The sequence below is a fragment of the Musca autumnalis genome, unplaced genomic scaffold (assembly GCF_047663935.1).
Source record: "Musca autumnalis isolate F117 unplaced genomic scaffold, ASM4766393v1 scaffold_3, whole genome shotgun sequence".
Classification (NCBI taxonomy): Eukaryota; Metazoa; Arthropoda; class Insecta; order Diptera; family Muscidae; genus Musca; species Musca autumnalis.
Window position 1 is genome coordinate 27,813,743 of NW_027411866.1, and position 72,089 is coordinate 27,885,831.

Here is a 72,089-nt window from a genome sequence, read left to right on the forward strand (position 1 = left end):
TCCTACAATCGGTATTGTTAACGATTTTTACAATATTGCGGAAATTCGAAAGTTGTTTTTGTTTTCTATGTTTGGAACAAAAGATGGTATTTTTGAATTTGGATTACAATGTTTGTACAAAACAAACACATTTTTGGAACCAAAACAGATATTTTTGTTCCAACAAAAGCGAAAAATATTTTTTCTCTGCGTGTGTGCAAGGCCTTGATGGGTATCAGCCGAAACACACATATATCCCTGACAAACATTTTCGAAGGGACAATGTTGATTGGGACCTACTTTTCATCGGTGAATCTGGATATCTAAGACACCATTTTTAGAGTAGTTCTCAGGCGAATTTTTGCCACCAATGAAAATGTGGCCGGGAATCGAATAGGGGAATTCAGTGTGCTTACCATTGAACCACGGTGGCACCAAGCTATTTATATAAATATGTTCCCACATACATCCTAAGACAGACACCACGTCACAGTAGTAAGCGTTTTCTAATTGTCGATTAGTGAAAGTCTTTGCTAAGTATTTGATTACATCCTAAAAGTATGCACCATGCCATAGAGATAAGCGTTTGCACTTGTACTTTGGTGAAAATATCTGCTATGTATTTACTGCCAGCAGGTGACGTTTCTGCTAAGTACAAATAATGAGAAATAAAAGCCAATAAGCAATGAAAAAATATTTTTTTTTTAAATCCTCGACTATGCTGGGATGAAAAAATATTTTCTAAAAAATCCAACATTATTAATGAGATGAAAAACTATATTTTTAAAAAATCCACGATTATTGCTGTGATGAAACAGTATTAAAAAAAAAAATCCCCGATTTTAATATTTAACGACATTTTAAAAAATTTTTTTTTAATAATACGCGAATATTGCTGGAATGAAAAAATATTTTTTAAAAATCCACGATTTTTGCCGGGATGAAAAAATGTTTTAAAAAATTTACGATAACCTCGGGGATGAAAAAACATTTTTTAAAAAATCCACGATTATTGCTGTGATGAAACAATATTTAAAAAAATCCACGATTTTAATATTTAACGACATTTTTAAAAAATATTTTTTAATAATACACGAATATTGCTGGAATGAAAAAAAATTTTTTTAAAAATCCACGATTTTTGCCGGGATGAAAAAATGTTTTAAAAAATTTACGATAACATCGGGGATGAAAAAAAATTTTTTTAAAAAAATCCCCTATTATTGCTGGGATGAAAAAATATTTTCTAAAAAATCCAACATTATTAATGAGATGAAAAACTATATTTTTAAAAAAAATTCACGATTATTGCTGTGATGAAACAATAATTTACAAATTCAACGATTATTGCTATTATGAAACAATATTTAAAAAAATCCACGATTTCAATATTTAACGACATTTTTAAAAAATATTTTTTAATAATACACGAATATTGCTGGGATGAAAAAATATTTTTTTAAAAATCCACGATTTTTGCCGGGATGAAAAAATGTTTTAAAAAATTCACGATTTTTGCCGGGATGAAAAAATGTTTTAAAAAATTCACGATTACTGCTGGGATGAAAAAACATTTTTTAAAAAATCCACAAAAATTGCTGGGAAGGAAAAATATTTTTTTAAAAATCCACGATTTTTGCCTGTATGAAAAAATGTTTTAAAAAATCCACGATTAATGCTGAGATGAAAAAATATTTTTTGAGAAATACACGATTACTGCTCGGTTAAAAAAATACACAATTATTGCTGGGAAGAGAAATATTTTTACAAAAATCCACGATCATTGCTGGGATGAAAAACTATTTTTTAAAAATCGACGTTAATTACTTACTTACTTAGATGGCTTTTGTATTAAACAGGACGTCTTGTTCCATAAGCCGAACTAAGAACAGATTTCCAAACGCACCGATCTTTTACTTTACTTCTCCAATTTTGGATGCCATGTTCTGTTATATCTTCTTCAACTTGGTCCTTCCATCTGAGTTTTGGCCTTCCCTTGGGGCGTATACCGTCGAGTGGCTCGTATTCAAATGCCTTTTTGGCGGGGGAATCTTTATCCATCCTGCTGACATGGCCAAGCCAACGCAATCGTTGTAGTTTGATACGTTTTACTATATCGATGTCGGTCGGCTGGTATAGCTCGTGGTTCATACGACGTCGGTATTCACCGCCAACGCATATTGGTCCATAAATCTTTCGAAGAATTTTTCTCTCAAACACACCAAGTTCTGGCTCATCTGCTTTCGCAAGTACCCATGCTTCAGATCCATACATAGGTACGGGCAGTATCAGTGTCTGGTAGAGCGTAAGTATTGTTTGACGAGAGGTTGTTTTACTTTTAAACTGTTTACTTAGTCCAAAGTAGCATCTGTTGGCCAATATTATTCTTCTTTTGATTTCAAAACTGATGTTGTTCGTTTAATTTATGGCGGTGCCGAGGTAAATAATGTCATTTACTACCTCAAAATTGTAGTTCTGACCATCAACAGTTGGTCCAAGTCTACTGGACGTCTTGCGTGTTGATACCATAAACTTTGTCTTATCGCCGTTGACTGCCAGACCCACTTTGGCAGACTCTTTTTCAATTTTCGCAAAGGTGGCTGTTACGGATCGAGTTGATCGACCTATTATATCAATATCGTCTGTGTAGGCCAGTAACATTATATCCTTATTGTATATAGTGCTATTTTTATCTCTATCGGTATATACATTCGATTCTCGTATGACCTTTTCCAATAGAATGTTAAATAGGTCACACGATATGCGGTCACCTTGCCTGAAACCTCGTTTCGTTTCAAAAGGTTCCGAGAGGTTCTTTCCTACTTTAACAGCGGATCTTGTATTAGCCAATGTCATCCTGCATAATCGTATAAGTTTTGCAGGGATACCAAATTCAGACATGGCTTGAAACACCTTTGATCTAACTGTTCTGTCGAAGGCGGCCTTATAGTCGACGAACAGGTGGTATGTGTCGATCTGTCTTTCGTGGGTCTTCTCCAGTATTTGGCGCAGTGTGAAGATTTGGTCAATTGTCGATTTACAAGGTCTAAAACCGCATTGGTATGACCCGATTATGTTATTGACCATGGTTTTTGAACGTTCACACAGCACACTCGACAGCACTTTGTATGCGATTGGGAGCAGACTTATGTCTCTGTAGTTTGTACACACCGTCTTGTCTCCTTTCTTATGTACGGGATATAGGAGGCTGAGGTTCCAATCGTTGGGTATGCTCTCTTCCTGCCAAATTTCGGTAATTAACTGATGCATACTCCTTATCAACATTTCGCCACCGGTCTTGCACAGTTCGGCGGGCAGCCCATCAGCTCCTGCTGCTTTATTGTTTTTCAGCCGATTAATTGCTGTCATGACCTCGCTTTGGCTAGGGGGAAGACATTCAACGTCGTCGTTTGCGATTGGTTCTGGTATATCTTCATCGCCGCCCATATTCGATACTAAGAGCTTCATGAAATGCTCCTTCCAGATCCTCAGTAAGCTATCTGTATCAGTTACCAGATTCCCTTCTCTGGTAAAATTTGTGGACTTCATTCTGACTCCTGAATATCTCGAGTTTCTCACGCTCACGTTTTTCTTGCTCTTTTTTATACCCTACACCACTGTGTGGGGAGGGTATTATAAGTTGGTTTTGGCCAAAAAGTTTGTAACGCATCTAAATAATGGTCGTAGACCCATACTTATATATATCAAAATTAATTTCTCGACGAGCTGAGTCGATCTGGTTATGTGTGTCCGTCCGTCAGTCTTTCCGTCTGTCCATCTAAACCTTGTAATCACGCTACAGGTCGCAATTTTGATCTGATCGTCACGAAATGTTGATGGGTGTCCCGGAGGGGAAGAATAGGCTTGGGGTGATGGTCGGTTACTATTTAGGGGTCGGAAAGGGCAAAAAACTTAGGTGGATAAAAAGACAAGTTTTTTTTCAAAGCGAATATCTCAGCTTTTATATGGGGTATACCAAAAGCAAAACTTGACAATTAAAGTAGAAAATATCATCTTTCTAATGATGTAAAGTAGGTGCTCGTAGGTGATCAAACAACGAAGATATCACAATAGGAGCAAATAAAACCCCAATTTTCATTTTTGCGATTTTAATTATATTGACGAATATCACAGCTTTAGTTGTAAACTTTCCAAAAGCAAAGCCTGACTATGAAAGTAGAAGATCCCGCCTTACAATGATGCAAACTAGGTCGACGTAGGTAACCAAATGACGGAGATATCGCAATAGTCGGTAATACATCCCATTTTTCTATTTTTTTGGAAATCATGCTACAGGTCGCAATTTCAATCAGATCGTCACGAAAATTTGAGGGTTAATGGGGGTCACGCAGTTAAAGAAACCTATTGATTTTGGTGATGGTCGGATGATATTTAGGGGTCGGAATGGGCAAACACTTATTTGGAGAAAAGTCAACATTTTATTTCAAAGCCAATATCTCTGTTTCTTTAAGAGGTATATCAAAAGCAAAACTAGACAAGAAAAGTAGAAAATATCACCTTTACAACGATGTAGAGATTGTCGTAGGTGGTCAAATATCAGAGATATGGCAATAGTCGATAATGCATCCCATTTTCCGATTTTTTTGTAATCACCCTACAGGTCGCAATTTTGATCGTATCGTCACGAAATTTTGGGGGTTAATGGGGGTCCCACAGAGGAAGAAGTCTACTGATTTGAATGATAGTCGGAAAATCGTCAGGGGTCGGAATGGGCAAAAACTTCAAAGCCAATATCTCTGTTTCTTTAAGAGGTATATCAAAAGCAAAACTAGGCAAGGAAAGTAGAAAATATTACCTTTACAACGATGTAAAGTAGGTTGTCGTAGCTGTTCAAACAACAGAGATATCGCAATAGTCGGTAATGCATCCCATTTACTGATTTCTTTGTATTCACGCTACAGGTCGCAATTTTGATCGGATCGGATCGAATTTTATGGGAGTGGATGCGGGTCCCACAGAGGAAGAAGCCTATTTAGTTTGGTAATAGTCGGATAATATTCAGGAGTCGGAATAAGCGAAAAGCTTATGTGGAGAAAAGTCAACGTTTTTTTCTTATGCAAATATCTCCGCTTCTGGTTGGAGTATTCCAAAAGGAATACCCGTCAATGGAAGAAGAAAAGATCTCGTTTATATTGATGCAAAGTATGTTGGCGTAAGTGAGCAAACCGAGATATTGCAAAATTCAGTAATAGACCCAATTTTTCCATTTTTTGTAATCACGCTACAAGTTGGAACTTTGATCGGATAGTGACGAAATTTTGGGGGTAGATGAGGCCCCACAGTTGAAGAAGCCTATTGATTTTGGTGATAGTCGGATAATATTTAGAGGTCGGAATGGGGAAAAACTCATTTGGAGACAAATTCAAACCTTTATTCTCTGTGAATATATCGGCTTCTAGCAGGGTTATTCCAACGGCAAAGCCTGTCAATGGAAGAAGAAAATATTACCTTTACATTGGTGTAAAGCAGGTTGGCAAAGGTGGTCAAACAAGGGAGGTACCACAATAGTCGGTAATGCATCCAATTCTTCCATTGTTTGCAATCAAGCTACAGGTCGTAATTTTGATCGGATGGTCACGAAATTTTGATTGCTTATGGGGATACCAGAAAGAAAGAGGCATATTATTTTTGGTGGTAGTCGGATTTTATTCCCTAAAAGAAATGTTTACCAGCTTGTTGTCTTAAGAGGTCGAAGGTCATTTTTTATGAAAATTTTTAATTAATTGAATTTAATTTTTTTTTTTAATCCACGATTGGCGGTAAGAAAAAATATTTTTTAAAAAATCCATGACTATGCTAGGATATGGCTGTGATGACATTTTTCTAAAGTACTCGATTATTGGCTGGAATGAAAAAATATTTAAAACAAGTAAAAAAAGTATCAGTCAGCTTTGCCAACAGAGATATACCCTCAGCCTATGTGAATTGAAACTTTAATCTACAGACAAAAATGTGGATTAGGATTAAAGATCAAAAGTGTAGCGGAGAAAGTACTTGAAGGAATGGACCGACATAGTCTATTATGTAGGTGGATGTTATTTTGGGAGTCATACCTTTTCTATAGATATCGCACCCACTATTCATTTCAATGGGCCATCGTATAACATTTGGACAAGTATGCCACGAGGCATAAACTTAGCCACGGAAAACATAATATCGCTGTAAACAGGGTTACAACGAAAAGCATCGGTATACATTTCCCACGAAACTTCGAACAGACCTTAAACTGCAATTAAACACAAATGTTGACTTTTGCAGGGGAGGTAACTTACGGAGAGGATCAATAGAGCCATTTTAGGAGTTACACTACATTTGGACAAAATATGAGAAGATCCAAAGTTTGGACCAAATTGGTTACCCCGTTCAAGCAACACCTATAGCATTAGTCATTATTTTTATGGTGTCTCTTGTATCGTCCGGTGTTGCCCATCTTCGAACTAAAAATAAGTTTGGACAACATATGACGAAGGCCAAATTTCGGACCAAATCGGTTGATTAGTGCGAGTAATATATTCCGCTGCAGCCACTACACATGGTGCCATAGGGATTTTTACAACTTTCGGAATATTTCCTCAAGAAGTATTTACTTGCCCCTGAAAAAACTTGTACCCCCGTAAAGGGGGTCAGTGTATGCAAGTTGCTTCAAAAAAATCAAAATGATTTGAGAGCATGTCTTAAAGTGAACTTATCCGAAATTTTGTGTGGGAGGTACCCGAATTATTGGACAAATATGGTCCATATTCGAACCTGATCTGTACCTGGTAGATGTATTAGGATGTATAAAGTGTGGACCAAATCGGTCAATCCCTTCAAGAGTTATCGTGCGCACAATTTTTCCGAACATTTTTGAACTTAAGTGGGGGAGGTACCTGAAGTAGTGGGCCGATATGGCTTATCTTCGAAATCAAACTAAATTTGGACAAAATATTTCGAAGGTCGGACCAGATCCGTTCGACAGTTATCTTGCGCTCCAACAGCTACACACGGTGTCATAGGGTTTTTTTTGTAACTTTCAGGCTATTCTGTGAGAAAGTATGGGTTTGCCCCTGATGAAATTTGTACGGTCGTATGGGGGCAGTAAATACAAGTTGTTACAACAAAAATCAAAGCGATTCGAGAGCTGGTTCTAAAATGATTTGAGAGCATGTCTTAAAGTGAACTTATCCGAAATTTTGTGTGGAAGGTATCCGAATTAGTGGACAAATATATTCCATATTCGAACCTGATCTATACCCGGTAGATATATTTGGATGTGTAATGTATCGACCAAATCGGTCACTCCCTTCAAGAGTTATCGTGCACACAATTTTTCCGAAAATTTTTTAACTTTTGTGGGGGAGGTACCCGAAGAAGCGGACCCATATGGCCCATCTTCAAACTTAAACTAAGTTTAGGTAAAATATTACGATACCCAAAATGTGGTTCTAATCGGTTGATCCTTTGGAGAGTTATCGTGCGCACTAGATAGCCAAATTGTCTGAACCGGATTTCGTCCAAACATATTTGGGGTCTAAAACCATTATTTCGATGAGGCACATTTTGCCCGTATGAAAGTGTATATTTCTTTTGTTTTGCCTTATTAAGCGAAGGTCATTTTTGGAATAATATTTGAATTAATTCTCTTTCGAGTTGAGCTATTTTGACCTAAGAGGTATATTGAAAAATTTAGGAATCCACCGAAGCCTCCACACATTCAACCACTATGCTACGTTTCACGGGTGGTTAGACCGATCATCAGGCATACTGAATGGTGTTTTTAGTGGATGGACGAAGGCTAAGCTTGGAAACTAGCATTTATATCACAAATCATTCGAAATTTGTATATTCGAATTATTTATTTTATTTTAATGTTTGTCATTTAATTCCAAACCTTTCCTATAGTCCGACTTGGCTGTTAACCCTATTTTTCAATGCTTTTATTCTACATTTCCTCGTTAGCATAAATGCTGAGGGTATAAAAAAATTATTTTTTAAAAACTCCACGATTATTGTTGCGACAAAAAAAATATTTTTTAAAAATTCCACGATTATTGTTGGGATAAAAAAAATATTTTTTAAAAAATCCACGATTATTGTTGGGATAAAAAAAATATTTTTTAAAAAATCCACGATTATTGTTGGGATAAAAAAAATATTTTTTAAAAAATCCACGATTATTGTTGGGATAAAAAAATATTTTTTAAAAAATCCACGATTATTGTTGGGATAAAAAAAATATTTTTTAAAAAATCCACGATTATTGTTGGGATAAAAAAAAAATATTTTTTAAAAAATCCACGATTATTGTTGGGATAAAAAAAATATTTTTTAAAAAATCCACGATTATTGTTGGGATAAAAAAAATATTTTTTAAAAAATCCACGATTATTGTTGGGATAAAAAAAATATTTTTTAAAAAATCCACGATTATTGTTGGGATAAAAAAAAATATTTTTTAAAAAATCCACGATTATAGTTGTTAAAAAAATTATTTGTTAAAAAATCCACGATTATTGTTGTTAAAAAATATTTTTTAAAAAAAATCCACGTATATTGTTAAAAAAATTATTTTTAAAAAATCCAAGATCATTGTTGTTAAAAATTTTTTTTTAAAAAATCCACGATTATTGTTGTTAAAAAAATTATTTTTTAAAAAATCCATGATTATTGGGAAGATAAAAAATATTTTTCAAAAAATCCACGATTATTGGTGAGATAAAAAATTATTTTTTAAAAAATCCATGATTATTGGTGAGATAAAAATAATTTTTTAAAAAATCCACGATTATTGGTGAGATAAAAAATTATTTTTTAAAAAATCCATGATTATTGGTGAGATAAAAATAATTTTTAAAAAATCCACGACTATTGGTGAGATAAAAATATTTTTTAAAAAATCCAATATTTGTTAAAAAATCCACGATTATTGCTGTAATGAAAAAATATTTTAAAAAATCACGATTGTTGTTGGGATAAAAAATATTTTTTTTAAAAAACCTTGATTATTGCTGGGATGAAACATATGTTTTAAAAAATCCACGATTATTGTTGGGATAAAAAAATATTTTTTAAAAAATCCACGATTATTGTTGGGATAAAAAAATATTTTTTAAAAAATCCACGATTATAGTTGTTAAAAAAATTATTTGTTAAAAAATCCACGATTATTGTTGATAAAAAATATTTTTTAAAAAAAATCCACGTATATTGTTAAAAAAATTATTTTTAAAAAATCCACGATTATTGTTGTTAAAATTTTTTTTTTAAAAAATCCACGATTATTGTTGTTAAAAAAAATTATTTTTTAAAAAATCCATGATTATTGTTGTTAAAAAAAATTATGTTTTAAAAAATCCATGATTATTGGGAAGATAAAAAATATTTTTTTAAAAATCCACGATTATTGGTGAGATAAAAAATTATTTTTTAAAAAATCAATGATTATTGGTGAGATAAAAATAATTTTTTAAAAAATCCACGATTATTGGTGAGATAAAAAATTATTTTTTAAAAAATCCATGATTATTGGTGAGATAAAAATAATTTTTAAAAAATCCACGACTATTGGTGAGATAAAAAATATTTTTTAAAAAATCCAATATTTGTTAAAAAATCCACGATTATTGCTGTAATGAAAAAATATTTTAAAAAATCACGATTGTTGTTGGGATAAAAAATATTTTTTTTAAAAAAACCTTGATTATTGCTGGGATGAAACATATGTTTTAAAAAATCCACGATTATTGCTGGGATGAAAAATATTTTTTTAAAAAAATCCACGAATATTGCGGTCGTGAAAAAATATTATTGTAAAAATCCACAATTATTGCTGTGATGAAAAAAAATTAGAAATTTACGATTATTGTTCGGTTGAATTTTTTTTTTTAGATATATTTTTTAATAAATTTAAGTTTATTGCTGGGATGAAAAAATAGTTTTTAATGAAAAACTATTTTGACGAAAAACTATTTCTAATGAAAAACAATTTTTTAAAAAATCCACGATTATTTGAGAGATGACATAAATTTTTTTAAAAATTCAAGATTATTGTTGGGATGAAAAATAAGTTTTAAAAAATCCACGATTATTGCAGGCGTGACAAAATATTTTTCAAAAAAACTCACGATTATTGCTGGAAAGAAAAAATATTTTTTGAAAAAATCGACGATTATTGCTGACGTGAAAAAATATTTTCCAAAAAATCCAAGATTATTGCTGGGATGAAAAAAATATTTGTCAAAAAATCTTGCTGGATTGAAAAAATATTTTTTTTAAATCAACGGTTATTGCTGGGATGAAAAAATATTTTTTTAAATCCCAATTTTGCTGGGATATTTACATAAATATGTTAAATATGTTGGGTGTCACCCTGGTGCAATGGTATGCACACCCGCCTTGCACACATAAAGTCGTGGGTTCTATTTGCCGGCCAGGGGCTGGATTCTTGTTCTACGAAAATTTGAAATGAAAATATTTCCTTTATAATTTTTTTCATTTGACAGTTTATAAAAGTTTTCATTTCACATTTTTATAGAAACAGAATTGAGCCCCTGGTAACAAAACACTTTTCAACGGTGGCAAAATACCCCTCAGTAATGTTGGCGGCATTTCCTGAGTATTTCAGCCATGTAAAACTTCTCTACAAAAGTGGTGTCTTAGACTCAGCAATAAACTGTAGGTCCAATATCATTGAGCTAATATGAATCGGGGTGCACTCATGGATATGAGAGAAATCTCCCTTGTCCCTTATAGGATGTTTGTGGAACAATTATGTATTATGTTCACAAATACATCGTAAAATATGTACCAAGTCATACCGGTAAGCATTTTCTAATTATTTATTAGTTAAAGTCTTTGCTAAGTATTGCTGTTACATACATCCTAAAAGTATGCAACATGTCATAGCGATAATCATTTTAGAATTGTTCTTTGGTGAAAGTCTTTGCTAAGTAATTACTGCCAGCAGGTGGTGTTGTTGCTTAAGACAAAGCATTGGAAATAAAAGCCAATAAACGGACCTTTAACGGTTTAATTTTATTTTTTAATATTATCTTAAAATTATTATAAATTATATTAAATAAATAAATTTAAATAAATATTGACTAAATAAAGTAATTAACATTCATATATTCTTATTTTAAATATCTGTTAATAACTATTTATCATCCTCATCCTCTTCATCATCATCGGTCTCTTCTTCATCATCTTCGTATTCACAGTCTTCATCGTTATCATCCTCAGTACATTCTTCATCATCTTCTTCCTCTTCTTCTACCTTCGATTGCTGAGTTGTGACCGCTTTCACAGACGATACCTTGGTTGTTTTATCCACAAATGTGGGTTGATGTTGTTCCTCTTCTAGACGACTTAGAGGTGACATTGTGGTTGACGAAGTTTGTACTTTATTGCTTTGATTTTTGGTGGCCTTTAAAGTGTCTTTGATAGAGTCCTTTTGGGGCAGCAACATATTTGTGCTAGCCGTACCAATGATATCGGAGCCGGATATATTTATTAAACTTTCAAATTTATAGGGGAATTTGGAATGACTTCCCAAGTTTGGGGTACTTGGGGTAACTACAGTTATGGGTGTAGATGTTGTTGGTTTTGTTTTAAGTTTATCAGGTTTCTCTGTGGCATTGAATTTGCCATCTTTATTTTGCAGCGGGTAAGCCAATGGTTTTGTGGTTGTAGATTCAGTTTGTGTTTGATTTGCTTTCTTGATAAGATTATCAGTTATATCGTCATCGACATGATGCTCTTCCCAATCCAATGGGGGTGGCGGTGTTATTCTGGGTGCTGCTGTTGAAGTCAACATAAATTCATCCACAATTTCACAATTTTTACCCAAATAACCTTGGCGACATTGACAATGGTAGCTGCCATCTTCTTTAGTTAAAGAAATGCATTTTCCACCATTTTCACAAGTATTTGGATTTTCTTTGCAATAGGTAAGAGCTGGGAATGAAAGAGCAAAGGAAGTATTTAATATGCAATAAAATTTTATTTTGTTGCAAAGCTCCTAAAAAGAGGCATTACACATAATATAGGATTTGTTTCATAATTATAGGGACCTTAAATCAAACTTAGTAAATCTTTATGTTTTGTGTTGCATACTATTAGGAGTCTCAAACTTAATTTTTATTAAAACCCGCTTACCTTCATCACACAGAATGCCACCCCAGCCTGGCTTACAATTACACTCCCATGGTTTTTCACAATCACCATTCACACAGCCTGGATAGGGGAAGCATTGGTCACACTTGGGACCAGTCCAGCCCACTTTGCAGCTAAAATTAAAACAATTTTATATAACTCAAAATTTCCCACAAGACCAAAAAATCGTTACCACATACCGACATTCTCCGGGTTTCTTACAATAGCCATGTTGTTTATGGCAGTCTGCTGCACAAATGGCTATTTAAAGACAAAAAACAAAAACATTCACAAATTATCACTGAAATGTACCCCCAATTAAGACCAACTAAACAACAACAAACTTACGCATTTGACACAATAGACCCGTATATCCCGGTAGACAATGGCATTCCAAAGGTTTGTTGCAAGTACCATGTTGACAACCCGGCAGAACAGCACAATCACTGCAATTACGTCCAGCCCAGCCAATACGACAACGACACTCGCCTGGTGCCTCACAATAGCCACGTGTATTATGGCAACCCTCACGACATGAGGCTAAATATGAGTGTGTGTAAGAATGGAAATACCAAAATATACCCAAAGTGTAAAATAATTAACATTCCATCTGGTGGTTGGTTCATTGGTAGAAATACCTACGTTCAGTGCAGAATAGTCCATCCCAGCCAGGACGGCAAATGCATTCGAATGGTTTGGTGCAGTCACCATGCTGACAACCGGGTAATGGAATGCATTTATCGCATAATTCTCCTGTGTAGCCAATGCGACAACGGCACTCGCCAGGACGTTGACAATAGCCTGGGGGGAAGAAAACAAGAACAGAGGAAGACGAAAAGATGAGAATGTTGACGCTTAACCAAAAGTGATCAGAGATTGAAGCATTTATTGTTCAGATAGGAAATATATTAAGTGGCAGAGAGGGAAAGGTATGCAATCAACAATTTCCAGATGGAAGAGATACCAACTGAGAGCATAAAAGTATGCAGCGGACTTTTATCAGCCACAAGAAATCTTGTTTCTAAACAAATATTAAAAAAAAATCCAAGATTATTAAAAAAATATTTTTTTAAAAAAATCCACTATTATTGAAAAAAAAAATATTTTTTTTAAAAAAAAATCCACTATTATTGAAAAAATATTTTTTTAAAAAAAAATCCACTATTATTGAAAAAATATTTTTTAAAAAATCCACGATTATATATTTTTTGAAAAATCCACGATTATTGAATATTTTATAAAAACTGTTTTTTCAAAATTGTCTGGCTTAATCCCATTGTTGTTGTTTTAATATTTTAAAACAACTATTTTATTAGTGGAAAAGATTTGGCATTGTTCGCCAAGGGGTAAGGCAGGGAATACTATAGTTTCGATCCACGCCACTGGATCTCATCAGTTCCCTTGTTTCTTGTTTGTGGATATTCTCCACCGAAGTTATTTTTCAATAACTTCTTCAACAAGAAACTTTTTATACCCAAACATCAATCGTCAGCTCGAAGTATAAAGGTAAGCAAAGAAAAAAGTTCAATGAGAAGTTTTTCCTTGGCAAACTCATACAACTCCGACGAAAGTGTCTGCGAAAACAATTCAAACCTCTTCCACTTGTATGTGTCGTCGAATTTCGACAAATGCACACACCAAAATTTGGTTGGTCTGCTTTACAGCAAAAACAACACACGTCGTGCCAGTGTCTTCAATTTGAAGCATTGTGGCGTGTTTTTTATTGGGATAGCGTTTGCAATTTTGTTTTTTCAAAATTGTCTGGCTTAATCCCATTGTTGTTGTTTTAATATTTTAAAACAACTATTTTATTAGTGGAAAAGATTTGGCATTGTTCGCCAAGGGGTAAGGCAGGGAATACTATAGTTTCGATCCACGCCACTGGATCTCATCAGTTCCCTTGTTTGAAGACACTGGCACGACGTGTGTTGTTTTTGCTGTAAAGCAGACCAACCAAATTTTGGTGTGTGCATTTGTCGAAATTCGACGACACATACAAGTGGAAGAGGTTTGAATTGTTTTCGCAGACACTTTCGTCGGAGTTGTATGAGGTTGCCAAGGAAAAACTTCTCATTGAACTTTTTTCTTTGCTTACCTTTATACTTCGAGCTGACGATTGATGTTTGGGTATAAAAAGTTTCTTGTTGAAGAAGTTATTGAAAAATAACTTCGGTGGAGAATATCCACAAACAAGAAACAAGGGAACTGATGAGATCCAGTGGCGTGGATCGAAACTATAGTATTCCCTGCCTTACCCCTTGGCGAACAATGCCAAATCTTTTCCACTAATAAAATAGTTGTTTTAAAATATTAAAACAACAACAATGGGATTAAGCCAGACAATTTTGAAAAAACAAAATTGCAAACGCTATCCCAATAAAAAACACGCCACAATGCTTCAAATTTTATAAAAACTCCACGATTATTAAAAAATATTTTATAAAAACTCCACGATTATTAAAAAATATTTTATAAAAACTCCACGATTATTAAACAATATTTTATAAAAACACCACGATTATTAAAAAATATTTTTTTAAAAAATCCAAAATATTGAAAAAAATATTTTTTAAAAAATCCACGAATATTGAAAAAAATATCTTTTAAAAAATCCAGGAATATTGAAAAAATATTTTTCAAAGAATCCACGAATTTTTTAAAAACCCAAGATTATTAAAAAAAAATATTTTTTAAAAAATCCACGAATATTGAAAAAATATCTTTTAAAAAATCCAGGAATATTGAAAAAATATTTTTCAAAGAATCAACGAATTTTTTAAAAACACACGATTATTGAAAAAAAATATTTTTTAAAAAATCTACGAATATTGAAAAAATATTTCTTTAAATCCAAGATTATTGATTTAAAATATTTAATTATATATTGCATAAAAACTATTTAAAAATAATTTTTTTAATCCAAGATAATACAATATTTTTTTTTTTTGGTAAACCCACGATTGTTGAAAACATATTTATTAAAAATTCACAATTATTGAAAAAAATATATTTTTGTTAAATCCACAATTATTGAAAAATGTGTTTTTAAATCCACGATTATTGAAAAATATTTTCTTTAAGAAATCCAAGATTATTGACAAACTATTTTTTAAAAAATCCACGATTATTGACAAAATCTTTTTTTAAAATTTTTAAAATTATTTATTAACAAATCAACGATTATTAAAAAAAAATATTTTTAAAAATCCACGTTTATTAAAAAAATATTTTTAAAAAAACCACGAGCTTTGAAAAAAGACTTTTTTTTTAAAAAATATTTTTTTTAAACCATTATTATAGAAAAAAATATTTTTAAAAATTCCATGATTATTGAAAAATTATTATTTTAATAACCATGTTTATTGGAAAAATATTTTTTAAAATCTACGATTATTATTTTTTTAAGTCCCCGATTATTGAAAAAATATTTTTTTAAAATCCACGATTATTGAGAAAATAATTTTTAAAAAATCAACTATTATTAAAAATATTGTTAAAAGAATCCGCAATTATTGAAAAAATATTTTTAAAAAATTCCACGATTATTGAAAAAATATTTTTTAAAAAATCCACGATTATTGAATAAATATTTATAAAAACACGATTATTGAAAAAATATTTTTAGAAAATACACGGTTATTGAAAAAATATTTTTTAAAAAATCCACTATTATTTAAAAAAAAATATTTTTTAAAATATCCACGAATATTTAAAAAAATATTTAAAAAAAATATTTTTTAAAAATTCCATGATTATTGAAAATTTATTATTTAAATATAGATGTTTATTAAAGAAATATTTTTTAAAAATGCACGATTATTACTTTTTTTTAATCTCTTATTATTGAAAAAATATTTTTTAAAATCTACGATTATTGAAAAAATATTTTTTAAAATCTACGATTATTGAAAAAATATTTTCTAAAATCAACGATTATTGAAAAAATATTTTTTTAAAAAATCCACTATTATTAAAAAAATATTTATTAAAAAATCCCCGATTATTAAAAAAATATTTATTAAAAAATCCACGATTATTGAAAAAATATTCTTTAAAAAATCCACGATTATTGAAAAAACATTTTTTTAAACAAAGCACGATTATTGAAAAAATATTAAAAAAAACACGATTATTGAAAAAGATTTTTTTTACAAAATACACGATTATTTAAAAAAATATTTTTTTTAAAAAATTCACGATTATTGAAAAAAAATATTTTTTAAAAAGTCCACCATTATTGAAAAAATGTTTTTTAAAAAATCCACTATTATTGAAAAAATATTTTTTACAAAAACCAGATTATTGAAAAAACTTTTTTTTTAACCAAAAACACGATTATTAAAAATATTTTTGAAAAAAAAAACACGGTTATTGCAACAGATTTTTTTAAAAAATACACGATTATTGAAAAAAAATATTTTTTTTTAAATCCACCATTATTGAAAAAAATCATTAAAAAATCCACGAATAGTGAAAAAATATTTAATAAAAAATCCACGAGTAGTGAAAAAATATTTAATAAAAAATCCATGATTATTGTAAAAATAATTTTTGAAAATACACGATTATTGAAAAAATATTTTTTAAAATCCAGGATTATTGAGAAAATATTTTTTAAAATCCACGATTATTTAAAAAATATTTTTTAAAATCCACGATTATTGAAAAAATATTTTTTAAAATCCACGATTATTGAAAAAATATTTTTTTAAAAAAATCCAAGATAATTGAAAAAATATTTTTAAAAAAAAAAAATTTTGAAAAATATTTTTTTGAAAAAATATTTTTTAAAATCCAGGATTATTGAGAAAATATTTTTTAAAATCCACGATTATTGAAAAAATATTTTTTAAAATCCACGATTATTGAAAAAATATTTTTTAAAATCCACGATTATTGAAAAAATATTTTTTTAAAAAAATCCAAGATTATTGAAAAAATATTTTTTAAAAAATCCACGATTAATGAAAAAATATTTTTTAAAAAATCCACGATTATTGAAAAAAATATTTTTTAAAAAATCCACGAAAATTGAAAAAAATATTTTTTAAAAAAATCCACGATAATTGAAAAAATATTTTTTAAAAAATCCACGATTATTGAAAAAATATTTTTTAAAAAATCCACGATTATTGAAAAAATATTTTTTAAAAAATCCACGATTATTGAAAAAATATTTTTTAAAAAATCCACGATTATTGAAAAAATATTTTTTAAAAAATCCACGATTATTAAAAAAATATTTTTTAAAAAATCCACGATTATTGAAAAAATATTTTTTAAAAAATCCACGATTATTGAAAAAATATTTTTTAAAAAATCCACGATTATTGAAAAAATATTTTTTAAAAAATCCACGATTGTTGAAAAAATATTTTTTAAAAAATCCACGATTGTTGAAAAAATATTTTTTAAAAAATCCACGATTATTGAAAAAGATTTTTTTTACAAAATACCCGATTATGGAAAAAAATATTTTATTTAAAAAATCCACGATTATTGAGAAAAATATTTTATTTAAAAAATCCACGATTATTGAGAAAAATATTTTTTTAACAAATCCACGATTATTGAAAAAATATTTTTTAAAAAATCCACGATTATTGAAAAAATATTTTTTAAAAAATCCACGATTATTGAAAAAATATTTTTTAAAAAATCCACGATTATTGAAAAAATATTTTTTAAAAAATCCACGATTATTGAAAAAATATTTTTTAAAAAATCCACGATTATTGAAAAAATATTTTTTAAAAAATCCACGATTATTGAAAAAATATTTTTTAAAAAATCCACGATTATTGAAAAAATATTTTTTAAAAAATCCACGATTATTGAAAAAATATTTTTTAAAAATTCCACTATTATTGAAAAAATATTTTTAAAAAATTCACGATTATTGAAAAAATATTTTTAAAAAATCCACGATTATTGAAAAAATATTTTTAAAAAATCCACGATTATTGAAAAAATATTTTTTAAAAAATCAACGATTATTGAAAAAATATTTTTTAAAAAATCCACGATTATTGAAAAAATATTTTTAAAAAATCCACGATTATTGAAAAAATATTTTTTAAAAAATCCACGATTATTGAAAAAATATTTTTTAAAAAATCAACGATTATTGAAAAAATATTTTTTAAAAAATCCACGATTATTGAAAAAGTATTTTTTAAAAAATCCACGATAATTGAAAAATATTTTTTAAAAAACCCAAGATTATTAAAAAATATTTTTAAAAAAAACCACGATTATTAAAAAAATATTTTTAAAAAATCCACGATTATTAAAAAAATATTTTTAAAAAAATCCACGATTATTAAAAAAATATTTTTAAAAAAATCCACGATTATTAAAAAATATTTTTAAAAAAATCAACGATTATTAAAAAAAATATTTTTAAAAAAATCTACGATTATTAAAAAAATATTTTTAAAAAAATCCACGATTATTAAAAAAAATATTTTTAAAAAAATCCACGATTATTAAAAAAATATTTTTAAAAAAATCCACGATTATTAAAAAAATATTTTTAAAAAAATCCACGTTTATTAAAAAAATATTTTTAAAAAAATCCACAATTATTAAAAAAATATTTTTAAAAAAATCCAGGATTATTGAAAAAATATTTTTAAAAAGATCCACGATTATTAAAAAATATTTTAAAAAAAATCCACGATTATTAAAAAAATATTTTTAAAAAAATCCTTGATTATTAAAAAAATATTAAAAAAAAAATAATATTTTTCAAAAAATCCACGATTATTAAAAAAATATTTTTTAAAAAAATCTGCTTATATTGAGAAAAAATTTTTTAAAAAATCTGCGATTTCTGAGAAAATATGTTTTAAAAAATCTGCGATTATTGAGAAAACATTTTGTAAAACAATCACGAGTATTGAGAAAATATTTTTTAAAAATTGCACGATTATTGAAAAATCCACGATTATTGAAAAAATATTTTTTTAAAAATCCACGATTATTAAAAAAATATTTTTTCAAAAATCCACGATTATTGAAAAAATATTTTTTTAAAAAATCCACGATTATTAAAAAAATTTAAAAAAATCCGCGATAATAGAAAAAATATTTTTTGAGAAGTCCACGATTATTGAAAAAATATTTTTTAAAAAGTCCACGATTATTGAAAAGATATTTTTTAAAAAGTCCACTATTATTAAAAAAATCCGCGATAATTGAAAAAATATTTTTTTGAAAATACACGATTATTGAACAAATGTCCACGATTATTGAAAATATATACGATTATTGAAAAAATATTTTTTAAAAAGTCCACGATTATTGAAAAAATATTTTTTAAAATGTCCACGATTATTAAAAAAATATTTTTTAAAAAGTCCACGATTATTGAAAAAATATTTTTTAAAATGTCCACGATTATTGAAAAAATCCACTATTATTGAAAAAATATTTTTTTAAATGTCCACGATTATTGAAAAAAACCACGATTATTGAAAAAAAATATTATTAAAAAAACACGATTATTGAAAAAAAAAATATTATTAAAAAAACCACGATTATTGAAAAAATATTATTTAAAAAACCACGATTATTGAAAAAAAATATTATATAAAAAAACCACGATTATTGAAAAAAATATTTTTTAAAAAATCCACGATTATTAAAAAATATTTTTTAAAAAATCCACGATTATTAAAAAATATTTTTTTAAAAAATCCACGATGGTAGATAATATATTTTTTAATAAAGTAGAAAAAATCATAATTATTGAAAAATATTTTTTTAAAAAATCCACGATGGTAGATAATATATTTTTTAATAAAGTAAAAAAATCATAATTATTGAAAAATATTCTTTAAAAAATCCACGATTATTGAAAAATATCCACTTTTCCAAAAATCCATTATTATTAATAAAACTAGCGGACCCGGCGAACTTCGTCTCGCTATTAAGGAATAAAATTTCATACAAACACTCAATTTTCGATTTTTCCAATTTTACGACTTTTCCAGAGAGATTTTCCAAAATTTTCTTCCGTAAAGACCTTCTCCTCGAAAATACGAATAACTGACAAAAAATTTTACAGAAATCGGCCTAGCCGTTCTCATTTTATGAATTACTATACATTTTTTACACCATTTTTATATATATAGATATATATTTTTTTTTTAAATCAAGAGTAATGAACAATATGTTTGAAAAAATCCACTATTATAAAAATAATAAATTCACGATTATTGAAAAACGTTTTTTAAAAATTCCACGTTTATTAAAAAAATATTTTTTTTTAATTCCACGATGATGGATTTTTTTTTTAAATTTATTGAAATAATATTTTTTAATCCACGAGTTTTCCAGTGCAGTTTAATTTTTCCATGCCTGTCCTTTCTATTTGCTGCACTTAAAGATTGCTTCTTATCAATTTTCTATGACTTTAGGTTTAGCCTGATGTTATGGACGTTTAATTATGTGTTTTGTGTTGCATTGAAACTGCATTGGACACTTTACACTTTTTTGCATCTTAGGTAGATGGCGTCATAGAGAAAGGGAAATTGATGGACACTACACCACATAATGGCTAGGAGAATGTGGTCTCCTTATGGTTTCGTGCCATTGTTACTGCTGCCACTATTTTTATTGTTGTTGTTGTTTGGCACTTACCATTCATGGGATCACAACCTTTGCGACACATAGGCACTTGACATAAATCTCCCTGCCATCCTGGTAGGCATTTAACATCGCCCTTATCATCGCAAATATAATGAGAATTGGCTTTTTGCTTTTGGGCCTTTTCACAAGCCTGTTGGAAAAGAAAACAAAAAAAATGGAAAACAGAAAATGAGGTAGAAGTTGAAGTGAAAAATAAGAACAATGACCACAAGGTATATTATGCTGATACATGCATCGGAGGGTGGGGTGGGAGGGTTCTAAAGAGCCTTGTGATATGCTTTTGGCCTAAAACCTTAGACTAACCTTATCATTGATGTACGATAATGCGGTCTTTTGTCTTTTTTTTTTTTGGTTTGTGGTGTTAGTGGAGATAGGAGGAGGATGAGATGCGATGGAATGGGAGGGAATGTAAAAAGGTGTCACAATATTTTGCTTTTTAACTTACCCTTTGTTTCCATAAAGGAACATTTGCTTTGGTATATTTAGTGTCATAATTTTGTACTATTGGCATTAAAATTGCCAATATTGCCAAAAACAACACTTCGGTTGACTTGGACATGCTTTATGGATCTGCTTATCGGACTTTTGCTTGCTATTCACTGCATTTATTACTTAAGGTAAAAGAGAAGACAAAGAAGAAGAGAGATGAATGAACATAAATTTTTCAACAGCAAAACGGTAGAACGACCAACTAGCGGGACGGCAAAATATTTGAACAAATTTAAAATTTAGAAATAATGCAGATTGGGTTATGAGGGACGAACAGTTTTGTTAAAGGTTTTTTATTTCAATAGTGTATCGGAGTAGTGTCAATATATTACGAGTGGACTCCGTGGTACAGATTTTCGGCTTTGACAGTATGATCAGACAGCTACTGACTTCTTATATATATTTTTCGCGTCGGAAAAAATGTATGACATTGCCTTCCATGCTCCTTTCATGGGTGTAGTAGGTCCGAATGTACATATAGTAGTGTTAATTTTAGAATCCGGGCTTGTCGTGTATCCTGGAGAACTGTTCGGCGACACGTGCTTATTGGCCCTGCCTTCTGGAGCAGACTGCTGGACAAAACATTACACAGTCCTTCCACACTTATCATACGCATATTTACCAAGGATACGAGAGTATAGAGGACGGCCAATGTATTTCCTCACTAACCTCTAGGTTGTGCAGAAGTACGAGAATAACCCTCCCTCCTAAGTAAGATGAACTTCTATATAAAAAAATTTCTCAAAGTTAGGAGAACGACCAAAGAGGCAACATGAACAGTCGCAGATGGAAAGCATTAGTCATTGACATATCCGTTCCTGATGAGAAACTCTGTAAAAATAGTCGACTACAGCTTGGACACGAACAACAATTGCTTAACCGGAGTCGCCAGTAGTTCAAACTTCTTTGCAGTGAAATTTAGTTGTGGGCGAGGGCAACTTACCGGTACTTGATGCTATTTAGTTAAGCAGACAATAGACACTTCTCAACATTACCATGGAGAGTGTCCGTTTTTATAACATCAGTATTGTGGCTACATACACTTTGTCACGATCGTTAATGGACCCAAATTGAAATAATAGTTTTAGACCCCACATAAATATGTTAAGACTAAATCTGTTTCAGATTTAGTCCAAGCCATTTCCATTCATCAATCTATCTGGCTGGTCCAAACATCGCAACTCAAATAGAGTCGGGAAATTGACTAAGTCCGCAACTTCCTACGGGTACTTCCACAAAAAGGTTAATGATTTTTCCCTAAGTGCAATATAAGGGTTTTTCGTGAGTGGTTTTTAAATTTTCAACCATGTATTTTTTCGAAGGCAGGTCAATACGGAGGTCTTCTATTCTATAGAAACCTCCTACGGAGGTCTTCTATATTATAGAAACCTCCTACGGAGGTCTTCTATTCTATAGAAACCTCCCACGGAGGTCTTCTACTCTATAGAAACCTCCCACGGAGGTCTTCTATTCTATAGAAACCTCCTACGGAGGTCTTCTATTCTATAGAAACCTCCTACGGAGGTCTTCTATTCTATAGAAACCTCCTACGGAGGTCTTCTATTCTATAGAAACCTCCTACGGAGGTCTTCTATTCTATAGAAACCTCCTACGGAGGTCTTCTATTCTATAGAAACCTCCTACGGAGGTCTTCTATTCTATAGAAACCTCCTACGGAGGTCTTCTATTCTATAGAAACCTCCTACGGAGGTCTTCTATTCTATAGAAACCTCCTACGGAGGTCTTCTATTCTATAGAAACCTCCTACGGAGGTCTTCTATTCTATAGAAACCTCCTACGGAGGTCTTCTATTCTATAGAAACCTCCTACGGAGGTCTTCTATTCTATAGAAACCTCCTACGGAGGTCTTCTATTCTATAGAAACCTCCTACGGAGGTCTTCTATTCTATAGAAACCTCCTACGGAGGTCTTCTATTCTATAGAAACCTCCTAGGTTGTGCGGAAGTACGAGAATAACCCTCCCTCCTAAGTAAGATGAACTTCTATATAAAAAAATCTCTCAAGGTTAGGAGAACGACAAAAGAGGCAACATGAACAGTCGCAGATGGAAAGCATTAGTCATTGACATATCCGTTCCTGATGAGAAACTCTGTAAAAATAGTCGACAACACAGCTTGGACAAGAACAACAATTGCTTAACCGGAGTCGCCAGTAGTTCAAACTTCTTTGCAGTGAAATTTAGTTGTGGGCGAGGGCAACTTACCCGTACTTGATGCTATTTAGTTAAGCAGACAATAGACACTTCTCAACATTACCATGGAGAGTGTCCGTTTCTAGAAACCTCCTATGGTGGTCATCTATTCTATAGAAACCTCCTACGGAGGTCTTCTATTCTATAGAAACCTCCTACGGAGGTCTTCTATTCTATAGAAACCTCCTACGGAGGTCTTCTATTCTATAGAAACCTCCTACGGAGGTCTTCTATTCTATAGAAACCTCCTACGGAGGTCTTCTATTCTATAGAAACCTCCTACGGAGGTCTTCTATTCTATAGAAACCTCCTACGGAAGTCTTCTATTCTATAGAAACCTCCTACGGAGGTCTTCTATTCTATAGAAACCTTCTACGGAGGTCTTCTATTCTATAGAAACCACCTACGGAGGTCTTCTATTCTACGGAGGTCTTCTATTCTATAGAACCGTCCAACCGAGGTCTTCTATTCTATAGAAACCTCCTACGGGGGTCTTCTATTCTATAGAAAACTCCTACGGAGGTCTTCTATTCTATAGAATCGTCCAACCGAGGTCTTCTATTCTATAGAAACCTCCTACGGAGGTCTTCTATTCTATAGAAACCTCCTACAGAGGTCTTCTATTCTATAGAATCGTCCAACCGAGGTCTTCTATTCTATAGAAACCTCCTACGGAGGTCTTCTATTCTATAGAATCGTCCATCCGAGGTCTTCTATTCTAAAGATGCCTCCTAGGGAGGACTTGTATTATACAGAAGACTCTTTTCCATAGAATCCTCGTACCGAGGTCTTCTTTTCTATAGAAGTCTCCTACAGATGTCTTCTATTTGGTAAAACTAAGGTGGTTCTTCTACTTTTTTCCGCCTGGGATCCCCATCTACCCCTAAAATTTCCTGACGGTCCGATGTAGATAGACCCTGTAGCGTGATTAAAAAAAAAATTAAAAAATGGAATATTTTACCGACTATTGCGACGTCTCCGTTGTTTGAGCACCTACGTCAATCTGCTTTACATCATTCGAAAGGTGACATTTTCTACTTGCATAGGTGTTATTTGCTTTGGACGGCTACCAGCCAGAGCTGTGATACTCGATATTAGAATTTAAATCTCAAAAATGAAAACTTGGGTTGGATTAGCGACTTTTGCGATATCTCGGTTGTTCTATTCGTGCTAATAGAAGCGTCCCCTGAATATTATCCAAGTATCACCAACATCTTTTTCTTCCCCTCCCGGACCTCCATCAACCCAACAAATTTCGTGACGATTACGACGTGATTACAAGCTTACGATGGATATATGGATAAACGGGCCGACGGAGGGACGGATGGACGCTACACACAGGACAAGTTGAAGCTCGATCAATATCGCCGCATATTGAATCTTTAGAGCTTTTCTGAGCATTTCATGCCTTTAGAATTCATAAACTGGACATAATATGGTTTGAATATGGACTATATTTGTCCACTGTTTCGGGTACCTCCTACACTAAATTTTGGATAAATTCCAGTTCAAAACCTTCAAAATTATTAAAATGACGCGTACTTTACATGGGGCGTTATATGGGGGCTATACCAAAAGGTGGACATATATAAGCCAACTTTGGTAGGAATGTTTTTTGGCCTCTGGAGACACAAAATACCAAATTACAACCAATTCGGTGGTAAAATGGGACAAATATCTTAAAAATTCCTTAAAACGACGACGCGTCACGCGTCATTTTGTATGGGGGCTATACGAAAGCGTGGACCTACATAGTCAATACCAAAAGGCCTACGTACATATAATAGATTTTCCCAAAATTTCATCCAGCTGCGTCAATCCGTTCAATATGTATATAGTTTGTGGGGTCTACAATGATTATTTCGAGTAGTTACAAACGGAATGACAAACTTAATATACCTCTATCCTATGGTGGAGGGTATAAAAAACATGGTAGTTAGCAGTACCAGATTTGAGCATCTCGATATTCATAAGGGCACCTGGTTGTCGCCAGATCAAAGAACAAGAAATCAAATTGATCACGTTGTGATAGATGGAAGACATTCATCGAGCGTGTTAGATGTACGATCGTTTCAAGGTGCAAACATAGACTCGGACCACTAAATTGTTGCAACAAAGGTACGTACCAGATTAAACGTAGCAAACAAAGTGCGATCAGACACAACACGGAAGTTGGACATCGGTAAGCTGCAATCACAACATTTAGCCACAGCCTATACCACTGGCCCAATTGCTTAAGAGCAGAACACATTGTCAGTTTTAAATGTCGATATTTTGCAATTATCGATTACTGTCCAACCGTCCAGCAACCACAAAAGATTTTGCGGTTGTATGCTGAATGACAAAATTGAACGGCCACACTAGCAAGCAACAACAAAGCTGCATTAAAAACTGACAATGTGTACCCAGCTTTAATCAAAGCACTTCTCGTCCCGATAACATACCAGGACAATGGCAAAACCTTGCCCACACCATGCAAAAAGCCGCAAAATCAGTATTTGGATACCAGAGACCTCCACCATGGAATCCATGGTATGATCAGGAGTGTACGTACAATCAGTAGCAACGCGTAGCGCACGAGAGAGGTATCGGGAGAAAAGGAGAGAGGAGAAACGTCTTTTCTGCAGGAAAAAAGAAGGATGGAAAAGAGGGAGTGTGAACAAATCGAGATGTACAGGAGACAGAATGAAGTCCGAAAATCCTACCAAAGAGTGAAACATCAAACTGATGGCTTTGGCACTGGCACACCCTCCGGTAGAGACCAGCAAGGTAATCTGGTAACAGATACAGATAGCGTGCTCAGGATATGGAAGGAACATTTCTCCAATCTCCAATATCCAATAGTAGCGAAGACGATGATACCACAGGTCCAATCCCAGAAGATGGTATAAAATGTATACCGCCCGGCCAAGATGAGGTAAAAATAGCAATCAACCGGCTGAAGAATAATAAAGCAGCAGGAGCCGATGGCTTACCAGCCGAGCTGTTTAAACCAGGAGGCGACGCGCTGATAAGGTGTATGCATCAGCTAGTTAGCACCATCTGGCAGGAAGAACGCGTACCCGACGATTGCAACCTAAGCATTCTATGTCCCGTCCACAAGAAAGGAGATAAGACTGTATGCTCCAACTATAGGGGCATAAGTATTCTCCCTATTGCCTATAAGATAGTGTCAGGGATATTGTGCGAAGGACTAAAGCCAATGGTCATCGAAATAATTGGACCATACCAATGTGGCTTTAGACCTAACAAGTCCACCATTGACCAGATATTTACCCTGCGGCAAATCCTAGAGAAGACCCTAGAGATGCAGATCGACACATTTCACCTTTTTGTCGATTATAAAGCAGCCTTCGACTGTCCCCTCCGATCAAAGGTATTCCACGCAATGTCTGAATTTGGTATCCCCGCAAAGCTCATCCGGCTTTGTAAGATGACTCTAACTGATACTAGGTCCTCAGTTAAAATTGGAAAGAACCTCTCCGAAGAATTTTGTACCAAAAGAGGTTTCAGACAAGGAGACAGCCTTTCGTGTGACCTATTCAAGATTTTGCTGGAAAAGGTAATACGAGAATCAAATGTCAAAAGAAATGGCACAATTTACACCAATAGCCACATGTTACTTGCTTATGCTGATGATATAGACATCATGAGACGATCAGTAATAGAAGTAACCGATACCTTTATGAAGGTCGAAGGAGGATATGGTAAAGTGGGTCAGGCGGTAAATGGCGAGAAGACCAAGTTGATGGTGTCGAAGCGCAATGCGTCCATTGAGCTCGGACCAACTGTTGAAGTTGGTTCCCATAATTTGATGGTTGTAGGACTTTGTATACCTCGGCACCGCCATAAACAACAAACGACATCAGTTGTGAAGAGCACGATATCTGGAGAGCACGAATCTCTAACTGATCAATCGATTTGATCCAAAATTCGGCCTTCGTCATATTTTATCCAAATTTAGTTTCAGTTCAAAGATGGGCACACAGCTTCCGGTACTTTCCCCCAGTATTAAACAAGTAAAAAAGTATCAGTCGGCTTTACCGACAGAAATATACCCTCAGCCTGTGTATATTGAAACAATTTTTCCCAAAATACGTATGCATTTAGGAGGTTTTAAAACTTTTGGGCGTTTGAACCGACAAAAATATTGATTAGGATTAAAGATCAAAAGTTTTGCGGAGGATATACTAAAAGGAATGGATCGACATTGACCGTTGTGGAAGTGGATCTCCAGCCACAACATATGGTTCCATAGGGGGTTTTACACTATTCGGGCTGTTTGCTCAAGAAGTATGGACTTGAACCTGATCTATATCTGGTAGATATATTCGGATGTGTAAAGTGTAGACCAATTCGGCCACCCCCTTCAAGAGTTACCGTACGAACAATTTTTCCGAAAAATTTTGAACATTTGTGGGGTAGGTACCTGAAGGAGTCGACCGATATGGCTTATCTTCAAACTTAAACTATGTTTGGACAAAATATTACTAAGGCCATATTTTGGACCGAATAGGAAGATCCGTTTAAGAGTTATCTTGCGCTCCAACCACCTCACACGGTGTCATAGGGGTTTTTTGCCACTTTCGTGCTATTTTCTCAGGAAGTACGGACTTGCCCTCGATGAAACTTGTACCGTCGTATAGAGGGCAGTGAATACAAGTTGTTAACACAAAAATCAAAGCGATTCGAGAGATGGCCCTAAACTGAACTTCTCCGAAATTTTGTGTGGCAGGTACCCGACGGAGTGGACCTATTGAGACCATATTGGAACCTCATATTACTTTGGTAGAAAGTTTACGCTATACAAATTATGGACTAAATCGGTCACTCCCTTCAAGAGTAATCGTGCGCACAAATTTTCCGAACATTTCCGAACTCTTGTGGGGGAGGTACCGGAATTAGTGGACCGATGTAGCTCATCTTCGAACTTAAACTAAGTTTGGGCAAAAAATTACGAAAGCCAACATTTGAACCGAATCGGTTCATCCGTTCGAGAGTTATCGTGCGCTCCAGCCAGCAGGACAGACAGACAGACGGACGGACATTGCTAGATCGACTCAAAATTGCCTGAAACACATTTCGTCCAAACATACTTGGGGTCTAAAACCATTATTTCGATGAGGCACATTTTCATCGTATCAAAGTGTATATACCCTCGTTAGCCTAAAGGCTGAGGGTATAAAAATGTCACTAAAACGGTATACACGATTTCTCTTGAACGTGGCAACCAATTTGGTCCAATCTTTGCATCTCCTAATATTTTGTCCACGTATTTAAGTATATGTTGGAAGATCCTTTGGAAATGTATACCGATGCTGTTAGTAGTGGTCCTGTTTACAGCGATATTATGTTTTCCATGGACAAGTCCATGCTTCCTGGCAAACTGTTCCAAAAGTTATACGATGTATGACGAAGTTTCAATTCCAGCTGAAGGTATATCTCTGTCGACAAAGCCGACTGATACTTTTTTACTTGTTTGGTATAGAAATTTATATTACTCGTAGGATGTTTGGTATTGAAAATGGACTATTTCGGTCCACTTTTTGATATAGTCCCCATAGAACGGTATCTCCCGAGTTTCGGGGTTTTTTTTTTTGAAGGTGTTAGACTTAATGTCTCACCGAAATGGCTGAAATTTGGTATTTAGTCTTCGTGAGGGTACACAATTTTAAACATTAAATTTGTCGGTACAGGCCCAAGTCTTCATATAGCCCCCATAGAACGGTACCTCCCGATTTTCGGTATTTTAAAAGTTGTGTCCTCAATATATATAAGGTATAGGTCCACGCCTTCGTATAGCCCCCATAGAACAGTATCTCCCGATTTTTTAACATTTGGTATATAGTCTTCGTTGAGGGTACAAAACTTTCCGCCTGACATTTGTCGGTACAAGTCCACGCCTTCATATAGCAACCATAGAACCGTTCCCCCGATTTTCCGAGTGTTGAAGGTTTTATCCTCATTAGCACACCGAAACACCTAAAATTCGGTATAGTTCCACGCCTTCATATAGCCCCATAGAAGGGTCCATGTTCTGGAAAGAACAACAATGGTGTGGCATGGTGACTCTTTTAAAGGGAGTCTTTGATATTCTGAGATATTCTGTTCCTTTCCTTTCGTAAACGAAAGGAAACTAATTGTTCCAATTTACTTTAATAACTTCGTGGTGGAGAGTTCGGCCCAACCGAACTTGACGCCTTGTTGTTTCTATTAAACTATCGCTTTTCATCAACATCGTAGCTCCCGCCAACATCTGAATCTTTCAGTTTATTTCATAAAAAACATAAATTTATTCTATTACATAATTCTCTCTGCATAATTTATTCACATTATCAAATTGGTTTATAACAAAAATAAATATTAAAATTTATTCGCATATTCACCAAAAATTGGCAATCAACTTCACAGATATTGGCACTATTGAAATCTTTTTATATAGAGATTCACCACATTCATCAATATCAAACTTAAATTGATTAATTTATTTCATGTTATAATTTCCGAATATATTTGTTGTTAGATTTCACTATTTTGTATGGTTTTTTAATAAACTCTTTGAATATGTTTCGATTTTGAAAAGAAATTTTGTGGTGGGAGAAAAAGTTAACACACTTAATTCCAGTGACAATTAGCTTCTTGTTATTATGTCTCATTTTCTTCACACACAGTACAGTAGAACTTCGATACACAGCACTTTGAACGAATTTGTTTTTATGGTTACTTAGGAAAACCACAATTGCTAAAATGATTCATAACGTTTTACACGTAAGGCATTATTTGGTTTATTGTAAGCGCATTTAACTGTATTTTATTGTCATACTGGCCATTATTGCCACTGAAAATATTTTCACTTTGTATCGAATATTTTTTTTTTGTTTTTCGTTTTTTTTTTTCTCAAAGACTCCCATACTGGTCTTTTTGTTATTGAAAATGCCATTACGTTAGTGGAATATTTAATTTTTTGTTTCTTTCAATAAATATACAAATCCGACAACCTCTTACTTTTTAAACAGAATTACAACAACAAAAGGAAAACCCCACACACTGGAAAAAGAAATGCAACAAAAATTGTCCACAACTTTATTTTTGTAACACCCGCTTTATATTGATTTTCTTGCTTTGATCACTTTCCGTTACCATGAACTTGACTTAAAGCCGGTCTTAACAAAACTAAAGCCACCGTCTTGGCCTAACCGTTTACTAGCTTACCAATAGTGGTAGCCCATGCCAGAGAGTCAAAGAGAATGCGAGAGAGAATTCTTTGATATTGGTCATATTTAGGTCAAACGGTTTTTCTTTGTAAAGAGTCGTTACCAAAGAAAGATGTAGAAATTCAAGAGTAAAGAAAGAAATGGCCAGGGATGGGAATTTTGAATTAAATTGCCAAACATAAAAAATTGTCTAAGAAAAAATTAAAATCGGCAATTGGTATTGGATAAAAAGTGAAATCTTAGCATCTATATCAATAGTTCTATACAACAGATGACTTCCTAAGAAGGCATCAATACCATAGAAGATTTCCATAAGACGCTTTTATAGAATTGAAAAACTTCAAAGGAAGCTTCTATAGAATAGAAGACCTCCATAGGAGTCTTCTATAGAATAGAAGACCTCCATAGCAGTCTTCTATAGAATAGAAGACCTCCATAGGAGTCTTCTATAGAATAGAAGACCTCCATAGGAGACTTCTATAGAATAGAAGACCTCCATAGGAGGCTTCTATAGAATAAAATAGCTCCGTAGGAGGCTTCTATAAAATAGAAGAGCTCCGTAGGAGGCTTCTATAGAATAGAAGAGCTCTGTAGGAGGCTTCTATAGAATAGAAGAGCTCTGTAGGAGGCTTTTATAGAATAAAAGAGCTCCGTATTAGGCTTCAATAGAATAGAAGAGCTCCGTAGGAGGCTTCTATAGAATAAAAGAGCTCCGTACGAGGCTTCTATAGAATAGAAGAGCTCCGTAGGAGGCTTCTATAGAAAAGAAGAGCTCCTTAGGAGCCTTCTATGGACAGGAAGAGCTCCGTATTAGGCTTCTATAGAACAGAAGAGCTCCGTAGGAGGCTTCTATAGAATAAAATAACTCCGTAGGAGGCTTCTATAAAATAGAAGAGCTCCGTAGGAGGCTTCTATAGAATAGAAGAGCTCCGTAGGAGGCTTCTATAGAATAAAAGAACTCCGTAGGAGGCTTCTATAGAATAGAAGAGCTCCGTAGGAGGCTTCTATAGAATAGAAGAACTCTGTAGGAGGCTTCTATATAATAGAAGACCCCCGTAGGGGGCTTTTATAGAACAGAAGACATCCGTAGGAGGCTTCTATAGAATAGATGAGCTCCATAGGAGTCTTCTATAGAATAGAAGACCTCCATAGGAGGCTCCTATAGAATAGAAGACCTCCGTAGGAGGCTTCTATAGAATAGAAGAACTTCGTAGGCGGCTTATATAGAATAAAAGAGCTCCGTAGGAGGCTTCTATAGAATAGAAGAGCTCCGTAGGAGGCTTCCATAGAATAGAAGAGCTCCGTAGGAGTCTTCTATAGAATAGAAGAGCTCCGTAGGAGCCTTTTATGGATTAGAAGAGCTCCGTATGAGGCTTCTATAGAATAGGAGAGCTCCTTATGAGGCTTCTATAAAGTAGAAGAGCTCTGTAGGAGGCTTCTATCGAATAGAAGACCCCCTAAGGGGGCTTTTTAGAACAGAAGACATCCCTAGGAGGCTTCTATAGAATAGAAGACCTATAGAAGACCTCAGTAGGAGGATTCTATAGAATAGACGACCTCCATAGGAGGCTTCTATAGAATAAACGACCTCCGTAGGAGGCTTCTATAGAATAGAAGACCTCCGTAGGAGCCTTCTATGTACTAGAATACCTCCGTAGGGGGCCTCTATAGAATAGAAGAGCTCCGTAGGAGGCTTCTATAGAATAGAAGAGCTCCGTAGGAGGCTTCTATAGAATAGAAGAGCTCCGTAGGAGGCTTCTATAGAATAGAAGAGCTCCGTAGGAGGCTTCTATAGAATAGAAGAGCTCCGTAGGACGCTTCTATAGAATAGAAGAGCTCCTTACGAGGCTTCTGTGGACTAGAAGGGCTCCGTATTAGGCTTCTATAGAATAGAAGAGCTCCGTAGGAGGCTTCTATAGAATAGAAGACCTCCGTAGGAGGCTTCTATAGAATAGAAGACCTCCGTAGGAGGCTTCTATAGAATAGAAGACCTCCGTAGGAGGCTTCTATAGAATAGAAGACCTCCGTAGGAGGCTTCTATAGAATAGAAGACCTCCGTAGGAGGCTTCTATAGAATAGAAGACCTCCGTAGGAGGCTTCTATAGAATAGAAGACCTCCGTAGGAGGCTTCTATAGAATAGAAGACCTCCGTAGGAGGCTTCTATAGAATAGAAGACCTCCGTAGGAGGCTTCTATAGAATAGAAGACCTCCGTAGGAGGCTTCTATAGAATAGAAGACCTCCGTAGGAGGCTTCTATAGAATAGAAGACCTCCGTAGGAGGCTTCTATAGAATAGAAGACCTCCGTAGGAGGCTTCTATAGAATAGAAGACCTCCGTAGGAGGCTTCTATAGAATAGAAGACCTCCGTAGGAGGCTTCTATAGAATAGAAGACCTCCGTAGGAGGCTTCTATAGAATAGAAGACCTCCGTAGGAGGCTTCTATAGAATAGAAGACCTCCGTAGGAGGCTTCTATAGAATAGAAGACCTCCGTAGGAGGCTTCTATAGAATAGAAGACCTCCGTAGGAGGCTTCTATAGAATAGAAGACCTCCGTAGGAGGCTTCTATAGAATAGAAGACCTCCGTAGGAGGCTTCTATAGAATAGAAGACCTCCGTAGGAGGCTTCTATAGAATAGAAGACCTCCGTAGGAGGCTTCTATAGAATAGAAGACCTCCGTAGGAGGCTTCTATAGAATAGAAGACCTCCGTAGGAGGCTTCTATAGAATAGAAGACCTCCGTAGGAGGCTTCTATAGAATAGAAGACCTCCGTAGGAGGCTTCTATAGAATAGAAGACCTCCGTAGGAGGCTTCTATAGAATAGAAGACCTCCGTAGGAGGCTTCTATAGAATAGAAGACCTCCGTAGGAGGCTTCTATAGAATAGAAGACCTCCGTAGGAGGCTTCTATAGAATAGAAGACCTCCGTAGGAGGCTTCTATAGAATAGAAGACCTCCGTAGGAGGCTTCTATAGAATAGAAGAACTCTGTAGGAGGCTTCTATAGAATAGAAGACCTCCGTAGGAGGCTTCTATAGAATAGAAGAACTCCGTAGGAGGCTTCTATAGAATAGAAGACCTCCGTAGGAGGCTTCTATAGAATAGAAGAACTCCGTAGGAGGCTTCTATAGAATAGAAGACCTCCGTAGGAGGCTTCTATAGAATAGAAGACCTCCGTAGGAGGCTTCTATAGAATAGAAGACCTCCGTAGGAGGCTTCTATAGAATAGAAGACCTCCGTAGGAGGCTTCTATAGAATAGAAGACCTCCGTAGGAGGCTTCTATAGAATAGAAGACCTCCGTAGGAGGCTTCTATAGAATAGAAGACCTCCGTAGGAGGCTTCTATAGAATAGAAGACCTCCGTAGGAGGCTTCTATAGAATAGAAGACCTCCGTAGGAGGCTTCTATAGAATAGAAGACCTCCGTAGGAGGCTTCTATAGAATAGAAGACCTCCGTAGGAGGCTTCTATAGAATAGAAGACCTCCGTAGGAGGCTTCTATAGAATAGAAGACCTCCGTAGGAGGCTTCTATAGAATAGAAGACCTCCGTAGGAGGCTTCTATAGAATAGAAGACCTCCGTAGGAGGCTTCTATAGAATAGAAGAACTCCGTAGGAGGCTTCTATAGAATAGAAGAACTCCGTAGGAGGCTTCTATAGAATAGAAGAACTCCGTAGGAGGCTTCTATAGAATAGAAGAACTCCGTAGGAGGCTTCTATAGAATAGAAGAACTCCGTAGGAGGCTTCTATAGAATAGAAGAACTCCGTAGGAGGCTTCTATAGAATAGAAGACCTCCGTAGGAGGCTTCTATAGAATAGAAGAACTCCGTAGGAGGCTTCTATAGAATAGAAGACCTCCGTAGGAGGCTTCTATAGAATAGAAGAACTCCGTAGGAGGCTTCTATAGAATAGAAGACCTACGTAGGAGCCTTCTATGGACTAGAAGAGCTCCGTAGGAGGCTTCTAGAGAATTATTCGTTATAAAAACGTTCCACCAACCAAACGCGTGTTTTGCTTCATGTTCCTATAATAGAATTCTACAGTAGAATTTGTTGCGATGCTTCCTGTTCCAATGAATTAAAATTCCCATCTCTGTAATTATGTGGTAAGTCAAGCGGGTGTATGTGTGTTTGTGTTTCTTGACCGCTTCTTGGTACGTTTGCGCCAATTGTTTGTTCGTGACTATGTCATTTACCTAATGCCTCGTATGTTTATGAACAATCATCGCGTAATATATTATTAAAGAAAAAACTATTGGGTCAATGTGAACAATGCTTAATTAAATTTGTTAAATTTAAATTTTGAAAAAAAAAGTGCAGGTCAATGACCAATGCTCAAGTGAAAATTTGTGGCTAGTCATCAATCACAGAAGTTATTACCTTACGTGATATGCACATATTTATGTACAAATATTTATTATGTCGTTTGCAACATTCGGAAATATTTTATTTTGGTGTTCAAGCATGTTTCGGTACGTCCACAATGGGCATGATAAAGTTTCTGAAGTGTTACAAAACCCCTATATAAATCAGAAAGCTCTCAGAGTCCCGTGGCAACATACAATTCACAGCCCCTAGTGAGTTTGCTTATTTTCTTCATATCGCAGAATGAATCAGGGACTTAGCCCAAAATAAAAAAACATCTTTTGCAAATAAAATATACAAAAAATGTCTAAAAAAATACCCCATATATTTTGTACCCCAGCCTCGAATTAGCCCTGTCCGTACGTCTGTCGGGCTGGCACACACGACAAATATATAGCAATTTCGATGTTGGGCCATATCGATCGGTTCACAACTTCAGGTACCAAAATACCAGCTCTCGAATAGTTTAGACACTTTTGCAAGAGGAAGTACTCGGCGCCCCAATTTCGACGGTGTAATTGTTTTTCGAGGGCTAGTCCATACTTTCTGAGATAATTACCAAAAAAACTGTAAAAATCCAAATTTACATCAAATTCGAACGTTCAAAAATATTGGCTTAAGTTCAATTTGAGACCCATTCGCTGATAAATTTGTATACCCTAAACCATAAGATGGGTAGACCCTATAAAGTATACATGTATATTCTGGATCAGGATAAAATTCGAAATAACGACGTCCGGCCGTCCATCTGTATGTTGAAATCAAGATACATTTCGCATTATAATTTGGTACAGAAGTTACTGCTACTCCTAGAATGTTCAATATTGAAAATCGGTCAACGGTTTGATATAGCCCCATACAACGGTACCTCGCAATTTTCGGTATTTTGAAGGTTTTAACCTTATTATCACACCGAAATGGCTGAAATTTGGTATTTAGTCTTCGTTGGGGTATACAACTTTTAACCTGAAATGTGTCGGAATAGGTCCATATCTTCTTATAGCCCCCATAGAACGGTACCTCCTGATTTTCTGTATTTTGAAGGCTGTGGCCTCAACATCTCACCGAGAAGTTCGGTATCTGGTCTTCCTTGGGGTTACAAACCTTTCCCCCAGAAATTTTTCAGTATAGGTCTACATTTTGATATAGCCTCCACAGAACTTCAACACCCGATTTTCGGTATTTTGAAGGTTTTAACCAAATTTTCTCACCGAAATTACTAAAATTCGGTGTCAGGTCTTGGGGCTAGAAATCTTTCCCCCAGAAATTTGTCAGAACGGTATATCCTCATGTTCGGCATTTTTGATAATTTTAGCCTCATAATCACACCAATTTACTTTAAATTTCGTATTAGGTATTCATTGGGAACATAAAACTTTCCCGTAGAAATTTCTTGCTACAGGTCCACGTTTTGATATGGCCCCCATAAAACGGCTATTCCAGAAATTTGTTGCTACAGGTCCATGTTTTGATATAGTCCCATATAAAGTATCTCCAGATTTTCGGTATTTTGAGGGTTTTAGCAAAATTTTTTGACTCAACTAGCTGAAATCTCACATTTGAGGTTCCCAATGACCAAGAAATTTCTTCACTAAAAATTATGAAGATGGGTCCACGTTTTGCTATAGGATCCATATAATGGTACCTCCCGATTTAAAATATTGTAGCTTAATTTTTTGACCGAATTAGCTGAAATTTGATATTTGAGGTTCCCTTTGGAAAAGAACTTTCTCCACAAAAAATGTTTAAGATAGATCCACGTTTTGGTATATCCCCCATATAACGGTACCTCCCGATTTAAGGTATCCTGAGAAGTTTAACTACACTTTCCGTCTAAATTGGTCATAAAAGTTCTGCACCGAAAATGGTGGAGATAGGTCCACGTTTTCGTATAGACCCCATATAACAGAACCTTCCGATTTAAAGCATTTTAGCTACAGTTTTTCACCGTATTAGCTGAAATTTGATATTTGAGGTTCTCAATAACCAAGAAACTTCTCCACTAAAAATTTACAAGATAGGTCCACGGTTTGGTATAGCCCCCATATAAAGGTAACTCCCGATTAAAGGTATTGTGGGGACTTTAGCTACATTTTTTGACCGAACTAGCTGTAAATTGACATTTGAGGCTGTCAGTGGTCCTGAAACTTCCACACCAAAAATCGCCAATATAGGTCTATATTTCGGAATAGTCCTCATATAACGGTGCTCTCGATTTTCGGTATTTTGACGATTGTAGCTACAATTTTTAACCAAACTAGCTGTCATTTGACACTTGAGATTCTCAGTAGCCCTGAAACTTTCCCACCAAAAAGCGTCAACATAGGTCCATATTTTGCAATAGTCCCCATATAACAGTACTCCCAATTTTCGGTATATTGGGGATTTTAGCAACAATTTTTAACCGAACTAGCTGTAATTCGAAACTTGAGGTTTTCAGTGGGCACGAAACTTCTCCATCAAAAATCGTTCACATAGGTCCATGTTTTGGTATACCCCCCATATATTGATACCTCCCGATTTAAGGCATTGTGGGGACTTTAGCTAAATTTATTGACCGAACTAGCTGCAATTTGACACTTGAGGTTTTCAGTGGTCCTAAAACTTCACCACCAAAAATCGTCGACATAGGTCCATGTTTTGGTATAGGCCCCATATAATGATATCTCCCGATTTAAGGCATTGTGGGGACTTTAGCTAAATTTATTGACCGAACTAGCTGATTCTTATTATATGGCCTAGCCAACGCAATCGCTGCATCTCGATACGTTTAACTATATTGATGTCGTTGTATAGCAGATACAGCTCGTGGTTCATACGACGTCGATATTCACCGTCAACGCAGATTGGTCGATAGGTAGATCTTTCGAAGAATTTTTCACTCAAATACGCCTTATCTGCTTGCGCAAGTACCCATGCTTCGGAACCATACATCAGCACGGGAAGTATCAGTGTTTTGTAAAGCGTTATTTTTGTTTGACGAGTTGTGGCTTTGCTTTTAAAGTGCTTACTTAAGCCAAAGTAGCATATGTTGGCTAAAACAATTCTTCTTTTTATTTCACAACTAATGTCGTTTGTTGTGTTTACGGCGGTGCCAAGGTAGAATAAGTCTTTTACTACCTCAAAATTATAGGAACCAACTTCAGCAGTTGGTCCGATCTTAATGGACGCATTGTGCGTCGACACCATCAGCTTGGTCTTCTCGCCGCTTGCCGCCAGACCCATTTTAGCAGATTCTCCTTCGACCTTCATAAAGGTATCGGTTACTTCTTTTACTGATCGTCCCATGATGTCTATATCATCAGCATAAGCAAGTAACGTGTGGCAATTGGTGTAGATTGTGCCACTTCTTTTGAGGCTTGCCTCTCGTATAACCTTTTCTAGCAGCATGTTGAAAAGATCACACGAAAGGCTGTCTCCTTGCCTGAAACCTCAATTGGTACAAAACTCTTCGGAGATGTTCTTTCCTATTTTAACTGAGGACCTCGTGTCAGTTAAAGTCATTTTACAAAGCCGGATGAGCTTTGCGAGAATACCAAATTCAGACATGGCTTGGAATACCTTTGAACGCAGCGGGCTGTCGAAGGCTGCCTTATAATCGACAAAAAGGTGGTAGGTGTCGATCTGCATCTCTTGGGTCTTTCCAGGATTTGCCGCAGGGTAAATATCTGGTCAGTGGTGGACTTGCCAGGTCTAAAGCCGCATTGGTATGGTCCAATTATCTCGTTGACCATAGGCTTTAGTCGTTCGCACAATATCCCTGACACAATCTGGTAGGAAATAGGGAGTAGACTTATGCCCCTATAGTTAGAGCATACAGTCTTATCTCCCTTCTTGTGGACGGGGCACAGGATACTCAGGTTCCAATCGTCGGGTACTCGTTCTTCCTGCCAGATGGTGCTAACTAGCTGATGATTATCAGCGTGCCGCCTCCGGTTTTGAACAGCTCGGCTGGTAAGCCATCGGCCCCTGCTGCCTTATTATTCTTCAGCCGATTTATTGCTGTCTTTACCTCATCTTGGCTGGGCGGTATACATTCAATACCATCTTCTGGGATTGGGACTGTGGTATCTTCGTCGTCTTCGCTGCTATTGGATACCAACAGATTTGAAAAATATTCTTTCCATATCCTGAGTACACTATCTGTATCAGTTACCAAATTACCTTGCTGGTCTCTACAGGAGGATGTGCCTGTACCAAAGCCATCAGTTTGATGCTTGACTCTTTGGTAGAATTTTCGGACTTCATTCTGGCTCCTGTACATCTCGATTTTTTCACACTTCCGCTTTTCCATCTCTCTCTTTTTCCTCCGGAAAAGACGTTTCTCCTCTCTACGCTACGCGTTGCTACGGATTGTAAAGTAGCCCTATATGCCGCATTTTTCTTTTCGGTGGCAGCACGACACTCCTCATCATACCATGGATTCCTTGGTGGAGGTCTCTGGTATCCAAGTATGGATTTTGCGGCCGTTTGCATGGAGTGGGCAATGCTTTGCCATTGCGCTGATATGTTATCAGGATGAGGAGTGCTTTGATTAAGCAATTGGGCTAGTTGAGTGGAATATGCTGTGACTATCTGTTGTTATTGCAGCTTACCGATGTCTAACTTTCGTGTTGTGTCTGTTCGTACTTTATTTGCTACGTTTAAGCGGGTGCGTACCTTTGCTGCAACAAGGTAGTGGTCCGAATCAATGTTTGCACCTCGGAACGATCGTACATCCAACACGCTCGATGAATGTCGTCCATCTATCACAACATGATCAATTTGGTTTCTTGTTTTCTGATCTGGAGACAGCCAGGTGCCCTTATGAATATCGAGATGATTAAATCTGGTACTGCTAACTACCATGTTTTTTGCAGCTGCAAAGTCTATCAGCCTCATACCATTGTCAGATGTTTCACTGTGGAGACTGAATTTCCCGACTGTTGGGCCAAAGATATTCTCCTTTCCAATTTTGGCATTAAAATCGCCCAGAATGATTTTAATGTCATGCGCAGGGCAACGGTCATATGTTTCTTCTAAGCGCTCGTAAAATATATCTTTGGTCTGTTCGTCCTTTTCTTCAGTGGGAGCATGAGCGCAAATAAAGCTGATGTTGAAGAATTTAGCTTTTATTCGAATTGCAGCAAGTCTTTCATTCACTGGTGTGAAGCTGGATACCAGATGTTTTAGTCTCCGACTAACTACGAATCCACAACCAAACTCATGCTTTACGTCATGGCAGCTATAATATAGTGCGTCACCTTTAGGTGTTGTTGTGACGCCTTTCCCAATCCATCGTATTTCCTGTATGGCAGTAATATCGGCCTTGTACTTTTCAAGTACGTCTGCCAAGGCGAAGACTGCACCTTCTCTATAAAGAGTGCGAACATTCCAGGTGCAGATTCGCAGATCATGGTCCTTAAAACGTTTGCGGGGTTCGTCAACTTTAGAGGGGTTTGATTTTCTTTTCTTTCGTTTTTTCATAGTAGGCTGTTTTTTCTAGGGGAGGGTTACTAATCCGACGCCCAAACCCAAGTTTTTAACGTTCTTATGGGTGAACGCGCGGCACATGTTAGCTCACTACCTTTAACGGGTGTTAAAGGCAGTTCCCCAGGTGACACCACGGGGAGGTCAGTGTCCACTTGAGATGAAAGAGGGACCAAGATAAATCCTGGGCTTTGCCATGTTAAAACCGGTCAGGACCGTTGCTTGGTATCTTCCATCCCCTACGTCACCCGGCGATTTTTTTTGTTTCTTGATATTTCTCATCTATGAGCATTGTAGTTTCAGAATCTGCAAAAACTTCTCAGGTGTAAGCACCTTCCATTTAAAATTAGTTAAGGCGCACCGTGTAAACTATTGGTTTTTTATTATATTTCATTGATAATTTGGAGCTGGTCAAATATGGTAAATCACTTCATCAAGAATAATGCCTACAAGCCAAATGTTTAAGAATTTAAACGCACGCACAAACAATTTACCTATTTACATACATACATATACATATGTATGTATGTCTGTAGGTATTCTATAATTAAATTAACATTGAACTTAAAATAGAAAAATCGAACAAATTTCTTCCAACAACAAGAATAAAGAAAACCAAAGAAAACAAATAATTAAAAATTTTTCGTTTTGTTTGTAAACAAAAATCAGCACCCAAAATGACCCCACATTATAGAGCTACAAACAAACATACATACCCGCTGCAACAACAACAACACGAACAAGAAGAAAACAAAATTCAATGGTAATCAGTATTCAACACTTGTTTTAGGTCAAAAGATCAATGGGAGGCCTGCAAAACAGAACAACTGCAACAACAACAAACACACATAGCTCATGCAGTGTTCTCTCAACATTTCCTCTTGTTGAGTGTCGTCGTTTCACGATTAATGTCGTGATTTAGTCTCATTTATGCGCTCAGCATGTGTTGTTTATGAGGGCGGACTATAGGGTTGCCATTTAACAGGAATTTATTAAAATTATTTATATGGAGCAGAAAAGTCGTCAAGTTGACAAATAAATTTATATAATCGCAATGAAAACAAATTACTTATTTGTTGGGGGTTTTAGGGAGAGCAAAGAAGTGGTTCTGTGTTTTGCTGTGTGGGTGGGGTTGTTCAATTTTAATACTTTACTTTTGTTGTATACGATTTGACCATAAATGTGAAGTGTTTTTTTTTTTTATTACACAATTTTTATTCTTTAGCAAAACTTCCCCCCCAGCGACTGAACTAAAATCCCGAACTGTTTGCAAGGTATACGACTAACGGTAAGTTCACATTAGCAAATATTTGCTCCAGTGACAGGCAGTGTGCGCATAAATTTCAATGCATTATTTACACTCACGTGCTCTCAGTAAGCGCACACCCGATTTTCGGTATTTTGAGGATTTTAGCTACAATTTATAACCGAACTAGCAGTAATTTGACACTTGAAGTTTCCAGTGGTCACGTAACTTCTTCTCCAAAAATTGTTAATATAGGTCCATGTTTTGGTATAGTCCCCATATAACGCTACACCGGATTTTCGGTACTGAAATTTGACACTTGAGGTTCTCAGTGATCCCGAAACTTTTTCATCAATAATCGTTCACATAGGTTAATTTTTTGGTATGGGGTTTCAGCTAAAATTTTTTGCCGACTAAATTGGTGTTTGAAGTTCTTAGAGGTCCCAAAACTCTTCCACCAAAAATCGTCCACATAGGTCCATGTGTCCCCCCATATAAAGGTCCCAACAGATTGAAGACATTTTTAAATATATTTTTTATTAGGTATTAGTTAGGTATTTATGCATTTGGGTTATCCGTGGTCATTTTATTTCAGAATATTTTACGGTGGAGGGTATAAAAAGTTCGGCCCGGCCTATGCTATGTATACAACCCTAACAGGTAACAAGTAAAAAATGCGTTAATTTCGGCCGGGCCGAAATTGCTAAACTTTTCATATAGACTTGTATAGAAACCAAATGGTATAATTAGTACTAAACTCCTTCGCCAACTGTGTTCCTACCAAAATATTGCCCTGTATTAATAACTTTCCGAATAAAATTATTGTATCCACATTTCGGTCCGAAATATTTATTGCTCCCCAACAAAGACTAAATACGAAATGTCAGCCATTTTGGTATGACAATGAGGCTAAAACCATGAAAATATCGAAAATCGGGAGGTACGGTTCTATCTATGGTAGCTATCCCAAAACAAAACAAAAAAACTATAGCAAAAAATGTCTGGGGGAATTAGGGTTAAACGCTAAATTCATATTTTCAGCTACTTTGGTAAGATAATGTGACTGAAAAGATCAAAATACCTAAAATCGGCGGGTACTCTCCTACGGGGGCTATATCAAAAAGTGAACATATAGCAACAAGATTCTGGGGAAAGTTTAATAGCCCCAAAAAATTCTAAATACCCAATTTCATCCACTTTGTTTAGATAATGTGGCTATGATCTTTAAAACCACGAAAATGGGGAGGTACCGTTCTATGGGGCTATATCAACATATGGACCTATACTGACAAATTTCTGAGTTGAAGTTTAATAACATCAACGAAGACTAAATATCATTTCAGCCATTTCGGCGAGAAAATGTTCCTCAAACTTTAAAAATACTGAAAATATGATGACTATATCTGAGGGAAAGTTTAATAGCCCAAAAGAAGCCTAAATGCCAAATTTCAGCCGATTTGGTATGATAATGTGGCTGAAACCTTAAAAATACCGAAAATCGGGAGGTATCATTCAATGAGGTCTATATCAAAACGTTGACCGATTTAATGCCTATATAAGAAGCCCCAAAGAAAACTAAATTCCAATTTTCAGTCACTTTGGTAAGACAATGTGACTAAAACTTTCGAAATGCCGAAAATTCCGGAGGTACCGTTCTATGGGGGCTATATCAAAAAGTGGATCCATAGGAACACATTTCTGGGGAAAGTTTTAAAGCCCCAAAGAAGATAAAATACCAAATTTCAGCCCCAAAATGAACTCGAAATATTAATTTCGTTGAAATAATTAAAAACAAGTAAGAACGGCGTTAAGTTCGGCCGGGCCGAACTTGTTATACCCTCCACCACAAGTTGTATTGAAGTAAAATGGAATAATTAGTTTCCTTTCGTGTATGAAGAATACCTAATACTAAATTTCAGCAATTTCGGTAAAACAATGTGAGGCACCATTCTATGGGGGCTATTTCACAACGTCGATCTATACCGACAAATTTCTGACGGAAAGTTTTTAGGCTCAAAGAAGACTAAATACCAAATTTCCTATATTTCGGTAAGAGAATGTGGCTAAAACTAAAAAAATACCGAAAATCAAGAAGTAAGCTTCTATGGGGATATAGGATGAGGTGGACCTATACTGATAATACTCTTCTGGAATATTTTATAACTCTTGGAAGATGAAATAACGAATTTCAGCCATTTCGGTTGGATATTGACGTCACAATCTTCAGTATTACGAAAATCCGGAGGTACCGTTCTATGGGGGCTATATCGAAACGTGGACTTATACCGACGAATTTTAGTCAGAAATGGGACAATATGAAAGCGTGGACCTGTACAGACATATTTCTGGCGAACAGTTTTATATCATATTGAAGACTAAATACCAAATTTCAGCCATTTTGGTGGAATGTTGAAGACACAACCTTCAACATACGAAGAATCTGGAGGTACTTTTCCATGGGGGCTATATGAAGGCGTGGACCTATACCGACAAATTTAAAGGGGAAGGTTGAGTACCCCCAACGAAGTCTAAATACCAAATTTCAGCCATTTCGGTGGAATATTGAGGTCACAACGTTCAAAATACCGAAAATCGGGAGGTACCGTTCTATGGGGGCTATATGAAGGCATGGACCGATACCGACAAAGTTCTGGGGGAAAGTTTTATACCACCAACGTAGACTAAGTACCAAATTTCAGCCATTTCGGTGTGATAATGAAGCAAAAACCTTCAAAATACCGAAAATCGGGAGGTACCGTTCTATGGCGGCTATATGAAGGTGGGGACCGATACCGACAAAATTCTGGGGAAAAATTTTATACCCCTAAAGAAGACTACGTGCCAAATTTCAGCCATTTTGGTAGGATAATGAAGCTAAAACCTTCAAAATACCGAAAATCGGGAGGTACCGTTCTATGGGGGCTATATGAAGGTGTGGACCGATACCGACAAAATTCTGGGGGAAAGTTTTATACCCCTAAAGAAGACTATGTACCAAATTTCAGCTATTTTGGTAGGATAATGAAGCTAAAACTTTAAAAATACCGAAAATAGGGAGGTACCGTTTTATGGGGGCTATATGAAGGTGTGGACCGATACCTACAAAATTCTGGGGGTAAGTTTTATACCCCTAAAGAAGACTACGTACCAAATTTCAGCCATTTTGGTATGATAATGAAGCTAAAACCTTAAAAATACCGAAAATCGGGAGGTACCGTTCTATGGGGGCTATATCAAAACGTGGACCGATATATCCCATTTTCAATACCAACCATCCTGCAAGTAATAAAAGCTTCTGTACCAAATTTTGACTCTCTATCTTTAAAATTGCGAGCTGTATCTTGATTTCAACAGACAGACAGACGGACGGACGGACGGACAGGCGGACATGGTCAAATCGACATAGAATTTTATTCTGATCAATAATATATATACTTTATAGGGTCTCCGACCAATATTTCGATGTGTTACAAACGGAATGACAAATTTAATTATACCCTCCATATGGTGGAGGGTATAAAATTTGGGAGGTACTTTTCCATGGGGGCTATATGAAGGCGTGGACCTATACCGACAAATTTAAAGGGGAAGTTTGAGTACCCCCAACGAAGTCTAAATACCAAATTTCAGCCATTTCGGTGGAATATTGAGGTCACAACGTTCAAAATACCGAAAATCGGGAGGTACCGTTTAGAGATGGGCGCGTGCCTAAAAAATTAGGCACGAACATGCACGAACACGGACAAAAATTTTTATGCACATTCAAGCACAAACACGGCGTTTTTCGAGAAGGCACGAACACGCACACTCACGCACGAAATTACAAAAAGAGAAATCGATATAGGTGCAAATTTATTTTTTTACAAAATATTCATATGTACTTCTAATTTTTCTATTCTTATTTTAAAACATTATTTTTTTCAAGTTAGACTTCAAATGTGAGAATATTTCCAGATGTGGAAAAAAGAAAGTTTTTGCGGATTCTGAAACTACAATATTCATAGATGAGAAAAATCAAAAAACAAAAAAAAAAATTGCCGGAGCGCTTTTTAAATAAATCGCGATTCAAGTTGGCATTTTTAGGGGTTGTTTAGGTTTTTGCGGTTTTGCTTGGAAACCGCAAGTCCTATCAAAATGGGAATAAAGAAAATGTTGTAGCTATCAAAGTTCTCTATAAGATTGACCTTAATGATATTTTCGTATGTTTTACAACTTTTGAGATTTAGAAGTTGAAATTGGGACAATTCAAATTCAATTCTGTATCGTCTCCTTAAAAAAAACTTCAAGACTGCAATTTGCCAACTTAAATTTATATATCTAAAAAATGGTACAACCTAGGAAAAAATACATAAGCCAGTCTTGTAGAGAATTTTCACAGCTAAAAGATTTTCTCAGGTCCCATGCCAAAAAAACCTAAAAATGTAAACTGAGCTTCTTTATCTCAAAAATGGTACTGCCTGAGAACAAATCTTAAACGTCAATCCTCTAGAGAATTTTCACAGCTACAACATTTTCTTTAGCTCTATTTCGATTGGACTTGTGGTTTCCAAGCAAAATCGCGGAAACCTAAAAAACACATAAAAATGTGAATTTTGACCGCAATTTATTTAAAAATCCCTACAGCGATTTTTTCTTGTTTTTGGATTTTTCTCATCTATGAACATTGCTGTTTCAGAATTCACAAACACTTCCCCTTTGTAAGCGGTTTTCATTAAAAGTTAGTTAAGGCGCACCCTTCATGACATTGTTTTATAAGGGGCGATACAGTCAGTGCATTGTCCTAATTTGAACATCAATATCTCATAAATGGTAAAACCTAGAAAATACCCTAAACGTCAATCTTGTAGAGATTTTTCATAGCTACAACATTTTCTTCAGTCTCATTTTGATAGGACTTGCGTTTTCTAAGCAAAATCGTGAAAACCTAAACAAGCCCTCAAAATGTCAACTTGAATCGCGTTTTATTTAAAAAGCGCTCCGGCGATTTTTTTTTTTGTTTTTTGATTTTTCTCGTCTATGAACATTGTAGTTTCAGAATCCGTAAAAACTTCCCAGGTGTAAGCACCTTCCATTTAAATTTGATTCAAGAGCACCGTGTACTCGAAAATATATGTATATCAATTTCTGTATCAATTGGAGATTTTTTCATTTTTGTCTTTTTGCCATTTTGATCCAAAAACTCTGATAACACTGTGAATACAAATTTTGGGGCAGAGATAATTCCTTTTGGGCATGAAATCCCTTGGTGAGTATATTAAGAATCCTAAAGGACAGATGCGCCGTGAGTCGAACTTCCGCGTTATATTTTGTTCACTGTTGTTTTAGCTTATTTCTGAGATGACATGTCTTCAATCAAATTAAATGAGGTTTATTTTCGTAGAGCACTTCGACAGGCTCTCATTGACAACTTATCGATTTTGTCGCGATAATCGATTTTGTCGCCGTACCTAAAATTTTCTGAGCGACATTTTTGCAGAACATTTCGAAGCTGAAAAACGTCATCTAGTGGTACTTTTATAGCGGTTCTTAAAATAAAGGACGAAAAGGACATTGACGGAAGCGAGTTAGAAGGTCGAAGTGCTCTACGAAAATAATCCTCATTCGATTCGACTGAAGACATGTCATCTCAAAAATAAGCTAAAGCAACAGTAAACAAAGATATAACGCTAATTCCTGACGGCTTACAGGGTTTCTAGCAAAAACTTCATCACGCCATAACGCGGAAGTTCGACACAAGGCGGATCTGTCCTTCGGGGTTCTTTACATACTCACCAAGGGCTTTCTTCCCCAAGAGGAATTTTCCGTGCCCCAGACTTTCATCTCTATTTTGGTGCACAGTGTAATTCGTGTAAATGTGGCATTGTAATTTCCTGCTCATCGTATGTTCTCACTTTGTATATCTAATAAAAAATCATGTTCTTAAACGACGGAAATAAAAACGTCCCTATTAGATGTGTCATTGTTAGTACAAATCTTTTAAGCAATGATTGTTTAGTTTCAGCTTTCAAATCTTTCATGAATTAAGAGTCAATGATATCAATTGAGCAGACTTTCAAATGTTTTTTAGACCAAAGGGCAAAAATGTGCATAGTAGGGTATTTTTCCGAGCTTAATGTATCGGAACACTCTTTTAATATTTTATGCAAACCCTATAGAAGTTCTAGAAATGAAAACTCTAAGTCAGATATATGATCCAACTCATTCTTTTCTAGCAAAATATTCTTAATCTCATTCTGGACATGGTATATGCTCTCAAGCATAATATATGTTGAATTCCAACAGTTAACATTTTCGACAATTTGTCGTTTAGCTCCGATTGTTTAAAATGTCTTACAACGTTTTTTGGACAGTCAATCATGAATGAAAGGTTTTCTCAATTCGGGAAGGGATGTTTTTCAATAACATCATCCAAAGGGAATATATTGCGTTAACACTCAGAGTAGTTATTGTATTTGCTTCTTTCACGAACAAAACAAATGGCAAAAAAACATTATCTTTTTTCACTCATACTCTGGTCTCTCCATAACAAAACGGCAATAAGTACCAGACTACAAAAAAACGAAGAAAATAATTTTAGGAATATTTTGGTCGGTTTTATATTCTTGTTCGATGTTCGTGTTTTGTAAGGCATCTTGCACGAATTCTAAAGGGAGACCAAAAATTAAGCACGATCGTGTCACATAGTGCCGATCGTGTTTAGTCGTGTCGTGCAAAACCGTGTCGAACAAAAAAACACGATCACGCACGGCCAAAAATGCATTCCGGCACGACACGCACAAACACGGCGTTTTTCGAGAAGGCACGAACACGCACTACTCACGGCACGACACGCGCCCACCTCTAGTACCGTTCTATGGGGGCTATATGAAGGCATGGACCGATACCGACAAAGTTCTGGGGGAAAGTTTTATACCACCAACGTAGACTAAGTACCAAATTTCAGCCATTTCAGTGTGATAATGAAGCAAAAACCTTCAAAATACCGAAAATCGGGAGGTACCGTTCTTTGGCGGCTATATGAAGGTGGGGACCGATACCGACAAAATTCTGGGGAAAAGTTTTATACCCCTAAAGAAGACTACGTACCAAATTTCAGCCATTTTGGTAGGATAATGAAGCTAAAACCTTCAAAATACCGAAAATCGGGAGGTACCGTTCTATGGGGGCTATATGAAGGTGTGGACCGATACCGACAAAATTCTGGGGGAAAGTTTTATTCTCCTAAAGAAGACTACGTACCAAATTTCAGCCATTTTGGTAGGATAATGAAGCTAAAACCTTAAAAATACCGAAAATCGGGAGGTACCGTTCTATGGGGGCTATATGAAGGTGTGGACCGATACCGACAAAATTCTGGGGGAAAGTTTTATACCCCTAAAGAAGACTACGTACCAAATTTCAGCCATTTTGGTATGATAATGAAGCTAAAACCTTAAAAATACCGAAAATCGGGAGGTACCGTTCTATGGGGGCTATATCAAAAGTGGACCGATATATCCCATTTTCAATACCAACCATCCTTCAAGTAATAAAAACTTATGTACCAAATTTTGACTCTCTATCTTTAAAATTGCGAGCTGTATCTTGATTTCAACAGACAGACAGACGGACGGACAGACGGACATGGTCAAATCGACATAGAATTTTATGCTGATCAATAATATATATACTTTATAGGGTCTCCGACCAATATTTCGATGTGTTACAAACGGAATGACAAATTTAGTTATACCCTCCATATGGTGGAGGGTATAAAAATAAGACGGTGCGCCTTAACTAATTTTAAAGGCGATTTAAGTTCAAATTTTTAGGGGTTCTTTAGGTTTTCACGATTTTGCTTGGAAACCGCGAGTCCTATGTAAATGGGCATAAAGAAAATATTGTAGATGTGAAAATTCTCCACAATATTGACCTTCATGATATTTTCGTAGGTTTTACCGTTTTTGAGATATAGAAGTTCGAATTGAGACAATGCACTGATTGTATCGCCTCCCTATAAAACAATGTCATTACTGCAATTTCCCAAATTAAACTTATATATCTTGAAAATGGTACAACCTAGGAAAAAATAAATCATCCAATCTTGTAGAGAATTTTCACAGCTTCAACATTTTCTTTTGTCCCATTTTGATATGACTTGCGGCTTCTAAGCAAAATCTTGAAGACTTAAGATAAAAATATAAAAATTTGAACTGAACCTCTATATCTCAAAAATGCTGAAACCTTCGAAAAAACCTAAAGGTCAGTCTTGTAGAGAATTTTCACAGCTACAACATTTTCTTCAGACTTACACACACAACGATCCGAGAAGATCTCCTAATGTTCTATTTTGCCGAATTTTGTGTGGGGATACCCGAAGGGGTGGGCCGATTTATGCCTGAAAGTATATGCAAAGATATCACTAATTCGGCTGTTCACTTCGTGAGTTATTTTAGCGAATATTTTTGAACTATTGTGGGGAAGATACCTGAAGGGTAGACCGATATGGCCTATCTTCGAACTTAAACTAAGTTTGGACAAAATATTAGGATCGCCAAATTTTGGATCGAATTGGAAGATCCGTTTGAGAGTTGTCGTGCGCTCCAACCACTACACATCATGTCATAGGAGGTTTTTCACAACTTTCGAGCTTTTTTTTTCAGGAAGTATGGACTTGCCCCTAATAAAACTTGTACCGTCGTAATGGGGACATCAAATACAAGTTGTTACAACAAAAATCAAAGCGATTCGAGAGCAGCTTCTAAACGGAACTCATCCGAATTATTTTGTAAGAAGTACACGAAGGACTGGTAGAAATTCCACGATTTGCAAAATAAGGACCAAATCGGTAACTCGCTTCAAGAGTTATCGTGCGCACAATTTTTCGAACTTTTGTGGGGGAGGTACATGAGTACCTCATATTCGAACTTAAACTAAGTTTGGTCAAAATATTAAGAAGATTATTTTTTTTGGAACAAATTGGTTCATACATTCGAGAGTTATCGTGCGCTCCAGCCAGACGGGCGGACATTGCTAAATCGACTACAAATTGTCTGAAACGGATTTCGTTCGGTATAAAATTACCGAAAATCGGGAGGTACCACACAGTGAGGGCTATATCAAATCGTGGTTGTGCCTACGCACTGGAAAGATCCCATGTAAATGGTCGTAATTATTCACCGACCTGAACATATAATTGAAGCTTCATTTTCGCAATCTATGTGGTGAACAGTGTGGCTGTTATTATCTCAATGCCATCGGAAGGAAAGGTCGTGGAATTGTAGAAAGGTATATGTTAAACAGTTCGGAGATATCACCCCTACTTGAGGAATTTCCTGTTTCACTATACGGGATTTGAACTTTTTGTTTCTGATTTCCACGTATAACTGCTGACCCAACGTTTCGAAGAAGGCCGGAGGTCAGCGTTCTAGTATGTATGGTTAGTATGGCTGAACATTTCAGTGGCTTTAGTCAAGTGTAATGCTACCATCATTAGTTTGAGCAGAGCTGTGGAGTCGAGGTAAAAATGGCTCGACTCCGACTCTACGTGAGATTTTTTTCACGATTACGACTCCGGAGTCGTCTCCGAAAAAGACAATAATTACAGTAATAGGATTAATGGTAATGGGATCCCTACCGATCAGTTTACGAAAAATTTATAGGTGAATGTTTGTACTCGGTGTTTCGAAAGCCGGGAATGTGTAAATACTCAGTCAAATTGAAATTTTACAAAAACCGTTGAGTAAATTTTGGGCAACATATGTTCATTTTCAGCATTTATGAATTCGATTGTTTACAAAAATAGATTAAACATAATTATCTCAAAGTGAAGTCGAGTTTTATTTCACGACTCCGACTCCACAGCCATGGATTTGTGGCACGGCCTATTCTAGTTGAGACCTCGGCAATATGATTCACATTTCTTTGCATCTTTGCCAAATTTCAGTAACGAACCTGTCCATTTTCCAGGGTTCGTGAACTATTTGGGATTTCGAACGATAGTTTTAGTGCCCTCCTCAGCTTCTCGTCTCCTGGTTCATTCAACGGCTTTAGCATCAACATTGAATTTCTCCTCGCCAGGAAAAGATTGCAAACGACGTAAATCGCTTCCCTTCGCCCGATCGTTATCGGGTTGCTTAATAAATTGTGGGCAAAAATAACCCACACACCTCTTCGAATGTATCACAGTCACACCGTTAAAGACGACATCATCTTTTACTAGGGTCCGATAACGCCTTAACCGCAGCGCTTTACTCACTCTTTCCGCTTGTGCTAATCTATTGGGGTCGCTAGGGTTCATACAGCGAAGCTCATCACACCTACTCGCTAATCCCATCGCCTCTGCTTTGAAATTTGGTCTTACTTCAGGTATTCGACCAGGAAGAATGTGGCGAACAGCTGCAACAGTGAAAATGTTTCGAAATGAAATGTTTCATTCGAACATTAGAGGGATTGGCAAGTTCTCTGAAGCGTTGGTTGCTGAATTTTCGGAATCCTTGCAATTGAGCATCAAATGGTTAAGTACGGCATTAAGAGGTTTGTAAGTCGGAAGCAGCCTTTGTTTTAGAAAGGGTCTATAGACGCACCGTTTCTTTCAGAAATGGTGTATAGAACCTCCATTTCTTTCATAAAGGGTCTATAGATGCAGCCTTTCTTTCAGAAAGGTCCATAGAAGCATCCTTTCGTCCAAAATGGGTCCAGAAAGGGTCTATAGAAGCACCCTCTCGTTCAGAAAGGGTCTATAGATGCACCCTCTCGTTCAGAAAGGGTCTATAGATGCACCCTCTCGTTCAGAAAGGGTGTATAGGAGCACCCTTTCTTTCAAAAAGGGTCTATAGACACACCGTTTCTTTCAGAAATGGCCTATAAATGCACCCTTTCTTTCAGAAAGGGTCTATAGGAGCACTTTTTCTTTCAGAAAGGGTCTATAGGAGCACCCTTTCTTTCAGAAAGGGTCTATAGATGCACCCCTTTTTTTCAGAAAGGGTCTATAGATGCACCCTTTTTTCAGATAGGGTCTATAGAAGCAGCCTTTCGTTCAGAATGGGTCTATAGGAGCACCCTCTCATTCAGAAAGGGTCTATAGATGCACCCTCTCGTTCAGAAATGGTCTATAGATGCACCCTCTCGTTCAGAAAGGGTCTATTGGAGCACCCTTTCTTTCAAAAAGGGTCTATAGGAGCACCCTCTCGTTCAGATAAGGTCTATAGATGCACCCTTTCTTTCAGAAAGGTCCATAGAAGCATCCTTTCGTCCAAAATGGGTCCACCGAATGACCATTTCTTTCAGAAAGGGTCTATAGAAGCACCCTCTCGTTTAGAAAGGGTCTATAGGAGCACCCTCTCGTTCAGAAAGGGTCTATAGATGCACCCTCTCGTTCAGAAAGGGTCTATAGGAGCACCCTTTCTTTCAAAAAGGGTCTATAGACGCACCGTTTCTTTCAGAAATGGCCTATAAATGCACCCTTTCTTTCAAAAAGGGTCTATAGGAGCACTCTTTCTTTCAGAAAGGGTCTATAGGAGCACCCTTTCTTTCAGAAAGGGTCTATAGATGCAGCCTTTCTTTCAGAAAGGGTCTATAGACTCACCCTTTCTTTAAGAGATGGTCTATAGAAGCACCCTTTCTTTCAGCAAGGGTCTATAGATGCACCCTTTTTTCAGATAGGGTCTATAGAGGCAGCCTTTCGTTCAGAAAGGGTCTATAGGAGCACCCTCTCATTCAGAAAGGGTCTATAGATGCACCCTCTCGTTCAGAAAGGGTCTATAGATGCACCCTCTCGTTCAGAAAGGGTCCATTGGGGGTGCTCCATTTCTTTCAGAAAGCGTCTATAGGAGCACCCTTTCTTTCAGAAAGGGTCTATAGGAGCACCCTTTCTTTCAGAAAGGGTCTATAGGAGCACCCTTTCTTTCAGAAAGGGTCTATAGGAGCACCCTTTCTTTCAGAAAGGGTCTATAGGAGCACCCTCTCGTTCAGAAAGGGTCTATAGATGCACCCCTTTCTTTCAGAAAGGGTCTATAGATGCACCCTTTTTTCAGATAGGGTCTATAGAAGCAGCCTTTCTTTCAGAAAGGGTCAATAGACGCACCCCTTTCTTTCAAAAAGGGTCTATAGATGCACCCTTTTTTCAGATAGGGTCTATAGAAGCAGCCATTCTTTCAGAAAGGGTCTATAGACGCACCCCTTTCTTTCAGAAACGGTCTATAGATGCACCCTTTCGTTCAGAAAGGGTCTATAGGATCACCCTCTCATTCAGAAAGGGTCTATAGATGCACCCTCTCGTTCAGAAAGGGTCTATTAATGCACCCTCTCGTTCAGAAAGGGTCTATAGGAGCACCCTTTCTTTCAGAAAGGGTCTATAGGAGCACCCTCTCGTTCAGAAAGGGTCTATAGATGCACCCTTTCTTTCAGAAAAGGTCTATAGAAGCATCCTTTCGTCCAAAATGGGTCTACCGAATGACCATTTCTTCCAGAAAGGGTCTATAGATGCACCCTCTGGTTCAGAAAGTGTCTATAGGAGCACCCTCTCGTTCAGAAAGTGTCTATAGATGCACCCTCTCGTTCAGAAAGGGTCTATAGGAGCACCCTTTCTTTCAAAAATGGTCTATATACCCACCGCTTCATTCAGAAATAGCCTATAAATGCACCCTTTCTTCCAGAAAGGGTCTATAGGAGCACTCTTTCTTTCAGAAAGGGTCTATAGGAGCACCCTTTCTTTCAGAAAGGGTCTATAGGAGCACCCTCTCGTTCAGAAAGGGTCTATAGACGCACCCCTTTCTTTCAAAAAGGGTCTATAGATGCACCCTTTTTCCAGATAGGGTCTATAGAAGCAGCCATTCTTTGAGAAAGGGTCTATAGACGCACCCCTTTCTTTCAGAAAGGGTCTATAGATGCACCCTTTCGTTCAGAAAGGGTCTATAGGAGCACCCTCTCATTCAGAAAGGGTCTATAGATGCACCCTCTCGTTCAGAAAGGGTCTATAGGAGCACCATTTCTTTCAAAAAGGGTCTATAGGAGCACTCTCTCGTTCAGAAAGGGTCTATAGATGCACCCTTTCTTTCAGAAAAGGTCTATAGAAGCATCCTTTCGTCCAAAATGGGTCTACCGAATGACCATTTCTTCCAGAAAGTGTCTATAGATGCACCCTCTGGTTCAGAAAGGGTCTATAGGAGCACCCTCTCGTTCAGAAAGTTTCTATAGATGCACCCTCTCGTTCAGAAAGGGTCTATAGGAGGACCCTTTCTTTCAAAAATGGTCTATAGACCCACCGTTTCTTTCAGAAATAGCCTATAAATGCACCCTTTCTTTCAGAAATGGTCCATAGAAGCACCCTTCCTTTCAGAAAGGGTCTATAGAAGCACCCTTTCTTTTAGACTGACATGAGGATTGGAAAATGACGGGTTGCCAAGACATGTCGCTTGTCAGACCAGTGTACACTATGGATATGTCGGGCGAACTATGGCAGTCTCGTCTAATCCTGGCGAGTGCGTCCGTGTTCACGGTGCAAAATGTTGAGGTTTCTATTTGCTCATCCAGCGCTATGCCTCTCTGGTCATTTTCTTAGGGTTGAATGCCATAATTCATAATGCGCTTTCAAATTTTCTAGGACCAGCAGGTTATCACCTTGTAACAGTGGCTGTGGAATATCAGGTGACTAACGCGGGACACACATTCGGCGTGATATAGATATTTAACAGTTCTACACTCCACATATGGGTCAGCAGTCAAGCTCAATCGATATTGGTGTGTACTGGACAGACTGGTGTATTGGGATTGCAAGTCCACTACCTCCACTTCTTGTACGATCCAAGCGATATACGTTACATCCATCACAGCACCCAAAGACTGCAGGTGTGGTTCAGCTTTGTTTCCTGAATCTCATGCCACGAAGACCATCGCAGTTAATCAGCAGGAATTTTACAGGAACTGGAACAGCATATAATTATCGTATAACTGTTTGTCTTTACTCTTGTTTAAATGAAACATGACCTGTGAACGAAATCCGTTCCACATTTTAACTTTTTAAAGAAGAGGCTTCTAATTTAGATTATACATATTGTTGTAATAATAGTTCCACCGACAGCCATTTAAATTTCAAGAAGATATCACATTTTTTCCCGCCACGAACTGTAGACCATCATCATTGGCAACCCTATATTGTCGGTGATTAAAACAAACAGAACATGCCGGTCAGAATATAGCCGCTAAAAATTTTCAATTTCAGTGCATTTTTAAAATTCGCTGTGAAAAGTTCGTTTTTAGAGAAATTGTTAAATAAGCACTTTTGTTCTTTGCCTCCCTCTTTCTCCTTCATCATACTTCGTCTTAGTTCTGTGGAAAATATTTTACAAACACAAAATGGCTGTGGAAAAACAAAATTCATGGTGCTTGTGTCTAGTTGTCACATTTGCCGTTATGTTTTCCCTTTTAAGCATTGATGCGGAAGCCTATCAGATGCTGATACCGCCAGGTATTTGTTGTTGGTGGACAAATTGTAAAAGAAATTTGTATTAAAAAAAAAAACAAACAAAAAAAAACATAAGAAAACAACACAAGAAGAAAACATTCTAGAATCTCAAATATAGAAGAAGATGAAAAAACATGCTAACGATTTATTTTGTTTTCTTTCATTTTTGCTTTGTTCTGGAAATTTGTTATGAATGGAAAATTATGTGGATAATTATAGGCGATGATGGAAATTGTACATATCGTGGTGATAAACTGGAATTAGGACAACAAGCTGGCCCAGTACCATGTCAACGTTTGACATGCAATGAAGATGGTTCGGTGTTGGTTGAAGGGTAAGTTTATGTGGAGTAATCTATTTACTGTAACGAATATGATAATAATTTTAGTTGATGGAAATTTTTACGTGAATTTTATGTACATTTTGTGACTTCTTTGAGCTACATACAGCATTTTCAAACGAACTTAAGAAAATCTTTATTGGTGAATTGAAGATTCATGGATGAGCTAAAAGGAGGTGCACAGGCCGGTTTATTTATTTAGAAGCTGAAAATAGTTTTTCTATACGTATTGGGGGGAGTTATTATAGAGGAGCTGTATGTACGTAGTCTTTGTTAAGGAGCTGAAGATTTTTTTCCACAGTCTTTGCATTAAATGTTATACTGATAAAATGTTATATTCTCTAACAAGTAAGAACGGGCGGGCCGAGCTTTTATACCCTTTATACACGAACTGTATTGCAGTAAATATGAACAATACGTATAGGGGCTATATGAAGACGTGCGCATATACAGACAAATTTTAGGTGGAAAGTTTAAACCTCTAACAAAGACTATATACCAATAATGAGGCTAAAACTTTAAAAACACCGAAAATAGGGAGGTACCGTTTTATGGGGGCCATATCAAAACGTAGACCGATATAGCCCATTTTCAACACCAAACATCCTAGGTGTTATAGCGATCAATCAATCAATATGCTGATCAAGAATATATATACTTTATAGGGTCTCCGACGAATATTTCGGTGTGTAACAAATGAAATGACAAATATAATTATATCCTCCATATTATGGTGGAGGGTATATATGTTAGCACATATTTGTGTTACAAAAAACAAACTTTGGTTTGGAATAATAGTTTTCACATGCATTCTAGAGTTGAAAATATTGGAAAAATTCTATAGGAGTACTTCTTTTATTTTTCTTGAAACTCCCAAGAAAATGGGCGGATTTTGCTTTATCTACATTCACATAGAAGGTTTCCCATTGAGGAAAGTTATCGGGTTGATGAAATAAATCATTAGACTTCTTAAACGGAAATAGAGTTCAACTAAACCGCTTTAACTTATATGCATTATTAAAATATGTGTAAATCGCGTAATTATCAAAACCGTTTTGTCCGCATGTGATTTTCATGTACAGCAAGACCATATCTTTTAATTTGTATATATTTTTCGAAATATAACTTGGATGCTTAGATATAGCATCGGCTGCATCTAAGCATTAAAAACCTATAAAATGTCTCTAATTTGCGCAAGCTACAATAAATTTTGTTCCGCATCCGGTTTAAGTGTCACAACGAAAGTCTGCATCGATATACATATATATATTTCAAGGCGATCAATCAGGAACCGTTAATGTAGCATCACACACTATTTTTTGGGATACAAGTAATGTAGCTCCCCTATCAGTGAAGTTTTTAAATCTCTGTTTCCACAAATACGAAGATGCTGCGGTAGTTTTTTCATTGCAGTAGAAACCGTCCCCAGAACACGCGATAAAATGCGCGATATTTTCGAATAAAATTTTAGGTGATTTTCCTATCTCAGAATTTCTCGTATCTCGCAATTTTGCAATCAAGTACGAGGCCCAAAAAATATGATTTTTTGAAAAATGTTCGCACAAAATTTTCGTATTTGGATGCAGATTTCTGTGAAACTGTGTAGGCTACATTCACGACACATATATCAAATAACTCAGAATCGCGAGATATACAATCATATATACGACTTTTTGAAAAACCTGTTTGCGGAACGAAATTAGAAGAAAATTTCAAAAAAAAAAAAAACACTTAAAATCTGGCTTCAAAATGTCAGCATCATTTAATGGTAGACGCAGATCAAATTTTGAGAACTTATAGACTAGTGAGATGATCCTTATTTAGTTGCCTTCTACTTTTACTTTGACGGAAAAATCGTGAAAAGTGTGGTTTAATCACAAATCGAGAAAAAAACAAAAAAAGACACATTAGCTTCAACCCATTTTTAGCAATTTTTTAACATAAATGTAGCCACAGCTTCCACGCAAATTAACTTTTAAGGCCAATATTTTTTACTTACTTACTTAGCTGACCCATTACAGAACATTTGTTCTATAGGCCGAACTAAGAAGAGATCTCCATTCCTCTCTATTTGTTGCTTCGCACTCTGGAATACCGCGCCTTTTCATCTCATCATCCACTTGTTTGCGCCATCTATTCCTTGGCCTGCCAATTGTGCGTGCACCGCCAAGCGGTCCGTATTTATACTCCTTTTTAGCGGGTTCATCATCGCTCATTCTTATGATATGGCCTAGCCAACGCAATCGCTGCATCTCGATACGTTTAACAATATTGATGTCGTTGTATAGCAGATACAGCTCGTGGTTCATGCGACGTCGATATTCACCGTCAACGCTGATTGGTCCGTAGATCTTTCGAAGAATTTTTGTCTCAAACACACCAAGCACTGCCATGTCTGCTTGCGCAAGTACCCAGGCTTCGGAGCCATACATCAGCACGGGTAGTATCAGTGTTTTGTAGAGCGTTATTTTTGTTTGACGAGATGTGGCTTTGTTTTTAAACTGCTTACTTAAACCAAAGTAGCATCTGTTGGCCAATACAATTCTTCTTTTTATTTCACAACTGATGTCGTTTGTTGTGTTTACGGAGGTGCCGAGGTAGACGAAGTCTTTTACTACCTCAATATTATAGGAACCAACTTCCACAGTCGGTCCGAGCTCAATGGACGCATTGCGCGTCGACACCATCAACTTGGTCTTCTCACCGTCTACCGCCAGACCCACTTTAGCAGATTCTCCTTCGACCTTTATAAAGGTATCAGTTACTTCTTTTACTGATCGGCCCATGATGTCTATATCATCAGCATAAGCAAGTAACATGTGACTATTGGTGTAGATTGTGTCACTTCTTTTGTTGAAGAGGTCACACGAAAGGCTGTCTCCTTGTCTGAAACCTCTTTTGGCACCAAACTCTTCGGTGAGGTTCTTTCCTATTTTAACTGAGGACCTCGTGTCAGTTAAAGTCATTTTACAAAGCCGGATGAGCTTTGCGGGGATACCAAATTCAGACATGGCTTGGAATACCTTTGAACGCAGCGGGCTGTCGAAGGCTGCTTTATAATCGACAAAAAGGTGGTAGGTGTCGATCTGCATCTCTTCGGTCTTCTCCAGGGTAAATATCTGGTCAATGGTGGACTTGCCAGGTCTAAAGCCGCATTGGTATGGTCCAATTATCTCGTTGACCATAGGCTTTAGTCGTTCGCACAATATCCCTGACACGATCTTGTAGGCAATAGGGAGTAGACTTATGCCCCTATAGTTAGATCATACAGTCTTATCTCCCTTTTTGTGGACGGGGCACAGGATACTCAGGTTCCAATCGTCGGGTACTCGTTCTTCCTGACAGATGGTGCTAACTAGCTGATGAATACACCTTATCAGCATGTCGCCTCCGGTTTTGAACAGCTCGGCTGGTAAGCCATCGGCCCCTGCTGCCTTATTATTCTTCAGCCGATTTATTGCTGTCTTTACCTCATCTTGGCTGGGCGGTATACATTCAATACCATCTGCTGGGATTGGAAATGTGGTATCTTCGTCGTCTTCGCTGCTATTGGATACCAACAGATTTGAAAAATATTCTTTCCACATCCTGAGTACACTATCAAAAAAAAAAAAAAAAAAAAAAAAAAAACGAAAGAAAAAGAAAAACAAACCAATATTTTTTTCCAAGTCTAAAAACAATTCATTTTATCCGAAAGCATTTAATTTGTATAATATTTAACCACATTTCGCGAGTTATTAAAGGCTAAACCTTGGCTTGAACTATGTTAAATTTTCAAAAATATTGCCCATATACACTTTCATACGGGCAAAATGTGCCTAATCGAAATAATGGTTTTAGACTCCAAGTATGTTTGGACGAAATGTGTTTCAGACAATTTGGAGTTGATTTAGCCATGTCCGTCCGTCTGTCTGGCTGGCTGGAGCGCACGATAACTCTCTAACAGATCTACCGATTCGGTCCAAAATTTGGCGTTCTTAATATTTTGTCCAAACTTAGTTTAAGTTCGAAGATGGGTTATATCGGTCCACTCCTTCCGGTACCTCCCCCACAAAAGTTCGGAAATGTTCGGAAAATTTTTGCGCACGATAACTCTTGAAGGAATCAACCGATTTGGTCCATACTTTGCACATCGTAAAATGTCTACCAGACTTAGATGATGTTCCAATAAGGACACAATCGGTCCACACCTTCGGGTACCTCCCAGACAAAATGTCGGAAAAGTTCACTTTAGGACCTGCTCTCGAATCGCTTTGATTTTTGTAGTAGCTACTCGTATTCACTGCCCCCCATACGACGGTATAAGTATCATCAGATGCAATACCATACTTCCTGAGGCAATAGCTTGAAAGGTACAAAAAACCCTATGACACCGTGTGTAGTGGTTGGAGCGCAAGATAACTCCCGAACGGATCTGCCGATTCGGTCCAAAATATGGCCTACGTAATATTTTGTGCAAACTTACTTTAAGTTCGAAGATAAACCATATCGGTCCACTCCTTCAGGTACTTCCCCACAAAAGTTCACAAAATGTCGGAAAAATTGTGCACACGTTAACTCTTGATGGGAGTGACCGATTTGGTCCATACTTTACACATCCTAATATATCAACCAGATATGGATTAGGTTCGAATATGGACTATATTTTTCCCCTCCTACCACATACCTACCACACAAAATTTTGGATAAATTCACTTTAAGACCTGTTCTCGAATCACTTTAGTTTTTGTTTAAGCAACTTGCATTCGCTGCCTTTATTACGACAGTACAAGTTTTTTCAGGGACAAATCCATACTTCTTGAGAAAACAGCCCGAAAGTTGTAAAAAACCCTATGGCACCATATATAGTGGCTGGAGAGCTCGAACTGAATACTGCGTTCGTCCACACTTTGATATTGTAATATTTCCTCGAATATTAGATGAAATTCGAATGTGGTGCTTATAGGTCCACTCCTTCCGGTACCTACCCCACAAAAGTTCAAAAATATTCGCTAAAATGGTACGCGCGATTTCTCTTTGGATCCCTAAATATTGTCGAAACTTAGTTTATGTTCAAATTTGGACCATATCTGTCCAATCCTTGTGGTACCACCCACACAAATGTTCAACATTTTTGTGTGGTTAAGGATCTGTTCGAGGTGGCTTTGGAGAGTTTTACCGAAGGTTTTCCTAGTGGCCCTGTTTACAGCGATATTATGTTTTTCGTAGGCTAGTGTGATAAAAAAAAACTCTAGTTGTCGATATCCCTGCAAATTTTTGAGCTTTAATCCTATCCATTAGAGTGGGGCGATTTGAACATCATCACGGCCGCCTGGAGATTCTGATTTTTGGGATTGTTCTGAGCAAAAAAGTCAACTAGACCATATGTCTACGGTGAAAATCGAGCCCCCGGATTTTGACTTGAAGTGTTTTTTCAAGGATTTTTGGACATTTGGGCATATAACAACCAAACCATTGAGATTTTCGATCCAACACAAAGACAACAATTGTAGCCAAGACAATAATGAAGAACTCTCTAGTACATCGCAAAAGCATTGGAACGTTCCTTCAGGTAGTTATGGCCTCGAGAAGGTGCACATTTTTCGGAAAATATCGATAAACGACACTGTGCTACAAAATGGAACTCAAAGTCAGTGGGTGGAAAATTTCTTTTGGAGATGAAAGCCCTTGGTGAGTGTACTGAGAACCCAAAAGGAAATTTTCACCATAGGTCAAGTTTCCGAGATATTGCGTGATTAATGGTTTAATTTTGGTCCCTTAATTTGTGAACAAATAGCTTTATATCTCTCTAAAGCGTTATTGTAGCTTCATTTTGACATTACATGTCTGCAGTCAAATCGAATGGTGAATCTTTTTGTAGAATATTTCATCCCTATAACTCAATTTCTTTCATGTCCTTTTCGTCCTTTATTTTTTGAACCGTAGTAAAAGTACCACAAGGCGAGATTTTACAGCATCCAAATATTCTACAAAAATGTTGTTCAGAAGATTTTAGGTACGGTTCTCATTGATGACCAATCGATATTTCCCCGTTTTTCTGTTCGAGGTGGCTTTGGAGAGTTTTACCGAAGGTTTTCCTAGTGGCCCTGTTTACAGCGATATTATGTTTTTCGTAGGCTAGTGTGATAAAAAAAAACTCTAGTTGTCGATATCCCTGCAAATTTTTGAGCTTTAATCCTATCCATTAGAGTGGGGCGATTTGAACATCATCACGGCCGCCTGGAGATTCTGATTTTTGGGATTGTTCTGAGCAAAAAAGTCAACTAGACCATATGTCTACGGTGAAAATCGAGCCCCCGGATTTTGACTTGAAGTGTTTTTTCAAGGATTTTTGGACATTTTGGCATATAACAACCAAACCATTGAGATTTTTCATCCAACACAAAGACAACAATTGTAGCCAAGACAATAATGAAGAACTCTCTAGTACATCGCAAAAGCATTGGAACGTTCCTTCAGGTAGTTATGGCCTCGAGAAGGTGCACATTTTTCGGAAAATATCGATAAACGACACTGTGCTACAAAATGGAACTCAAAGTCAGTGGGTGGAAAATTTCTCTTGGAGATGAAAGCCCTTGGTGAGTGTACTGAGAACCCAAAAGGAAATTTTCACCATAGGTCAAGTTTCCGAGATATTGCGTGATTAATGGTTTAATTTTGGCCCTTTAATTTGTGAACAAATAGCTTTATATCTCTCTAAAGCGTTATTGTAGCTTCATTTTGACATTACATGTCTGCAGTCAAATCGAATGGTGAATCTTTTTGTAGAATATTTCATCCCTCTAACTCAATTTCTTTCATGTCCTTTTCGTCCTTTATTTTTTGAACCGTAGTAAAAGTACCACAAGGCGAGATTTTACAGCATCCAAATATTCTACAAAAATGTTGTTCAGAAGATTTTAGGTACGGTTCTCATTGATGACCAATCGATATTTCCCCGTTTTCATGGTCCCTTTTGACATTTTACCGGTTTTTGTTCAGAAAACTATGTTTTGTTTTTTATGTATATTCGTTATTGGTCTGTGGTGCTTCTGAAATACTTACCATAAATAGCTCTTGTAATGACGAACACGTTAATAACAAATTTTATTGGAGGAAAGATCCTGTTATCTAAATTTTTGAACCGGATATTCTGATATTAAAACCGATTTTGGAACCGGTTTTAAGTATCCGATTAACCGTATATGTATATCATTAGAAAGCTAATAAAATGGTCAATCAAATGACAGCAAGTAGCTGATTACAACATTGTTGGTTACGAAGCTAGAACAAAAAAACCGCGTTCTTAAACCGATTTTGATGTAAAATATCACTGGGTTCTTTTTGGCGATGAAAGTCGATTAAGATAATATTATAAATCTGGAAAGGCAGTTATGTCATAGGTCAAACTTCTGAGTTATGGCGAGATGAATTTGTGCTATATTGTTTTTTTTTATCATGCACTTAAAGTTCATCAAGAATGAATTAATTTCGCCATAACTAATTTTTTCATTTTTCCATAGCGCAGAATTATAAAATGTTCTATTTCTTATTTTTCCTACATTTTATCCAAAACTATAATGCTTTTTGTTTTGTTCAATATTTATTTTGAAAAGCTTCGTAACCAACAAAGTTGTAATCAGCTACTTGCTGTCATTCGATTGACCATTTTATTAGCTTTCTAATGATATACATATTCGGTTTATCGGTTACTTAAAACCGGTTCCAAAATCGGTTTTAATATCAGAATATCCGGTTCAAAAATTTAGATAACCGGATCTTTCCTCCAATAAAATTTGTGATTAACGTGTTCGTCATTACAATAGCTATTTATGGTAAGTATTTCAGAAGCACCACAGACCAATAACGAATATACATAAAAAACAAAACATAGTTTTCTGAACAAAAACCGGAAAAATGTCAAAAGGGACCATGAAAACGGGGAAATATCGATTGGTCATCAATGAGAACCGTACCTAAAATCTTCTGAACAACATTTTTGTAGAATATTTGGATGCTGTAAAATCTCGCCTTGTGGTACTTTTACTACGGTTAAAAAAATAAAGGACGAAAAGGACATGAAAGAAATTGAGTTAGAGGGATGAAATATTCTACAAAAAGATTCACCATTCGATTTGACTGCAGACATGTAATGTCAAAATGAAGCTACAATAACGCTTTAGAGAGATATAAAGCTATTTGTTCACAAATTAAAGGGCCAAAATTAAACCATTAATCACGCAATATCTCGGAAACTTGACCTATGGTGAAAATTTCCTTTTGGGTTCTCAGTACACTCACCAAGGGCTTTCATCTCCAAGAGAAATTTTCCACCCACTGACTTTGAGTTCCATTTTGTAGCACAGTGTCGTTTATCGATATTTTCCGAAAAATGTGCACCTTCTCGAGGCCATAACTACCTGAAGGAACGTTCCAATGCTTTTGCGATGTACTAGAGAGTTCTTCATTATTGTCTTGGCTACAATTGTTGTCTTTGTGTTGGATGAAAAATCTCAATGGTTTGGTTGTTATATGCCAAAATGTCCAAAAATCCTTGAAAAAACACTTCAAGTCAAAATCCGGGGGCTCGATTTTCACCGTAGACATATGGTCTAGTTGACTTTTTTGCTCAGAACAATCCCAAAAATCAGAATCTCCAGGCGCCCGATAACACTTTTTTCCTTCCATACAATTCGCCCGGCCTACTATCCATACTTTTGTCGGTTTATACGGCCAAAATTTTGAAATCCCCCCTAAATACGTTATCTTTTTCGGGGAAAAAGTATTTAAATTCACACAGGCTGGGGGTATATCTCTGTCGGCAAAGCCGACTGATACTTTTTTACTTGTTTGTCTTAACTGTTATACAATTCTAACATGGCATGCGAACAAAATCCGTACCGCAAAGTAGTTTCAGAAAGTGTGTATATCAGTTTTGCAATAACTAGTTAACACAAAATTTTCAAAAGGATCAAAAAATTTGAATAAAGCAGTAGCAATTTTAACTGTTATATGGTTAAGATGGTGCAAGTCTAAATGGGACCATTTTACCACTTTGACATAATTATCATAATTAGTTAAAACTCCAGCATATGCATATTTAACAGCTCTGAGATAACTGTTATATGCTCAAAAGTTGCCTGTTTTTAAAATGTCAAAAGATCTGGTAATAAAGCTAGATGTATGTATGTATATGTACATATATCTGAGATAACTGTTATATGCTCAAAAATGGTCTGTTTTTAAAATCTCAAAAGATCTGGTAATAAAGCTAGATGTATGTATGTATATGTACATATTAACGAAAAATGGGCTGCAAACAAAATCCGTACCGTAAGGGCATTTCAGGTTTGTGCTAAACAGTTTCGCAATATCTATAATATGTAGAATGAAATTACACCGTTTGAGAATGGTGACATCATTATCATAAGAGCTTAAAAAGCAAACATATTTGCCACTTGCATAACAGTTTTGGTGAATGTATAACAGTTTTACATAACTATTATACTCCCCAAAATCCTTATTTCAAATATGAAAAGAACAGCAAAAACATACTTGCCACTGTATAATAGTTTTGGTGGTTGTATAACAGTTCTGCCAAACTGTTATACCCTCAAAAATGTAAAATTTTTAATATTCGAAAAATATGGATTCCTAATACGAGACAAAACTCATCCATCTGTCGATGATTACTATAAAACAATCTAAGGAATATTGGGTTGATAAAGTGGGGAGCAAGTGGAATTGTGAAGCCAGACTGCCTTCAATGTTCAGTTGTGAACATACTAAGAGTTCAACACCTCCACATCTGTTAGGAACATTTTTAGGAGATTGCTGAAGGCACTCAGGATCCACCTCTTATAGATAACCAAAAGAAAATAGACAATCTTTATAACCGATAAGAGAGGAGTCTTTATAGATGATTGTTGTTCTATGAAAATTTGAGGTGAAAGATATTTTCGTTATAATTGTTTTCATTTGACATGCATTTCCTTTATAAAATTATTCATTTCACATTTTCATATAAGGGCGACAAGACTTGTTTCTGTGCAACGACGAATTTAAGGTTAATAATCTTGAAAAAAATTTTAATTCTTAGAAAGTAAAACAAAATGTTCTTAAACGAGTCTCGAAAATCAAAATAATATATTCTACATATTTATATGAAAACAAAAATTGGTCGCAAGGTGCAAATACTCATTACCGTGGCGTGTCCCCAGTCGTGTTGTGATCAAAAACACTGATATTCATTAATATTTCAAAATATATTATATAAATGAAGTACCCCGAGTTATTCGAGAAGAATGAACAATGTCTATTTTAATTTCATAAATATAATTTTATTTTTTTAAATTATGACTTTGAGACATTTTAGTCGTGTCCCTATTTTTTTGTAATTCCCGTGCGCCAATGTGTTTATTAAGAAAAAAATGCTTTAAACCGGTTTTTTGTTTATACGTAATGTAACGACAATTCCCGTTAGCTTTAAAGATAATCGACAGAAGTGAAAAATATAGTCAGTTGTTTGAGAACTGTTGTTGTTGTTGTAACAGTGTTTTTGTTATGTTTATTTGTTCGTTCCTCTGTTCAATCTGGCTCTGGGTCTATCTCCAGTTCCAGAAAAGTGGCTGCTTCAATGTGATGTAGCCACAGATCCACTGGAGTTAGATGTGTAGGTTTGGCGGGGCAGTTAAAAAGGTGTTGTGTGTCGTGCCGGGCCATGCCGCATACTGGGCATATGTCTTGCACGGCGCTATCGATTTCCGCCCAATACGAATTTAGGCGACTGCAATATCCCAAGCGTAGTTGAGCCAAAACTACTCTGGTTTGTCGTGGCAGCTGAAGCTCCTCAGCTGCGATAGATGGAGGATGTACTCCGAGTACTTTATTCACACGATAATTGCTTAAGGCCTTGGCAACAGCGTCCGTGTGAATGCTATTCAATCCTGCTCGATATGCTTGTTGATCTAGAGGTTCTCTTCTGTATCGTTGGACCTCTCTCTCTAGAGCATGGATATCCTTCCTGATCTCCCTGAATGGGCCGGGCCTACCCACAAGAAGGTTATTGGGATGGCTCACACGATAACATCCAAGCAGGTACTGCAACGAAAGCATCTCATTGTGTTGCTTTACAGGAGGAATTTTTGCCTCCTCATGTAGATGGTCCACTGAAGATTTGAGGAGGCACTCTGTCGCTATTCTCAGGGCGGCATTCTGGCAAGTTTGAATCTTTTTCCAGTTCGAATCACACAATCTCGGGGACCAGACTAGAGCCGCATAGCTTACCACAGACCGACCTATCGCGTTATACGTGGCCAACAAGGTTTCTTTATCTGCACCCAAGTGCTGCCGGCCAGGGACTTGAGGACCTTGTTCCTACTTTTCAACTTGTCGCAGATAGCTGTGGCGTGTGCGCACGACGTGAATGTAGTGTCGAATGTGACCCCTAAAATTTTATGGCAGTTTGTGGTCGGAATTCTGCTACCGTCGACCACGACATTCAACTCACGTCCAAACTGCGCTGTCCATGTGGTGAACAGAGTGGCTGTAGATTTTGTGGGGGAAATCTGCATATTCCTCGAATGGAAAGAGGTGGTAAGACCGGTTAAATAGTTGTTCAGTCTCTCACAGATGTCATCAGGATAAGTACCTGACGCCAGGATCGTGCAATCATCCGTCACGATCTCAATGCCGTCTGGAGGGGGTGGAATACAGGAGAGGTAGAGGTTAAACAGTTCCGGAGATATCACCCACCTTGGGGAACTCCCTGTTTCACTCTACGGGGTTTCGACTTCTTATTCCTGAATTCCTCGTACGACTGGCGTCCACACATATAGTTGACTATCCAACGTTTCAAACTTGGCCGGAGGGTTGTCTGCTCAATGTCCTCAAACAGCGTGGAGTACCTGACTGTATAAAAGGCTTTTGATAAGTCAAGCGCCACCATCACTGTTCTATCGCACGGCCGTCTCTGGTTGAGTCCTTGACAGATATATGTGGTAATGGCGTGCAGCGCTGTTGTCGTGCTGTGCTGCTTACGGAATCCATGTTGATGATCGGCAACTTGATAGCTATTTCTGATACTGGGGAGGAGCAAGGCCTCAAGTGTCTTTGCTACGGGCGACAAAAGCGAAATCGGTCTGTACGATTCACTTTTGCTGGCATCCTTGCCTGGCTTCCGTAGTGGGACCACCCTGCCCATTTTCCAGACTTCGGGAACGACGAGGGTGGCTAGCGACAAGTTGAAGACTTTGGTGAGATACTCGACTCCCGGCTCATCCAGCTGTTTCAACATTACCATGGAGATTCCATCAGGGCCCAACGCTTTGGATGATTTAGCTTTCCTGATGGCATTGGCAACATCATTCATTGTAAATTGTGGTGGTTCATCCTCGGCAGGAAGAGATCTGATGCGACGTAATACTCTTCTCTTCGCCCTGCCACTCTCGGGATGCTCGACAAACTGTCGATTGAAATTACTTGCGCACCTCTTCGGGTCAGTCAACGTAACGTCGCCAAACGTGACTGAGGTCCTATCTTCCCTTCTTCCAGGGTTCGAAAGTGACTTAACCGTTGCCCACAATTCACCTATACCGGCTCCAATGTTGCAGCTCTTCAGATGATTTAACCATTTGTTCCGCTTATGCTCGCCGACCAGCCTGTTAACTTCCAGTGTCAGCTCCCTGACTCTGGGGTCATTGGGGTTAATACGACGAAGCTCATCACGCTCATATGCTAATCTCGTCGCCTCTGCTGGGAAATTTGGTCTTACTTCGGGTATTCGACCAGCAGGGATATGGCGAGCGGCTGCAGCAGTTATGATGTCCCGGAACGTCCTTTCCGCTACCCGAACATCAGAAGGATTGGGCAGGTAACGTCATTTGTCATCACGCTCATTTGCTAATCTCGTCGCCTCTGCTGGGAAATTTGGTCTTACTTCGGGTATTCGACCAGCAGGGATATGGCGAGCGGCTGCAGCAGTTATGATGTCCCGGAACGTCCTTTCCGCTACCCGAACATCAGAAGGATTGGGCAGGTAACGTCATTTGTCAGACCAGGTGACACGATGGTTATGTCAGGCGAACTGTGACACTCTCCTCTAATTCTGGTAGGGGCGTCCTCATTGACCGTGCAAAACGTAGAGCTATCAATCTGCTCAGCCAGCACTTTACCTCTCTGTTCGTTTCCGAGGGCCGAATGCCACATCTCATGATGCGCATTAAAATCCCCCAGGACCAGACGATTATGACCTTGCAAGAGCGGGCTAATGTCAGGCCTATAATCAGTGATACAGCTATTTCTCGGCGGGATGTATACATTCAGCAACTCTATCTCGGCAGTTCCACACCTGACTGCTACCCCCATACATTCCATGTACGGTTCATTAGAGACAGGCTCAAGCGAGATAGGTCTGTATTGGACAGACTGGTGCAACAGGAAAGCCAATCCCCCACCTCCACTTCTGGTGCGATCTTTCCTCATAACATTGTAACCATTACAATGCTCTAAGCTGTGGTTGTTGTTCAGCTTGGTTTCCTGCACCGCCGCGACCTTGATGTTCTTCCGACTCATAAAATCTACTATCTCCTCGATCTTACCTCGGAGTCCATTGCAATTCAATTGCAAAAAGGCTGCATTTTCGGGGATTGGGACAACAACGGCTGGTGTTAAAGGCTGTGTGTGCGGTTGTTGTCGAGGGGACTGCGGGGGAGTTTCGTAAACAAACGACGAGGGAGTCTCGTAATCCGACGACGACTCACTGGGGACTGTGTTCACACAGCATGCAGCAACATAGTCCCTGTCGTAGTCCCTCACGTGGACGAGTCCAGAGCAACCCCTTAGATGCACCCACTCCTGACATCTATTGCATCTCACCGAAGGTTGGATGTGGGTGAAGATGCGGATGTGACAAACTGAGCACAGATATTTTGGTCCTGGGTTTTCCTGCGTCCCGGCTCGGACCAATAGAATTCGGAGCAGGCATTCCGTGATATGCTGCTCCCAATACAGAAAAACGAAATAAATACGAACATGTACACACTGAGGAACATTGGTTTTGTGTTGTTCCGGGTCAATCCGGTACGAAAGAACCCGCTGCCATGGGATTGTTTGAGAACTGTAGAAGTGTTTAGTGTTTTTTGTGCATGTTCCCTAAAATTTGTCATTCCCGAGCTGAGTATTTTTCAGTTATTTATATTATAATTTCCAAATTTATGGTAATGGTGTATTCATTTCTTAAGCCTTCATTATATTATATTTTGTAACAAATTTTGAAGATTTCCACATTTAAATCCAAGAATAACCAAGTGTCTATCATTACCGTGACACTCATATATTTAAACCCATTTTCGCACTTTGCCGTTTTCGACCCCAAGGAATCCCCAGGAGGGATTCTTTAAAAGCGACAATAGGAATAATTCGAATTTCAAATGGAATAATTCAAATTTCAAATGGAATATTTCGAATTACAAATGGAATAATTCGAATTACAAATGGAATAATTCGAATTACAAATGGAATTCTCGAATTACAAATGAAATAATTCGAATTACATCTGAAAAAGGTGTAGACTAGCAGAAGGAAGATTTTATAGATCCCCTGAAGTAAGTCTTTACAAATGCCCAGAAGGAAATCTTTATAGACGACCTGAAGGAAGTCGTTTTAGATGCCCAGAAATAAATCTTTATAAACGGCCTTAAGGAAGCCTTTATAGACGCGTCTTTATAGACGTTCCGTAAAAAGTCTTTATAGACGCCCAGTACGAAGTCTTTTATTTGTCGAAATAATTTTCGTTGTAAGAAATCAAATTTTAACTTTTCACAAATAAGTTACGTGTCAATGATCTCCTCATGATAACAATCTGTCTCCATTTAAAATAAACTGCAACGCAACCGTTTTTGTTTTTTCTTTCTGAAAAATGAAGCAAACTCTGATGATGACGATGTTCACAAAACAAAAATACATTTATGATCTATTGAATATAGGTTCAACTCTTATCAGTGGAACAGAAATACAATGCAGATGTATTGAAAACTGACAAGCGAATTCAATGACAAAAAATTTAAAATAAATAAATATTATAAAAAACAAATAAGAAAGTATCAGTCAGATGTACTGACGGAGATATACCCTCAACCACAGACAAAAAAAAAAACCACACCAAAACTAAACACAATAATTTTGCCGTTATAAAACATATTGATTTTGTATCATGAGTTGCTTTAAAATCTCTAGGTACCGTTAACTGAGGCTATACCAAATCATTGAATTATATCAAAAACTTTTAATAACCAAACTTCTTCATAAGGGACTTGAAATATTAATTACTTAAACTAAGTTTGGAAGAAATTTTTGAAAACGTTTTAGAGGTATCTTGCACAATAGCCATTTAAGTATGTGCCGGCAGGGTTTTGGAGCTTTTGGGACATTGTCTCAGGAAGTATTGGCTTAATTGTATCGTTGAAAGTGAGGCCGCTAGAACAAACTACTGAGGATCTCTTAAACTTCACTTTTTCCGAATTTTGTGTGGGAGGTACCCGAAGGCGTAGAC

General features: G+C 36.4%; 2 protein-coding genes across 2 annotated transcripts in view; one reads left to right on the top strand and one right to left on the bottom strand.

Annotated features, from left to right (window-relative positions):
• Positions 1-10,994: 10,994 nt before the first annotated feature.
• C901 lies at positions 10,995-30,668 on the bottom strand. Its single transcript, XM_073972307.1, has 8 exons — positions 30,494-30,668; positions 21,233-21,398; positions 20,779-20,917; positions 12,775-12,933; positions 12,481-12,672; positions 12,333-12,393; positions 12,136-12,266; positions 10,995-11,934 (listed from the first exon to the last, which is right to left on the bottom strand). The coding sequence occupies exons 2-8, from the start codon at positions 21,344-21,346 to the stop codon at positions 11,135-11,137; spliced, it is 1,596 nt and encodes a 531-aa protein (XP_073828408.1). The 5' UTR covers positions 21,347-21,398; positions 30,494-30,668; the 3' UTR covers positions 10,995-11,134.
• Positions 30,669-55,975: 25,307 nt separating this feature from the next.
• Positions 55,976-72,089, top strand: part of LOC141396378 (uncharacterized) — a 17,517-nt gene continuing 1,403 nt past the window's right edge. The window contains exons 1-2 of the mRNA XM_073971784.1: positions 55,976-56,223; positions 56,440-56,554. Of these exons, the coding sequence (XP_073827885.1) occupies positions 56,112-56,223; positions 56,440-56,554 (227 nt within the window). The 5' untranslated portion in view covers positions 55,976-56,111. The remainder of the gene's footprint in view (positions 56,224-56,439; positions 56,555-72,089) is intronic.

Excerpts from the sequence above, each read along its gene's own strand:
- C901 (XM_073972307.1), bottom strand. The coding sequence starts at position 21,346 with ATGTCCAAGTCAACCGAAGTGTTGTTTTTGGCAATATTGGCAATTTTA. Across the intron at positions 20,918-21,232 it reads TTCCTTTATGGAAACAAAGG|GCTTGTGAAAAGGCCCAAAA; the intron begins GTAAGTTAAAAA and ends CTTTTCCAACAG. Across the intron at positions 11,935-12,135 it reads TGGCATTCTGTGTGATGAAG|CTCTTACCTATTGCAAAGAA; the intron begins GTAAGCGGGTTT and ends TTTCATTCCCAG.